Source organism: Nelusetta ayraudi, unplaced genomic scaffold (assembly GCF_046127955.1).
Source record: "Nelusetta ayraudi isolate G7.1 ecotype Tasmania unplaced genomic scaffold, CSIRO-AGI_Nayr_v1 ptg000074l, whole genome shotgun sequence".
NCBI lineage: Eukaryota > Metazoa > Chordata > Actinopteri > Tetraodontiformes > Monacanthidae > Nelusetta > Nelusetta ayraudi.
In genome coordinates, this window is record NW_027466124.1 from 784,228 (window position 1) to 852,188 (window position 67,961).

The window sequence follows — 67,961 nt, forward strand, 5'->3', positions numbered from 1 at the left end:
TCACGTCATATACCGGGACGAGAACACAGAGAGTGAGAGAGAGAGAGGGAGAGAGAGAGAGAGAGAGAGAGAGAGAGAGAGAGAGAGAGAGAGAGTCGTCCATCACATGATTGGCGACGTGCGTCAGCGGCTCCAGGACGCCCATCACGCACTCAGCGGAGCAGGTACGAAGATCTCTAATCTGCATTTCAAAGGGCCCGTGTGTGTGTGTGTGTGTGTGTGTGTGTGTGAGAGAGAGAGAGTGACAGTGAGAGAGAGAGAGAGAGAGAGAGAGAGAGAGAGAGAGAGAGAGAGAGAGAGAGAGAGAGACCCGTTCAGCTGGATAATAGCGCATGGGGGCCACTCCAGAGATGCTTAACTCGGGACACGTTGCTTCGCCTGGGCACCATGGTTCATCAACACGCCATGGGGTTCTTCATACAGCTGACGTTTGTTGATTCGTCACCGTCAAACTATAAAATACACAATCATGTCACAATCCCATTTAACAACACACAATTAAAGGATAAAGTGTTTAGTGAAAAATAACCAAAGAAAAGTACAATAACACGATAAAAAATACATTAGTACAAACACATTTACAAGTCGTACAAACATTCCTCAATGGCTGCACAATAACACCGAGGTAAACGGGGTACAAATCTTTCTAAGAAAGTTTCTGAGAACGGACGAGTCCGACCGGGAAAGCAACGACTGTCAGGCGACAATGGAGCGCCGCGAATTGAGCTGTTCATAAAGTTAATCGGCACCCCTCCATTCCACAACGCAAACAAAGCTCACCTGGCTCCGGACCGGAAGCAGCACAGGTGCAACCCCAAAACCACCCCGATGCAACAAAGAGAACGCAACCATACAAAAGAACCACAACAAAAAAACAAACTCTGGACATCAAAACATGCATTACAAATGATCAATTAAACCATTTGGCCTAATTAAGCTCGATAAATAATAAATTCTTGATGAACATGATAGATTTAAATTATATTTTTTATGGTATATAATTATTGTAATAAGTCATAAAATAGAGATTGGATGAGATTGTATAAAAGATAAATCACAATATTCTGCGCAATTCCGCACTGAAAACTCTACAACACGGGTTGTCTTGATTTAAAATAGATATAATTATTCACATTTGGAGCCTTGTACACGCGCACGTTGTAGTTCACCATGTTGCCTGTTAAATGAAGTCGCTTCGAGGCTTCTCACAGAGGGGGGGAAATCCGGTAGACCGAGTCCCTCTAGTGGAGGAACTTGAGGATGACAGCAAAGCATTATTCTGTCCTTTTAATATAGGACCTAATGCATCCATGTCCATTTTCAACTCTTTATGAGACATTTTTCCATTCCTGGCGTGTGTGTCAGACCATCTATGATTTGTAGAAAATAAATTCTCCCAATCACTATTTAAGCAATTTTATTTTCATACTGATGTGTATAGTGGTGACAGAAAAGAGAAGATATTCACGACACATGAAACAAAAGCAGAGATGCCTTTTAACAGGTTCGGCCAATATTTCCCTAGTAGTGACAACATTTTCAATCTGCATTTTCTGTTTATGACATTTGAAAGCCAGTTTATGAGCTGCGTGCGTACTGATATCAGTTAGCAATGAATGAGATTTTTATTTACTGCCAATCACAGGTTTAACACAGTTCCAGCTCTAACGATCTAGTGATTTAAACCCACCAGAGGCATTTGACACCAGCCATTTTTTTCAACTTTAACTAAAAAAAAAGAAAGAAAAGACACTTCAAAGGATATTTAATCACATTTTATAGAAAACCATATAGATACCTTTTCTAACTTGATACCGCACACATAAAACATACATAAAAATAATACACTCATTGCACATCCAGGCACTGTTGGTTAGATGAGGCAGAGTATGAGGACTAAATAAGACGTTTATCCTGCTGTTGAGGCAAACACATTACATAATCAAAAAAAATATAAAACAAACCAATACCCCTGACTACACATATTTATGTCTAGCTAGCGATAGATAGATGAAACTTTAATAACCTCTTGCGTCAAGGTCTTGAAAGGAGAAAAAAAAGTGACACAAACTGAAAGGAGTTAACAGATGGCAACCTTAATACCTTTTTATTTTAATGGTATTAAATGTCAGTTTATGGGCATTTTAGTAAGAAACCCAGTATTTTATTTAACCTCAAAAGTGCAGCGTAGTGTATCATTTGGTGGCGAACTGTAGTGGTTACTATTTTAATAATTAAGTGCTCTACAACGTACAAACTGTCAGCATCAGGAACTTGAGGTGTATTTCAAGGTATCTTCAGAACAGGTAGTGTATCATGCTAGAATGGTGCATGAGGAGAAAACTAATGATCATGAATTGGCACAGTATGTGATAGTTTTATACATGCTATATACTATATATAGCAATACATTTTTTTTTTAAAAGGCCTTAATACAAACCATTGAAACTCTGATTGGTGCTTGTCTTTGCGTGTTGCTGCTGAGAGTCAACCCTATAGGCCTACAGCATCTATTGTTACATTCATCGCCCCGATATCTGTGGGATTCGTTTCTGTAGGTCATAATTTTACAACGTATACTCAAGGTAATTACTGAAAAAAAAAGGAATGTTGATATTATGACAGTGAACTAAAGCAAGAACTTTAGAAACTGAAAACTCTGGATGGAATTAACACAAAGGCCCCCTAGTGGAGTTGAGGGGGAGTGATGGTGGTTAATGCCAAGTGTGCCCTTTAAGTTTTTACTTCAAGGGCTGATTGCACATCTCAGCAAACTTGTTTTATTTTTAATTAACGTTAATATATGTCTAAAGAAAGAGCAGGATTAGTGTTTCTCAGGTGCAGTAAGAAAGCGTTAAATTTTTCCCACTAGTTTAGTCCTCCAGCTGAACCGAGAACATGTACAACTGGACCTACTTGCACATGCAGCAAGTTAGAAAAGACGGAGACACCTCAACGCTTGTCAAGCAGTGAACACACACATATGTACAAAATGCTCGGAGGAGAGAAACGGACACACGGGTCCGGTTTCTGAGGGGAGGAGCAGCGGTGGACGCGGCTGGGAGCACAGACGCTCTCCTTCACTGGCACCTGCTTAGAGCTTGCTGCATCTTCTCCTGCACCTGTTCCATCTTCTCGGCCCACTCCTCGCCCAGGCCCTCCTCGTCGTCCCCGATGATGGCGGAGTAGCCCATGAGGGCGATGAGGCCGATGCAGAACAGGTAGGTGAGGCGCGTGCACAGGCGCTCCATGGTCTGACGGTCGCCCTGCGAGTGCTTCAGGTAGACCTCCAGGATGGGCTTGCTGAAGAGCTTGGGCTTGCCCACCACGCCGTCGTACAGCGTGTGCAGGTTCTGGTCACCCAGGTCGTTGGCGTAGCTCTCCTCGAAGTCGTCCTTCCGGCGCTCGCGGTGCTCTGGTCGTGCCTCCACCATCTCCATGAACTTCCTGAACTGGTTCTTCAGGTTCTCCTCCACGCGGCAGTACTGGCCGTCCAGCGTCTCCTTCTTGATCTGCGTCAGCGTGTTGCGATTCATCTCGGAGAGCTGGTTCAGCCCCCGGTTGACCGAGCTGAACTCCCGCTTCAGGGTGCGGATGTCCTCGTCGTCGACGTGGTGCAGCACCACGCGGATGAGGGAGCCTGCCACGCCGAAGATGGGGTTGACCACGGCAGCGGCCGAGGAGATGGTGGCCACGCACTGCAGCACTTTGCACAGGCCCTGCTTCAGCTTGGCCTTGTCCTCGACAATATCCTCGTCCATCATCATCTTTAGGGAGTTGAGAGCGAAGCGAAGTGGCTCAAAAATTCTGTGAAGGATGAGAAGAGAGAAAAATGTTCAGACCTTTTTCATTCATCCTACATTGTAGCAGAAGAGCCTTGCATGAAAAACACTCAATCGGTCTCCGTAGTTAACCTAATTCTGATTGATTTTGTTGTGGAACAAACTTGACAAGAAGAGTCAGGCAATGGAAAGTAAATATTAAAATCCTGTGATGTTGTAATGTTGTAAAAACAGCCGGAAATGATCCACCATTCTGGCCTGAAGGCTGAGACCTGTCCAACAGTTTCACAGCTAATAAATCAGATGATTCTACGAGTCTACTGGCCAAAGAATCGCAACGTCTCAAACTGTGCACTTTGGATTTTTGCGAGAGGAGGCTGAAACTAATGAGGGATTGCTGTGAAATAGTTAACAGCGTCTCTGCTCCGCTCCTCTCCACTCTGCAGCCTTTTCAGCACCGGGCCGCTCTCTGTGTGTTTCTATGGGGAGAGCAGATAGCTCCTCAGCTGCAGAAGGGTGGGCGGGGCAGCGGTGGAACAAATCCTGGTCGGCCGGCTGAGTCGTTGGACTGGTTCCTTACATAAGAGGAGCTGCTGTACTGTTGTTGTTTCACTCTGAGAACAACCGTGTGTTCTATTAACATCCACCCTGCCCCAGTGTTGCAGTGCTGTGTGTGGACAACACAAACACACACATACCACCATGATATCACAGCACACGAGGACCACAAAGATCACAAAGTTCAAACAACCACGGCAGACAGCCGAGCGAGGGCTTTGTTTTTCTCCTCCCTTCTTTCAATACCCTGGTCTACCAGAGGGGGCAGTGGTTCACTTTCACTGACAGCAACACCAATGACATCCGCCAACTGATTTCAGCACCACCGGCCAGTGGACTGAAAGCAGTAGGAGTAACAGTAGGAGAAGCGGGATTTAACCCTTTAGTTTCTGGCCAATTCTAAGTTCTGTGTTTAAAAGCAAAATATTTGCCAGAAAGGCAAGAAAACTTTGCAATTTTTGTTCCTTCACTTTGGATTCTTTTATTTTTATTCAATTGTCCTTTTTCACCACTTTTGTTATGCCTTTCCATTTCTAAAGATCACATTACTTGAATCTCGAGCTAATTTTTTCTGTGTGTGTGTGTTTCTAGGCTTAAGGTAACTGATCTCTTTTAGAGGTAGCAGGTGAATTATCCTTGTTATTATAACTGGACTATGGTCTTTTTACGTTTTTATTTTCACAGATGATGCTTGGATTCAGGATCCTCCCCCTCTACCTTGGTGCTAATATTGCAGGTGCCAGTGAGGAAAGGGTTAACTGCAGGTTTTCTACAACAATTAAATAACATCTGAATCCAGCCCACCTCAAAATATTCAAGGTGACATTATTTAGGCTGTCTATTAACAAATGTCATGTTGTTTGTCTATATTACAAATTGATCATGCTTCTGCAGCTGCCTTTTCAACTTCAACACAAATTTAACCCTTTGCGCAACTCAAATGTCCCCCAATTTGATAGTTTGCATTTATAGCATGTCTCAATGAGAGCGTGCGGACAAGGACAAGTAACTTATCAACCCTCCCTAATGCAGTGAGACTCGCACAGAACGGTTTGTGTTTACACATTAAGCCAAATGTTGATTGATGGCCAACAAATTAAGCATGTGGCTACTCCCAGTTTGAAGCTCGCAACAATTTGGGGAGAACCAATCACCAGTCAGGTCATCACCTTTAAGAAGAGATGTCTAGTGAGACGGAAACATGCTGCTTGACCTCGGCTCACATCTGACTCCAAATGTTGCCGTGACTCAGCAGCTGCAGTAATTAGCATTGAAAATTAAATTAGCATTAAAAAAACTAGAAAACAAACAAAAGTTTTGGATTTTCAGTAAGACAGACTATGTGCCGGGTGTAAACACAGTCTCACCAGGAAGTGAGTGACTTCACCTGGTCTCACCACAGCGGCCATCTTGAATGTTTTCCATGAACTCTGCTAATGCTTGTCAATAGCTTAGTAGCACATATTCTGTTTAAAGCCACCCTTCAAAGGCACAACGAGTACGTTTTCGCCACTTTTTTCGTAACCATTCCCTTCACTTGCCCATGTATTGTGACCGTGTGTCTGTTTTCACACAGCCCATCCTGTCTGAGGAAGTCTCCACCCTTGAGAGTAACTACTTCAAGCAAAACGCCTCACCAAGAAACTAGGTTGGGGGGGCATAACAATGAGAGTTTTCCGGACTTCTTCTATGTACGTAAGTACTAAATAAAGCACAGTATCCTGTTGTCCCAGCGGCTCTGGGCCGCAGCGCTGCTTAGCTCTCTGGCTCCCCCTAGCCGCGCCTCCGTATTTCCTTGTTACTGCACATCAGAATGGCCTGGCCCTGCTTGCCCTATCACACCAAAAATGACACCAAAGTGCACATCAAAAGCTATTTTTTTCGATCGAAACGGGGCTAAAAGAGCATCCACCAGCCTCCCAACCAACTCTGGGCACCCTGGAGTACACCAGGGCCGAGGATTGCTTACCTTTACACTGTACTATGACTACTCCAGCTTCACCAAAGTCCCAACCTCGGCAGACTCCGTCTTCTTCCCAGCAATCCCTGCAAAAAAGGACACGTCCATTTACGTTGATTATATGGGGGTGACCAAATTGGAAAAAGCCATTTTTCTAATTGTCTAAAGAGTCCCCAAGACCTCCAAATGACCAATTTAGATTCAAAATATATCATTTCAATGGCCTTATATCAAAATGATTTTCCAATGGCTTTTATTGGTAAAAACCCACTCCTCACATACACCATCTCTCCCCTCATAATATTCAACTTGTTCTAGTCCATCCAATAGCCTTCCAGTTGTTTCTGAAGCGCAGTGGACGGTGAGTGCGCAGATGAACTTTGAGGCGCATTTTGATTCGTTTTGGTGCGTTTGGCAAACCCGGGAGCATCTTTGGGAAGCTCTGTATTGCCCAGTGGTGATATTTACTGGACAAAGAGACCAACTTTTCATGAAATGCACTTGAATTTTTGTTTGAAAAATGTTTTCTTTTCTTTTAAATATGCCTAGGATCGAACCCCTGTGGCACAAAGTTATGGCTTGAACGGACTTCTCCAGAAGGGCGCAGGTGTATCATAAAGGCACTGGGATCACTCTTGGTGATTCAAGAGGAGGAAAAGAAGCTTAATAAACCTTCAAGATAAGTAAAACAGATATTTTATTCGTATTACACTCAAAAAATCTACACTCAGAGATAGTCGATATTTCAGTGACCATCTGGAAGCAAAGCGGCGCAGAAAAACCGAGACCAGAGAATGACGCACGGAGCTCTCAAGTACAATCTCGCATTTCTTAAAACATTGCATGCTAACAATGTCACAAATAAATTTTCGCACAAATAAATTCAAGATTACCGTGTCTCTGACCAACAGCTGCCGTTATAAAAGCTCCCGTTTTGGTGCGTCAAACGTAGTCCGGCGAGGAGCCGCAGTCTGCTCTTTTCCTCAGCCTAAAATGAATTCAGTGACCCTCTAAATTCTAACCCTCCGGACACATCAACTGGCGTCTCAGCTAGTAGCTGTCGGCAACTGCCGCGGAGGTTGAAGCTGTTTTGCCCAAAATAAAACCTCGAGGCAAGCGACGCCGGCAGCTGCCGGAGGCAGAGCGCGGAATGGCCCGCACTGCTGCAGCCGTCTGTGGTGTTGTCCACAGCCACCACGTCGCCACGAAACGGTATGGTCGTTATCTCCCCTGCGTGTTCAGGCCTGAGTGCCTCCTGACTCAAAGATCCCCCGCCCGCAGCCCCTCAGAGAGACCCGAGCCCCGGGCAACAGTGGGCCGCACAAGGCGATCCCTGTTCTCCCGGAGAGTGCAGAGATACCAGATGGAAAAAGAAAAAAAAAAACCCAGCAGCTTCTCTTAATGACAAAAGCCTTCTTTATTTGCTCAGAAACGGCCGCGAGCACTGACGCGCAGACGCGGTGGATGCCTCGGAACAGGCGCGTGTGTGCGCAGCCGGAGCTGCAGCCGGACGCGCGGCTGCCTGCCGACCCCCGTGCAGCAGCACAGCAGCTGAGGGACTAGAGGATCGAGTTCCACTCTGGAATCTTGAACGGTCTCAACGTCAGCCTGCTGCTGCAGCTGCTGCTGCTGTTGCCACACTTGGACACGATTAGCCGTGCGTCAGGCTGCAGTCGCAGGGGAGTCGCAGCCTCCAGTTTAGCTTCGGGTTCAGGTGGAGCGCTGTGTTGATGGTTGCACAGCCACTATAGTGACACCTAGAGGCAGCAAACATGGGCCACAGCACAGGAAAAGACCCGAGTCCTGAAACCTCCTTGAAAACGCCTGCATGCCTTGCTTTACGTTAATCTTCATTCAGTTGTTTTTGACTGATATGTGTTGATATATGGCTGATTTATAAGCAATAAAATACCATGAGCAGAATTGATTGAATGCGTGTTGTCGTTATTTTTAATTCCCTTCAATGTGCATAACTTCAAGTGTCAAAATGTCAATATTGGGAAGGACATGTGGAATCACAGCAATATTTAAAATATCTTTATTATCAATCTGATCACGTACAATACACATTTGCAGTCTTCATGGTTAAAATTCAAAAGGCATGGCTTTATTATTTATTTATTTATTTATTTATTTTACAAGCACAGATGTTTCTTTTTGAGAGTCAAAAATAAATGCTTTCATATTGGTTATACAAGTTCAACCGCGGGGGGCGCTGTGGAGGCTGCTGGTCAGCTAACTGACTAAAAGCGATTCAAGTGTAGTGATCGTTATAATAATGGTAATAAATGTGTTGTGACATATTTTAACTGTAAAACACAAACTTATCGAATGAAAGTTTCAACTTGAAGGCTGGGTTCCAGTAGTGTTTACATACACTTCAACACATTTGCACACAGCTTAGCGTTTTACACAATTTAACAGCAAAAATAAAAATACAAAAATAAACTCTTGAGAGTGCAGATTCTCAGCAGCAGCAGCAGCAGCAGCAGCAGCAGCACTGCTTCCTCTCAGCTGCACATGATGCCACTGTCAGTGTGGGATCCGCCTCTGTCGACGGCTCTTTGCTCTGGGACAGATGTGCAAACTGCGTGGGCTCCACCTGGTGGCGAACTGCTTTCCAAGCATACTACCTCCTGGATGCAGCCCTCCAGGCCTCCCTCGGCAGCGTGTGAGAATCCAGCGGCCGCCCCGTCATCAGCGTCCTCCCTGTCATCAGCGTCCTCCCCCTCGCGACCACTGGGGGGATGAGACGTGAGTGCTGGCTGTCTGAAATGTGATGGAAGGGGCCCACGTTTAGCGGATTGGCCTGCTGGCGGGCAATTTTGCGGGCGTAGTAGCGTCGGGACGCTGCTCTCCATGCAGCCCTCTTGAGTCTTTGAGCCTCTTCCGTCTGCTCAGACATCCGCACGCTCCTCTTCCTGTTCCTGCGGAGAGGGGTTCGAGACACGACATGGGGAGCAGTTTAAAATTCACAAATTACTCGATCAGTGTCGTATTGAATCAACCAACCAAACAACCAACACAGGGCAAAGTTTGACACCCCCCCCCCCCCCGCCCCCTCCACAGACGTCATGAAAGCATCGACTTGAAGCCAATGCACGCATGTACTACTGTCACAAGCCCCTCTTGTGAACACACACACTGATAATCACACTGTTTTGAATCAGGGGCTTGTCTCTCATCATGCACAGAACACTAAAGTCTCTGTAAAATAAATTAAAAGAGACAAGTCTCCTGTCACAGAAGAAATGTTCAATATTTAATTGGGGTCAAAAGTATTTATAAAGAGAGAAAAAAAATGGATGGCGTGGTTTTCATCACAGTGATCATTAAAACGATCCTTTCAAGCAGGTTTGGACGTAGGCCAATGCTCAGCCCTTAGGTTTGTTTAGCCAGGAACACATTTAAAATTTTCACTGTGAAATGCAAATTAGCACCCTTTGAAATAAGAATGTGTTTGGATAACTGATCTGTGCAACTTTCCTACTGGTTGATTTGGCCATTTTGTTGAGTTTCGGAACAGGTTTAGGGGCAAACCCCCCCCCCCCAATTCTTTGCTGGCTGAGCCACCAGAGCCAGTCTGCCTTTCCAAGCTCGGCCCTGGACAATGTAATTTTGCTGTTGCTATACTGACACGCCCCCCCCCCCCCTCCGCCCCCCATTTTTAAAACAGAAGCACTCAAAGAACAGATTTTTTTTTTTTTTTTTTTTTTTACATTTCTTTTTATATTGCAATACTAAAGTACAGACAACAGAGCAGCTTAAACAGTTGTACATTATTATTATTATTATTATTGTCTAAATAATTTCACAGTGTGTGTTTACATGCATTCTTGCATGCACATGTAGAAAAAGTATATATAATTTCCTTTTTGCAAGCTTCTTATGTGACCACCTATGTTGTATGTCCCATAGAAATGCATTTCTCACAAAAAATACAGAATATCACAGCATGATATTGCAAGTATAACAATAGAAAATATCTTTTAATGTCACTGTTTAAAAGATATGTTTCTCTGTTTCCCGCCAAATGCTATACTCCAACTGTGTAACTTATAGAGTGTCCCAGGATTTCCTCAGATGTCTCAGAAGTGTACTGTTGCGGTGCAGGACACGGTCAATGGTGGAAAGGCTCACATTGTTGATTCCTCTAAAATTCGCATCATCTTCAATGATTCTCTTCTTTATCTCTTTCAGTTTAATGGCCTTGTCTTTGAGGACCATGTCAATGATGAGCTCTTCCTGCTGTGCGGAGAACAAAAGACGCCCTCTGCCCCTATAAGGGCACTTTGCAGGTCTACAAAAAAAAAAAAAAAAAAAAAAATAGTAGTAGTTACAAAAATACAAAACAGTGTTTCTATTTACAGTCAATTTGAAACTGGCCCCACAAAAACAAAACCATTACCTGCTCTCTTCTCTCAGTCCTCAGTATGGGAGCCACAGAGAACCTGCTGAAAGTGGATTATTCCCTTTGTCCTGTTTTCTACCATAGGTACTTGAACTAATTCTGAGTTTACTGATCTTGATGCTTCTGCCCTTTGCTTCTCTCATCTCTCTCTCTCCTATCTCAAATGCTGCCACTGCTATGAATCCGTTTTCCTCCACCCCACCAGTTGTGCTACACGCACACTTGTGTCGTAGAGTGAGGAGTCTTCACCTCCCCTGCCCTACCACACTTTCTTGATTTGAAACTCAACAAATGGTTATTTTCTTCAGAGAGAGTTAGATTGGCAATTTTTGTTTTTTCATATTTTTCTTCTTACATATACTGATTGCTAAATACTCCCCATTGGGCCAAAAAAAATGGTCACAGCACATAGTGCATGCTTAATTAAAAAAATAATTAAAAAAAAAATTACAAGACGTACATAATGTAACACGTAAATAAATAAATATTTTTTTCCTCTTGGCACAATGTAATATTAAGCAGAAATGTTTTTCACAACAAAAAATATATAACAAATACAACACAAATATAAGAGTTGATTTTTCTTTTGCAGCTGTAAAAATCCCACTGAGAAAACTAACGACACAGTCAAATTGGATCCACTGATGTCTTTAGTCAACCCACCTCACTTGTTCTCCCACAGTGATGCATTGTCTGTCCAGGACAGTGTGTTGTTGCTCTGTAACCGTCGTTCTTTCATGGTTCTCCAGCTTCACTGAAGGAATCGGCAGGAAAAACAAACCATTAACCACACTACAGCGGTGCAACTACAACATCCTTGCAGGGTTAAAGCTTGTGAAAGTAAAACTGTACCTTAAGTATCAACAATGCCACCTTAGTCAATGACTCAACGGTGAAGCCATATGCCGTTGAACGTATTGTCTACACCTTATTTTGTGTCAGCATTAACGCTGCTCAACCTCACTGCCCCAGTTTGCATTAATAAAGTTGTTTGTACTTGTATATTATTCAGAAAAATGTCCGATACCAACCCTGAAACAACTTGGTTTTTTAAACTCCACCGTAGTAAACTTTAAACCGCACTCCTAAAAGCCTTTGATACACACTGATGTGGGAGCACATTGCAACTGTTTGTCTGTTCCTGTTCTGTTGGAGAACAGTATTTTATTAGTGCCGGCAAAAACCTGCTCAATGCCGAATGTAATTGGAATATTTTATTGATTTATTACTTAAGGAAAATGTAAATGTGGAGTGAGAAGTGGGGGGGGGGGGGCAAAAAAGATGAACCAAACAGGACGGGTATCAGTGCACCGCGATGCCTCAGGCATGGGACGCTTGCTCTCTCTATTCATTCTTTTATTCATACTCATATTCTCTATTCATAACTAAGTGATTCCATTTTCCAGGGATTCCACAGGAGGGTTGAGAGCAGCAAACCCCCAACAAAAAACATTTTTGTTGCTCAAGCTTCACCCCTTTGAAACTCGTAACACCTACAAGGTAAATATTGTTGATGAGTGAATTTAAAAAAAAAAAAAAAGAAAGAAAGAAAAAAGAAATCAGAAGAAGCATGAGGCAGGAAATCATTACATTTTTTCCCAAGAGGGTTCCCATCCTGATGTGTGACTGTGCTCCCCTCCGTCTCCTCGTCTTCTTCAATCATGTGCGTCTCGATGAGCACTGTGGCCATTTCACACGGCTCCTCCTTGACAATGGGGCCACTGGGAGATGGAGGCAGATTTCTAGATGCCACAGATAGAGAACTTGAAGACTCTGAAGAGAGTGGGGTTTCGCAGGACTTGTGGGAATATGAGGAGGTTGTGCAGAGGGTCACTGTAAACAAAAAGAAGGTTGTTCTTGAACAAATTACAATCACAGTTTCTCCTGGGGAAAAAAAGAGTCTTTCTTCCCTGGAAACATTGAATTAGGACCAACTGAATTACAAAAAAAACATATGTTTCATTCATTGTGATATAAAACTAAATAATTAAAAGAAATTCAAAATTCTTTTAAAAAGAGGTGTTTCTAATGGATTTCGATACATTATGGCAGCATGTCAGCCTCAGTCGAATCAAGCTGACGTTCTTACAGGCAAAACTTTATTTTTGGTTTCTTTCTGTATTGGAGGTTTGTGCTTTGTGCGTACATATGTTGTGTGAATATTTTTAGTCAATAATAAACAAACCTGTGACTTCAGAGATTGTTTCACTGCCTGTTTTGCACGTTGTTACTGTAGCACAGTGTTTGGATTCAAGTCAACAGTATTCACCAGATAATTCTCAATCCTACAAAACTGTTTGTTTATTTTTTTTTTCTGTCGAAAAGCATAGCAAATACAAAAAAAACAACAACATATGACTCCAGGGACGGCCGTGAAGGGACATGACGTATCCACCAACACTGATCAATGATCAATGATGAAGTTATCGCATCATAATTGTCATTTCCTCTGCACCACCACACCAACAGTTAATATGGATGTATTTCGGAGTCATTCAACCCGCATCTTATAAGACTGTGGCACTCCTCCGGGAAAACGACCACACGGTGGGGTTGCACCCTTTGCCTCTGATGTGTTTCACTCACGTGTGGGGATCCAGTCACACTGCTCCGGCGCCGCGGTCACCTCCGCCTCGCCGAGGCCGTTCGGACGGCTCGTCCCCTCGGTCACCCCGCAAGGGCATCCCCGATGACGCGGCGGCGGCGACGCTGTCAGCTCCTGCTCCAGCTCCTTCAACCTGCGCTCCAGCCGCTGGATCTTTTTGTCTCGGTCGCCCACCATCCGTTGGTACTCGGCATTCCTGGCGCTGTTCACGCCGTGCAGAACGTTGACGATGGAGTCAATGGCCAAGCGGACGGCGTTCTCCACCATACGGAGTTCGTCCGCGCGCAGGTCCGCAAGCAGCGTCCTGGTACCGACCACGTTCATGTCGTTGTGATTGACGGGGCTGACAGTGCGGGGGGCGGTGGCGGCAGGCAGGCGGGCTAAGGCTAGGCTAGGATAAGCTAGGCGAGCTGTGGTTATGCTTTCCGGAATCAGTCACTCAAAAACAATCCTTAAAACAGACTTACACGCTGCATGTCCGAGCCAGCATGGATTAAGCGAGACTGCAGAGTAAATATCCGAGCTCGGAAGGATATCAATTGTGCTATATTTCAGATATATATGCACACCAGAGATGCTTTGTTTAGGTTCGCGTGGCTGGGCTTGAGACAGTCCACACCCCCTTCCTGGTTACGTCATTCTTGCTATCTACAGATGCTGAGCGTGAACATATTTCAGTCTGCAACGATACACTTCGACCGGGGGAAAGTTTACATCATGGGCAACGTGAGCAACGGAAACAGCAATGGAGTGGCACGGCATGGAGACTGAGAGGGAGAAAGAAAACATTGCTCTTATTCAGAGGCTTAGGGCCCCAAGGCCACTAGGGGGCCCCCCAAGAGCAATAATAAAAATAAAAAAAAACTTTTTTTTTTTCAACAATTTTTTCCCCCCATGCATAAATGATTATTTCTATATGACCAAAGATATATTATTGTACAAAAACACACTTTCAACAGAGTGCAGCTGCTGATTAGATGATATACCTCACTTTGTGCTTTATCACTTGGAATGTTGTGTAAATCAACCCCAGGACACTCTTGTAGCTGGATGTGCTACCCTTTGAGATTGAAAACCATTTGTGGCACCCTGGACGTGATCCATGATGCATTAATTGAAATTATTTGAATTAAGTTTGCATTGGTATTACTTATGTTTCTGATTATTTTACCTTTGGAGATACAGCAACAGCATAATTTCAACGTGCAATACATACATGTGTAAAGACATGTCAGGCCGTCAATAGGATGTAAACAACACTGCCAGAAATGCATTGAACTCATTGCAGGTGTGTGAATGATCAACAATCAATATTGGCTGAAATAGAGGGGCCCAAAATCAAATTTTGCTTAGGGCCCCAGGGAGGCTTGGGCCGGCCCTGCTCTTATTGACTAAACAGGGAGTGATGGAGGACGATCTGGAACGTTTCCTTGAAAAGAGCTCCCAAATGAGGACACTGTACGGTTGAAGAGATACAAGGTGGACCTAACACTCATTCAATGACTTCATTTAGCAACACATAGTTTAAGGTAAGCTGACACTCACGCCCATTATGCTCTAACCATTGAGCCAGGTCGCCAGGTTTGTCAGTGGTGAAAGGGGAGGGTGTGCACTTTGAAAAGAAGAAATGCAGCAATATAGCCAGACGGGGACGGGGAAATTGAATAGGGGAATTGTATAAAAGTAAATGTATGCAGTGGTTGTTTTTATTTATTTATTCCTTTTTAATAGAAGTTGGAGCACAATGCCCATGCCATCAGACCATCAAGAAACATAAATGTCATGTCAACAGTTTACAGGCAATTCTTTTTGTATTGCGGCCAAGAGGAAATGCTTTTTAGGCCGTATGGGGTTTTGAATAGCCGCTGGTAAACAGTCGCTGCCCGTATTGCCAGTCCGGTACAGAGATTTTCCTGGCTAACTACGCCTAATTCCTGGAAACACAATTCCGCCAGTTTTAAAATTAGCAACTTTTTTTTTTTTTTTTAATCGACGTAAAGACATTATCCATACGATGTATGCAGGAAATGATTGTACTTGATATGTTATGAACATGAAGATAAAAAAAATATTTTATTTGTTAAACTGATATTTATCAAATGAAGTTTTCCCATTGATATTTATGTCTGTAAAAAACAAATTCACTCGTCATAACTTATAAGACTATGTGATGAGACTGTTCGTCAAGATGTTTGTTGTTTTAATTGCAGTGTTGCTGAGTTGATGGAAACATTTTTTTCCCAGCCAAAAATGTTGTTTCATGAATTTTTTATTTTTTTTTCATGGAAAAAAGTTTTTAGAGTTAGGGTTGGAGTAGGGGTCGAACCTAGAGTAAGGGGAGTTAGGGTTACTTTCTTGTGTATGATCACAGATTCACCAGGGATCGGCTCAAAGTTTGGTGCTTTTACTGCGGCATAATACATCACATATTACCCTCAATATGACACTACGGCTTGAGAGTCTACAGACAATCACACTTACACATTACATTACCTTCATATAGGTGACTTAGTTGGGAAACAACATAGATTCCGTAGAACTTAAATCATAATGAAGACTAAGTAATAACACCACTGATACTCTCAAAATGTACAAAAACAGGCGCTTTTAAGAGATTACATATATATGTAGATGGATAGATATGCAAATGCAGATAGATGAAAGATGTGAGATCAAGAGTGTCGCCTGATAACAGTGCATTCTCTCACCAGTTGATGCCACTAAGTCTTTCTGGGCTTCAGTAAAAACGTTACAAACTCCTCAACATTTCCGATCATAATTCATGGTAACAAATATCCAAATGAGTAATATCACACAGCGTACAAGAAAACCACATTGTGCCAACGCAGGCAACACACAAGCCAGGCTTACCTCTCCATTGCACATGTTGGGTTTCAACTAATAATCAACAAATTCACAGAGGCATGATATTGAAGAGATCCCTCACAAACCAAAGCGCTTTGCACTTGAGTTTATTTATCATTCAAGGGGAATTCATCCCCATGGATTAAACATGCATTCTGCTCTTGCGGAATAAAAAAACAGAAGCAACAAAAGCACAAAAAGCCATAACTGATCATGTAGGTAAGCATTGCAGCGTCACACACGTTAGGGATTGTTTAAGCCCTTCCAAAGTGAGACAAAAAGGCTAATGTCTTTATCACTGGCTCGGATCCTCCTGCAGGAACTCAGACTGAACATTTTGGCTGCCTCCCCCACCTCTGGACACTAAGATAGGAGCAAAACCCTCTGCAGTTTTGTTGAGGATGCAGTAATCAGTGCAACTACACATTGGAGGACTTTCATCGACAGGACTGCTCGCTCGACTGCACTCCTGACTTTTGGTCATGTCCTCACAGCTGCAGCCAGAGTCTTCCTTATAGTCATTCGTCATAGTCTTTGTCATATCTGGGGGGGAAAGTACTTCACTTTCCTCCTCTTTTACAACGTGGCTGCCCCAGAAAGAGCAGGGGAACTTTGTGTAAGACATGTTTCCTGGACAGAACACGGGTAAAGGCAGAGGGGCCTCCTGTATCTCCGGCAAGCCAACATAAGACAGTTGACACTGTGGGAATCCCAGTTGTGTTGCTTGACTGAAACACTGTTCTTGGATCTCCTCTGGCTCCTGCATTGCAGGTTTTGGCAAGACAACCACAGGATCTGCTGTCATGATTTCCTCAGTTTTGTATGCTACCATGAATCTGCCCGGAGGTGAAAGCCATTCCTGCAAAATATGAAGAAAAACGTATGCTAATAGCTATTGTGCTTTATGGCATCATTTTGCTTTGCGTTCTGTCCAATTGGGAAATTTGCTTGCAATTCAGTCTTTTATCTTCAGTATGTGGCTGGTGCATACAGCCATCACAGACAGTTAAGATAATTATAAACATTGCCCTCTACCTAAAAGACAGAGCAGAACTCTGAAGAAAGTTTTCATAGTTTGCAGAACAATTGTGAGCTGCACTTCCACTTCTTTCACCGGGTGGTGGTGGTGATCAAGGTAAAGTTAATCAGTTTTTCAGAGAGACTGGGCGGCTGCACATCGTGAATTATCAAACATGGGAGTTGCTCATGCACTGTAACTGACACGCACGCAAGGCAGATTTTTAAATGGAAGTTTTGGGGTCAGTGGTGCACCTTCAAGTTGCCTTCATGCTGCTGAAAGAGAGGTCGAAAGAAAGGCTCCGGCGACGGCGTGTGGCAAACATGTTTCATCTTCATCCTGCGGAGACAAACGGGGAAATGGGATTTCAAACGCACGTTCAAGCCACGACTGGATCATTTGGTGGAGGTGCATCAATACACTTACCTTGGGAAAGTGTTGTAGAGAACAAATGCCATGAGGCTGATGACAGCGACCACTGGGCCCACAGACCTGGCCAGGGTGACTAATGCCGCTCCGTCTTGTTCTGAGAGAGTGTTTTGAAATAGCACACAGCCGGTGAGTCATGCTTGCAGGCTGACAATCAGTGTGTCTGCAGCATCAGAGTAGTTCTACGTAAGGCAAAGTTAAGGAGTGAAAGAGGAAGTGGCTTATCTGACATCTGACAATCTTTCATTCTTACCGTAGCCCACGTGCAAACAGGCAGCGGTGGCAGTGTTCATTATCAAACATGGTAACTGTCTAGCAGGTCGGACCGGCAGACCTGAGACTCTCTTTACCTTCTCCAGCTCCAGTTTTCCAGCATGCCTCTGGACTCCAGTTGCTCCAATCCGTTGTTACGCTCCAGTCCGATTTTTGGTCAATTTTAGATCTGACTTTGGCACAATAAGTTGCAGCGGGTTTGAGAAGAGACATTGGAATTGCGATGGAATTTGATGTTGGTTTGGATACGTGTGTCTGAGGGCAGAAAAAAAACATAAACAAACATTATTCCTGAAAGGAGAAAGGGTTGGGGTTGAAACAGTGGTGTAGTGGTCCCTGGAGAAGTGGGCAGACTCTTAATTCATGCCCCTTTTTTAAGCAACCAATTCAGCAAAGCCAGAGTGGCTTGTGAAGTGAATAAACACAATGCTGACAGAAAAATAAGTGGGTACACTCCGTGTACCAGCGCATACCGTGCCCTGAACCACTGGGGTGGGGTTAATGGGACAGGTTTGAGCTGGATTTGGGTTAACGATGGGTTTAGGATTAGGGTTGGGTTAGGGTTAGCGATGGTGTCAGGGTTTAAAGTTGGGGTTGATATTAGGGTTATAGAATTACTCTTACTTTGTTTTCTTTGTTTCGAAGTGCTTGAAGTAAAAGCTCGTAAACCAGCCTTTCTTTGATGTATAAATGGCTTCTGTAGCCACTTTCCCAGGTAATGTTGACACCCAGTGGTGTTTGCAGGACCTCCACCGGCCATGGCGGCGTCAGCTGAACTGAGAACAAATATTCACCATGACATATTGCATCACACACGTACGATGCAATCTTTCTAAAATATTACATACAAAATATACTTATGCAGGGTGGATCTTGTGAAAGTGAGGATCTGATTTTGGGTATATTATTTGACTTTTAACTCTCTTTCTTTCTTTTCTTTTTTGAATAATAATAAACAGGACACTGATACAACAATTTTAATTAAATCAAGCTTACTGTTCAAATGTGGTATGAAGTTGTCTGTTAACTGGTGACAGTCAGATCCAGTGCAGAGTGAGATGACATATTTATCATTTTCGCTCAGGAATTTGAACTCTGTGATTTTACAATCGCAGCGGTAACTCTGATCGATCCTTGCAAGTGAACAAGTCCAGTTTTGTGGACTCATGGGGAGGATACTGAAAAAAAAAATCATGACATGATTCATGTGCCAAAGTAAAACGACATAAAGTACAATTAAACAAAAGCCACTTGATGGGACACGTATTCGTACTCGTACTCATACTCGTAATTGTCCTCGGGCTTTAGACTAAAAGTCAGGTTGTAGATGCAGTCTTCCTTCGGACAGCCGCTGATGTCCAGCTCACAAGTTACCGTGTCCCAGTATGGTGTCACACAAGAATATTTAGTCACTGAAAAAAATATAATAAAATCGTAAAAAACATAAGTCAAAAGTTTAACAAAGTTTTTCTCAAATTATTCAGCGGGTAGGCGACCAGCTGTGATGAATCAACCAGCTGTCAAGGCCAACAACCCTCAAAGTGCAATACTTCAGATCCAAAGTCATGGAGGTTGGGAGGAACAGGGAAGATTTGTTTTAGCCAAACTGCGGCGCCTGCATTTCTAAGTCTGCAATGTACAACACGACCCCGCAGTGGAGCACGCAAAATTACTGAACCGAGTACGGCTGGAGCTCTATTCTTGATTTGAGTCATAATTATCTCATCCTTCACAGATCAGTGAACGGCGTGAGGTTTCTCTTCACCTCCCATCAACATTCATTCATTCATTCATCTTCCATACCCGCTTATTCCTATTCAGGGTCACGGGGGTCTGCTGGAGCCTCTCCCAGCTGTCTTAGGGCGAAGGCAGGGTGACACCCTGGACAAGTCTCCAGTTCATCGCAGGGCCACATAGACACAGACAACCATTCACACTCACATGGACACCTACGGACAATTTAGAATGTTCAATTGATCTCACATGCATGTTTTTGGAATGTGGGAGGAAGCCGGAGAACCCGGAGAGAACCCACGCAGACACAGGGAGAACATGCAGACTCCACACAGGAAGGTCCCAGGCCCGGGCCTCAGAATCGAACCCACGACCTTCTTGCTGTGAGCGCTAACCACTGCGCCACCGTGTCGCCCCCTCCCATCAATAAGTATTTTCAAAATGTGTGTTGTGGAGCCCAGAGATCTTCACCAGACTTTTTCCATCAGCTTCTTTCTGTCTCCCTTTCTTGTGAAAGGGACCAAATAGCCCAAGTGCTCTCTTATATCAAGAGGCTGTGAAGTTAAAAGGAAAAGAGCTTTGAAGGTTCTGTGGTTCACTTCTGATGTGAGATTAACTCAATTGGAAAAAAGAAGAAGAAAACTCCTGACGAGTAATATAATAGAAATACCCCTCAACGTGTCACAACCGCATTTTCTTTTTACTTGACATTTACACGTTTTTCCCTGTAGCCTCCCACAAGCACCTGGTGCGTGGCATAGCAACCTATAAATAGTCACCCAGATAATAATCTCTGTGTAAAAAAAGAAGAGAACATAAAGAATAGGGAGATTATAAAGTGACCCAGTGGAAGAGATGGGAGGGGTGCAGGCGTATACCTGTGAGGGATTCGGTTGGTGCTGAAAGGAGGATGAAGCTCCAGCACATGAGTAGGAGACCAGGACTCATCTTGTCAAGCTGGACACCACACTTCTTCAAGAAGAAGAAGAAGACGAAGAAGAAGAAGAAGAAGAAGAAGAAGAAGAAGAAGAAGAAGAAGAAGAAGAATTTTTACATGTCATGCTGTAAAGCAGAACAGAAAGTCTATATTCTTCACTGCAGGACATGTGTGGAGTTTGTGGTGAGGAGATTTCCTACCTTAGCGGACGTTCCTCAGCCACTCGTGCCTCAGAGTGAATAACAGATGAATAACCAGCGAGGACTCATGTTGTCTTATCACCAATGGCATCAGAGGAAGTCTTAAAAATTTTTTTTTTTTCAGACATCCCTTGTTCATAAACGTTTCCACTGAAATACGATTATTTTTACTCCTCCCCTTTCAGTTCAAAAGTGCAGAGTTTCATTCTAGAAATTCCAGCTTGCTTCGTTCAAGTGAAATGGAGGTTTTTAAACATCACTTTTCATAATTAAACATCCAAACATTTCTGTTCTGCTGGTGGCAACGATGAATTGTCTCAGAGAGTTTGTAACCCTGGGGCTGGGGAACTTCTATCATGTATAGTTGAGAATCTACTGGCACGATTATGGGCTGACATTGCAACTAGAAATGAACAGTTAGTTGTAATAGCAATAAATCATATGTCTTCTGAGATGTCACAGCTGAGATGAGCTGTCACATTTATATAGAACATGCATAGATCCCAACGCTGAGACCCGTTTTCCAGTGCAGGAGAATCTGTCCTGTTCTCCAACCTTTGACCCTACGATTTGACTGCTATGTCTGGGACTCATAGCTGAACCTCATGTTCCTCAACCAACCGGACCACCTGATGTTGATGAACACCTGGAGGCACCAGAAGCTCAAAACAAGAGTTAGCAGCAACAGCAAGAGATGATTTGGCAAACATTTCCTGAGTGCAGCCCACAACTGCTGCATCATTTTAAAAAAGGGTCATAAAAGAAATCAGGCTTTCCAACGCTAAGAGGTTCAGTGCCAAGAAGCACTCCCTGGCATCACGGTAATAATCACACCAAACACACTTTTTTTTTTTATTATATGTTTTTAGCAAAGTTTATTAAGCAAAGTGAAAACTTTTGTGTCAATTGCAGCTCAACCACCTTAAAAAACGACCTTCCGAACAACACTCAGCTTTATCAAAATTCTGGCAGGTACGATATTGAAGCGTAGGATGAGGCTGATCACAAGACAATCCTGGCTCAGAACAACAATCTCACACTCAAAGACCTCGACAGTCGTCAGAATCACCGTACAGGTGTTAAGCACCAGATAAATAACAGTACATCTCTCTGCAGGCCACTCCAGTCCGCTCTGTATTCACTTCTCCATTTGTTACTGTTTCCTTCCTGTACTTGTACCAAACACACAAAGCTTTACACAAAATATTTACACATGAAACTGCAAGACAAACATAAAGCCATTTTTAAAAAAAAAAGAAAAAAAGAAAGAAATACAATCTGAGAGCACAAAGGAAAGGAAATTCAGATTGATATCTCATTATTTGCACGCAGTCTCAAGCGGTTGTTAGGCACAAAATGTGATTAAAACAGGTGTTTTTCCCCATCTCACCACCCAGTGACAGTAATAATTGTGCAGCTTACGTCTGTCGCTGCACAACAACAAGACGGTTGCTTATCGTGGTTGTGGAGGAGCTGCATGTGCAAGGAAGGCCGGCGCGATCAGACACGTTGATATACTGCACGCTAAGTGCACAAGCTAACGGTGAGTACAGCCATGTCATGCAGCACTCTGTGTACAAAGCAAAAAAACCCCAAAAAATCAAAATCAAAATATTTTCTTCTCCGTGGCCCATAACTATGGCATTATTAAGACAATTTTATTTTCTGCATAAATATAGTTTTTGTTTTTTAAAATTGTATTAATAAATAAAGAAAATCTGACCTAAATGCATGCATTATCTCTGCTTTGCAAAAGAAAAATGAATTTCCAACAAAAAAAAACAACAACAAAAAACCATTCAAATAAAATCACTGAAAACTAAATTATTTATCTCGTCCATTTTCTCCTTATTGGATACTGACACGATGAATGATGAATATTCACAAATTTGACTGCTGCACCTTTTTTTTTTGTGTGTCTTGCCTTGTGGTCTGACCTGTGTGCGTCTGTGCAGGTTCTCAGACGTCCAGGTCATTGTGATCTTTTAGAGCTGAGCTGTAGGCGACTGGAATTCTTTCCAGGTTTCACCTTTCATCAAAAAGCACTTTGACTCAAGTTGGATTCCTCAAACAATTTCAGTCTGCTGAGTGAAAGGACAACCCAGGAATCAACACTAAAAGACAAAAAGTGTGTTATCAGTTTTTCTTCTCCTTCTTCTTCTTCTTCTTCTTCTTCTCCTGCCAGGCTGCTACTACGTTTCTCCTTAACCAGATTACAAGGTGTGAGTTGGCTACATTACTGTGAAGTAAGGTTGTGTGTATTCATGGCAGGCTGCATGTTGCTGTAACACACTTCTGAACGTCAGACCGGTGTCGACATCACTTTGTCCTGTCACAAACGATTTCTTCGCCTTGCAAAATCCGTTTTTGAGAGGCAATTACAAAAGAATAAAATAAAATAAATGCAGATTTTTTTTCTGCTATATTAAGTGGCCTCCTTCTGGTTCACACAAAAGTGTGAGGCCAACTTTTAAATCAGTCTTTTGACAATTTCTGCGTTCAAAATTTAAAAGTGCAAGACAAACATTTCAAGTGTTCATGAAAGACAGATTTACATGATGAGCCATTTCCTCCGATGAACCCTGTGAACAAGCGTCCCTCAGCACTCCTCGGGCTCGTCCTCAACGCTCAATCCTCCCCCTCGTGGCCCTCAGCCGTCCTCCACCGTGCTGCATGCCACCCACTGCTTGACATAGTTGGAGTGTTGCGAGCTCTTATACTCATGAAGCGAGTCCGTCGGCTCCGAGTCGTTTGAGTCCGACGCTCCGGGGCTTGCGCACTCCCCGAAGCCGCTGTCGACGGTGTCCAGGTCCACGTGGGGGTAGCCGTCGTCCGAGCGCTCGTTGAAGACAAACGAGTCCAGCGATGCCCTCTCGGCCTCGGCAAAGTCGACGTGCGGCGGGAAGTTCAGGGCCTCCGCGGACGAGTGACGCGACGGTTCCCGAAGGTTCTCCGAGACCCCGCTGTGTCTGCTGTGCCTCGCCGCCGCTGCCGCCGGCTCCTCGAAGAGGAAGGCGACCTGCTCCCGGTCGTCTCCACCAAACGCACCAAAGTTCTCTCTGGGGCGCTGACCTCTGCACGCCGCCCCCTCCTCCAGCAGCTCCCCGTCTCCGCTCAGGGTGACGGTGTGGATGGAGATCTGCCCGGCTGAGTGGCCGGTGCAATCTGAGCGGCCGCCTTCCAGGAAGAACAGAAGGGAATTGTCGCCGGGCTGCTGCGCTGGGAAGAGTTGACCGCTGCTGTTGGCCCAGCAGTTCGGCCTCTCAGTCGTCCCCTGGCCGACTTCAAGCTGCTTGCCGCTCATTGTCTGCGGCTCAGAGCAGATCCTCAGGAAGTCGTACTCGCTGAACATGGGCTTCACCCACTCCTGTGAATAGAAGACACAAGAGATTGAGTACAAGTCGTCACGTGCGTCAGGTTGTTAAAACGCAGGGTTGTTCTGAGAGCAACACTCTTAGCAATGTCTGGCATGGAGCGAAAAGTGAGGTCAAAACTTTGTAGCATCAGGGCAAGTAATGTGTATTTGGTGCCTAATTCTAGATAGAAGGACAGGAAGTTTTGGCAAATCGTGACTTGATCAGCGGAATACCCCATTAAAAGTGCTACACGTATAGCACATGTAGCATTATTTTTTTTTTCAACACAAAGGGTTGGATGATACAAAAGTTGGGGGCAGCATGCCATGCATAATTCAGCAATTAACGTGAGGTCATGGTTGGCTAGCTACCTAGCATCTGTTAACTGCATAGCTACCAAGACATCGGTAGCTATGCAGAAGATTATTCAATTGGAACGGCTTTGACCAAAGGACTGCACTATGCACCAGAATCAGAGCGCCCTTCATCTAAGGAAAAAAAAAAAAAAAAAAAAAAATGCAAACACATAAACTGTGTACAAATATGAAAAAAAAGATCTACAATGTCGACTAAAAATTTTGAACAGCAATTTGCATGAGGGCATTACATGATTGTGAAACTGTCAAAGCCAGGAAGGTGCTCTCCAGCATTGTGCTGTGTTGTGCGTTTTAGATATCACAGACAGAATGCGGAGGTCGGAATAAGTCTAAAGAGTCAACAAAAACAAAAACAAACAAAGCAGTTGAGCCTTGAAGTTTCACTTTACTCTAAGTCCTCTCGCTAAGGGTGTGAAGTTGCTGCTGACTCCTCCCACCCACCCAGGCGATTTTTAGATAAGCTTGAATTGGTTTTTTGTTGATGCAAACGGCCACCACATCCTGAGGCAGTGAGCTCATCAGCGACGCAAGGCAGCACGTTCCCCTGAGAAACAGCGGACAGTCTGCACCGCAAGGGCGCGATAGGGCGCGCGGAACCACCGCAGCCGCCTCGCTCGCCCGCTCGCGCTGATGACTAACGACTGATGCACACATGGATTGATAGCTTTTCTGTTTCGCCAGTCGCTTATTTCAACGCTCGCGCGCGTCAGCGAGATGCGTATCACAGTCGGGTAGTGTGAGAGTGAGACCCGTCCATCCAATCATCCGTCTGACAGCACGAGTGTCTGTCAGTGGGACAGCGGAGCGCCGAGGCTTTGGTCCGCTGCCTTCTCTGCTCTGACCTTTGAGTTGGTACTTCCTGGACGCTGAGCGCGAGCCAGCGAGCGAGTCATTCATCTGCGCTACATGGTTCTCTTATGTATCACACGCATTTCTGGGTACTATCGCAGTTTCAGTCATGCTGTCAGTTGCCTCTTGTGACGAGAGCAGAAGACACACTCGCACGCGCGCGCGCACACACACACACACACACACACACAGGCGGAAACTCCTGTTTGTGTGTGCAGTGGCGCGCCCTGCTGGCAGCCGCTTGCAACTGCACCTTCCCTTTCAAGGCACGCGGTGGGTCGACTCTGAAGGGACTTCACACTAACGACGCGTCTTAACTGGCAAAACACTTAAAGGAAACTGTGGTGAATTCTTCAGGTGGCTTCGAGGGATGTAGACGTTGAAGGAGTCTTCGCTGACACCGGCTTGGTTGTATAAAAACTGGTTCATTTGCAAAGAAGTCAGGAATCCAACAGGCACCATGGAAGCCCGGGGGATGTCTCTTGGCCAGATGTGAGCAACTCCAGTGATCCTTTGTTCACATCACCTCTTATACCCCCCGTATCCCGAGATGAAGATACCAGGAATGGGGGAGAAGGTATACACGTTCCTTAGTTGCACCCCCAGTGTCCGTCTGGTTATGATTTGATGGCAGTGGACACAGGAAGTCCACTGACCAGGCTGCTTTGCCGGAGGCGCCTTATGGAAACAAAGACGCCTTATGTGAAGAAGTGCAGCAGGGTCGCTTCTTAGTCTAGACGAGTACATATACCTAAGTGAACATAAGTTCAGATACTACAAAACCTATGATGCTTCTCCTCGTTTCTGACCTCTAAATACTGCTACAATGTTGGATGCTAGGGTCAAACGATGCCAAAGCGTCAAATAATGAGCTTGATGCATTTGGACGTGAGCCCTCAAAGTTGTTGTGCATGGTTCTGCACACTGTGTTTTACCGTCTTTTTTTTTTTTTTTTTTTTTTTAACATTGTGGTCGCATTGACGTCAATGCATGCCGGACTTACATACATGGCCAAGCTCAGGCATGATCTAGGCCTGGCCCCGCCCTCCCCCGCTCTGCCTCAGAAGTTATATCGCTGTTCGCTGCTCCAAGGAAATGTTTTTTCGGGTGTGAGGGAAAGTCAGTTTTGTTTAGCTTTCCTAAAGAGGCAGGCAGCAGGCAGAAGTGGGCGGAGTCACTTTTTTGTCTGCCTACGGCATTTCTCACGGGCACTGTTTTGTTAACATGGGCCCGTACGACGCTGGATTAGCAGGCAAACTGCTGCTGAAAGAGGAAGCCTTCCCCATGGTACTTGGCCATGTTGAAGAGTCAGGAGAGCAGCTCATCAGCGTCCTAACTGTGTCTGTTCGACCAAGAGCGTGACCAATCACAGCGGAGTGGGCTCGGCGGGAGGCGTACGCGGCGGAGGCCGGGGCTGGAGTGAAGCAAACACAGCGTTTTGCCGGGTTGCAGGAAACACAAGGGAAGCGATCCAGCGAGAGACACAGGTCTACAAAGCTGCTCTGGAGGGGCCAGAAATCAAATACAAAGGCCTTGAAAGAGGATAATAGGACCCCTTTAAGCACTCTTGCGGGGACACCCTAACCCTACAGATAACACAATGACACAGTGCACAAGTGGAAACAGCCTCTATTTTTTTCCTGTACTTTGCCTTCGAAAAAACGTTTCCATTTGAAGCGAGGAGTCGAGACTCACGCTGGACTGAAACTCACACCACAGCACGAGTGTCTGTCAGAGGGACAGCGGAGCGCCGAGGCTTTGGTTCGCTGCCTTATCTGCTCTGACCTTTGAGTTGGTACTTCCTGGACACTGAGCGAGCCAGCGAGCGAGTCATTCATCTGCGCTACATGGTTCTCTTATGTATCACACGCATTTCTGGGTACTATCGCAGTTTCAGTCATGCTGTCAGTTGCCTCTTGTGACGAGAGCAGAAGACTCGACTATAATTAGCCTGTGTTCGGGTGTCAGACCACAGAAAGAAACATGTAAATACACACAGGCACACACACACACACACAAAGGGTACGGAAAAAAAAAAAAAAAAAAAGATCAATCAAGAAATTGTCAGATATCTCAGATAACAACCTGCCTCTCACTGCTCGTTTTTCTTTTTTCTTTTTTTTCCAGCCTGAAACAATGACACATTAAAGGTCTTAACTGGATGTACAGAGGGGTAATTTCCACTGGGGTGGAACAGGTTGACTTGTTACCAACAGAAATCTGCCTACAGCGCGTCGAACAGTTGCAAAACAACAGAGCCCCTGCAGCATGAGTCACTGCAGTGGAGGCACCTGAACAGGAGGGGAAAGTCCCACTGCTCCAGGGGCCCAGTGGGGGGAGGGGTGGGGAGGCCCAGCCATGCTGAAAATTCCCCCCACTGGCAACATCTGGTGGGCAACGTTGGAAATTACACAAAAGGCCGAGTGTGACGTGTGAGTATTAATAATTTTTATTTTACCTTAAAGTTCCCCCCATAGATGCTGTAGAGAGGCTTGAAGAATTTGTTGGGGTCAGGGATTTTAGTCTTCCACTGAATTATTCCACTCATAACCACAACCAGACATCTGTAAGAGAAAAAAAAAGAAAGAAAGGTGTTTGTTTTTTTGTTTGTTTGTTTTTGAGAAATAAACATACAAGAAGTTCTTTTTTTTGCTTTTTCTTTAGTACAAATAACAGTAAAGGTGACAGCGTTTAGATGATCTCATTAAAGCTGTTTATTTACACTACAGGGTTTTCTATCTCTTTTGTTACATTTACAGATTTATTTTTTTTTAAATGTAACTTTGCTTGGTTTTGCGTAACTAAATCCTCCTGTTTTTGATGAGAGCGTGGCGGCAGATATATGGGTGGGTGGGGGGTGGGGGGGGGCTGCACCTGTTGGCTGGTGGCTTCGTCAGCCAGATTTAAGAAAACAATGTGAATGAATTCAATTCAATTCATCAATGTTAATTAATGAAGACACACAGAAGTCACATCAATATATCAGCGTTCGTGCTCAGTGCAACTTTGATTGTGATTCTGAATTAAGTTTGTATCTGTGGCAGGATTCATTTCATGTGTGGAGTTACTAATGTGAGTTTGCCAGGTGGAATCATCGTGACGCGGCTCTTTGGTTTGCCATTAGTTGTTCTTCAGCCTCAAGCTCGATTTGACGGCCAGCAGCACCTCGAGCCTCCAGTTTGATTGAATGCAGCCTGTACCCCTGACCCCACCCCCCACCCCCCACCTGCAAGTAAGCCAACTGCACTTTTAGTGTACTTTTTAATAACCAACTTTGGTAGTTCCTGAAAGCCAGTTGATAGAATGCAGCTTTTTTTTTGGCACTTCTGCGTAAACCAGAAACTCTGTTCATCTTTTCATACAGTCAGTAGTGTGTGTGTGTGTGTGTGTGTGTGTGTGTGTGTGCATATACAATCTCTGAAGATGAAAAAAAACAAACAAACATCCAAATGTTAAATGTTCTAGGCCTGTTCCTGCTTGAAATGCAGTAGATGAAAAAAATAAAAGTCACTCCGAATTACGCTTGTTAAATCGTTTTGGTCCACGTATGTGCAGTTTAATTATTAGTTACTAGAAGAAAGTTAAAAAAAAAAAAAAAAACCCCAACAACAAGAAAACATGCAAGTAGTGCGAAACCAGCTGCATCCTCGCCAGAAGCTGATAACTGGGAGAAGTTTACAGTTATCTGCATCACACACACATTCTGATTTTAGTCATTTAGGGTCACTGCAGGGAACTTCAGTCAGACGTGTTAGAACGAAACCAGCCAGGTGGCCTCATTCGGCCTCTTCCCTCTGACTCGGCTGAATCTGTCGGAAGCTGAAGCCGAGGCCCTTCGGTGCCCACTTCTAGACCCTGGCTGTCCTCAATGCATGCAAACACTGGAACTCTTTCTAAATAAACCCTCAGGCAGCCAATCGCTGTACTAGTTACTCTTTTACCCTTGACTATTAATGAGTTAATAGTTTAAACAACTGTTTTACTGCTAAACGACTTGGACACACAGACAACGTGTCACTTAGAGCCCACTGGACAACTTGCAGCTCGACCTCAGCGCACACATGCATGCAGTCTCAGTTGTGTGACGTGGACTCTGGAGCCAGGCACAGTCTGCATTGTAGCACTGCGACTCGCTGCGACTCGCTGCTCTGCGACTCGCACTCGCACTCGCAGCAAGTGTGTGGGAGGTGATGCTAGGAAGGTGGCGATGACGGTTGCTTACTGGAAAAAAGAAGTGGCTGAGCCAAAGGCTGCACTTTGCTTTCACTTTGCGCAGCTTCACTTTTACACGCTCCATTTCTTCTGCAAGCTGGTAGTCAACAACTGCACCTCACAGATCTCTTGGTCTGGTGTAAATAGGTCATTTCTTTTGGTTTTTAGGAATTGTTTTCATCTTTTATGTTTTTTTTTTAAGGGTATTTTCTCTTTGTTCTTTGGGGAGATTTTCTAATAGTTTCTCGCCACCCCGTTGGCCTAAAGATAGCATACTCAAACATTTATGCACCACTTGGGCGACAAGTCATCATTACGGTACTTACACGATCACGATGAGGACGAGGATGGAGGGTGGGAGGTAAACCAGACGCCAGTCGTGCCATCCTCTAAAAGAGACTGAGGGGAAATCCTGATGAATAACTGCTGGAAAGCTTAAAGGCCCAGTGTAAAAGATTTAGCGGCAAGTCAAATTTAATGTTAATGTCAAATGATTGTTCTTTTTTTTGTTTATCTCTCTGGGCTAATGTAGCTTCCTATTATACAGCACGTGGGCCTGCTCTACGCGTAAATATAAATGATTTTTATGAAGCAGTGACAAGGAAGCCTTACTAAACACATACATGGGTATTTTGAAATCCTTTAACGGTTCGCCCACTGGGCCTAAATGACAGAAGTGATGGAAGTGGCAACCTTCAGGAGATTCCGTCTCATCGGCTCCTCGAGTCCTCCACTCGACGGCAGGACTCCACTCACTCCACGGACCCTCGTACAGATTCCCGTCACACATTTTGGCCTGAACCTTCACAGTGTAGCGGACGTTCGGTCTCAGCTCCTTGCGATCTAACGTACGGTGCTTGCACTCCGTCGCCTCGCGGCAGAACTGCTCCTGCTGAGAAGGTGTGCAGAGGAGATGGTCAGTGACACGTCAGTCACAGCCGGGTGCGATCACGCTTAAATCACTGAAGTGTGCAAATAAAAATAAAAGTCTCATAATCTTGCATCACCATGACAGTTACGAGTGAGTCATTTGCCACAGGGTCATTAAAAGTGATTTTATGGCATAGAAGATTTTTTCTTGCAATTAAAAGGAGTCTTAATAAGTCTTCGAGGCGTCCATCCTGCTGCACCGTTCTGGTCCTTTTTTTAAAAGAAAAAAAAAAAAAAAAAACTAAACTAAACCTAGCTAAACCAAGTTAAGGTAGGCTAAGCTAAATTTAGCTAAGCTAAGCTAAGCTAATGGACGATGAATTAAACTAAACGTTACCTTTGATGCCTCTTCACTTGCTCTCATGCACAGCCTGTACTTGAGGCAGTCCTCCCCGTTGCTGTGCTTCCAGCTGATGTTGTAGGATTCCTCTGTGCTCGCCACGCGCACGCCAAAAGGAGAGGGAGGCTTTACTGGGGGGATAAGAAGGAGGATGATGCAGGGAAAACACTATGAAAATGAAAACAGAATGGGGCTAAAACAACGCTACCACAAAGGGGAGGTTCATCCCCTGTTTTAGCTTGTGGTTTAATGTGCTCAGTGAAAGGCAGGTGGAAAAGGGTTTGTGGGAAAAAGGTGTCGGTTTTCAATGAAAACGAAAAAAAAAAAAAAACAGAAATGTGAGCTACTACTCCAATAATAAATGTTTCATCACACACTGTAAACCTCCTCTGACGTTTTTTAGTTTCTCCGTTATCGGGGACACATTTTAAACTGCGATTTTATTTTAAAAAAAATAATTAAAAAACAGATTAAAAAAAAACAAACTACTGGCCCTTAACGTACCAACTTCACGTAGCCACCAACTGGACGACCCGGCGGGGCGCACTGTGTTGCCTACCAAGGTGAAGGCCGTGGCGTTACACTCGGTTTCAATGGACGTCACATCTTCAAACCTGTCCGGTAACATTTCACACCACGAGCGAGGCGGTTCCACCTCACAAGTGCCGTTCACCTCATCTACTTCGCTCCTGCAACACACAAAAGGGTTCATGTGTATATATATGTATATATGTATATATATATATATATATATATATATATATATAAATATGTGTGAACTTTTCTGAGCCAACAACCCAAGACAGACTTTTTAAAGGCTCAGGAGCCTTTTGCAGGTGTTTTGGATTCTTTGGACTCTTTGAAGCTACAAAACTGAAGCTTTTCACAGTATTCTAATTTTCTGAGTTTGTGGGTTTGTGGATTTAATGAGCTGAAAATCTTAATCAGCAAAGTTACAACAAGGAACTGCTTGAGATGTCAGTTTGCGTGTAATGGCTCAATAAAATGTGTTGCTTTCATCTTTGATGTTAAATTGCCAAAATAAAACAACTTTCACTCGATATTCTAATTTTTCGGGTAGTACCGGTATATATATGTCATACACATATGATTTTATACACACTGTTTTTGGGGCTGGGCAGGAAGAGAGAACATGACATCAAATGCTCCATTTTCCAAAGTCAGAAAGAGTGAGAGAGCTTTTTACTGTAGCGCAGCCAGCACGATGGGGAATACAGCCAACATTTGGTCCACAAGTTCAAACATGAAGCCGTGAGAGGGCCACCCTCCGTTTTCAGGGTGAGAGACAGCATCTCGTGCATTTTGTACCTGCAGCTGACTTGGATGAGGACTGGATGTGATGTCGCAGAGGCGCCGCAGGAACAGTTGAGCGAGACGTCGTAGTCGGTTGAGCAGCTGACGTTGCACAAAGACACAACTGTGGAGGAGAAAACAGGGGGGAGAAAAGGATCAATCGGGTCACACAGTATTCAGGACAGTCAGACCCAGGTAACTGGAATATTAGTTCAAATCCTCTCACGTGTTGAAGCTTTGCAAGACTAGGATAAAAACGCACACACGCATTTTAACCCATGGGGGGAGGGAGGGGGAAATACACAGAGACCACGATGAGACTTTCCCCACCCCTGAGAACCCGATGGGGTCATGAGATCCGTGTTGTGAAAAGGAGACACGAGGGAGAAGAGAAAAGCCACTCACCGCTGGGGACCAACCAGCACAGCAGCAGCAGCAGCAGCCGCAGCAGAGGGCCGAGTTTAGGATCCATGAGGTCGTGAGCAACTGCTGCTTCCACAGCAGGTGCAAGCACGGCGCCTCAAACTGCAACTGAAAATAAAAAATGCAATGCAGGGGGAAAAAAAAACAAAAAACACAGATCGATCAATAAATACATAAATACTTAATAAGTACATGAAGGGGGGAAAAAATGGGAGTGGGGTGGGGGAGTGGGGTAGAGGGGTGGAGTCAGGATCAAGCAAGTCAACTTTCGAACCAATTAAAAAAAATAAAACAACAACTTTACATGGTAACCATCATCTCCAGCATGAATATATCAAGAGAAAAATAAATAACATACATTCAAGACAAACAAATAAAAGACATACAAACAAAGAACATTGAATTTTATAACTGAACTATGATAACTGGGAATTATTTTAGAAATCTTCAAACCTTTTTTCACACCCAAAAATGTATCAAGCACCGAGCCTACCTTTTTATTCTTCTGGACGATGATGACCGTGGTGGCCGCTCGCTCAGCCAGTCGCTCAGACTCGTCGGCAGCAGGGTGGCGGTGGCTGCGTGCGAAACTCAACTGGCGCATCGCTCTGCCTGGAGGCAGTCGGGCACGTCATCGTTGTCGGCGTCATGAAGGAAGTGGTTTCAGAGCCACCGAGCGTTGCGCTGCGTCTCCGTCCCACCACTTCCACCCGCCGCCGCTATGAATGTGCAGAAATTCACCAGTGGCAGGAAAGTTAACAGGAAATTGACACCGGGCTGCACGAGAGCCTCTGAGGTATATTCATAATGACAAAAACAAAAAATAAAAAATTAAACAAAACAAAACAAAAAAAACAAGACCAACAGTGTTCTGTTTGTGTAGTTACACAATTTAAGTTTTAAAAGCAGCTTAGTTCAAAGAAGAAATGAAAAAAAGATTTAAAAAATAATAATAATAGCAATGATAAATATAATAAATAACACTAATAAGCACAAACTCTGTGTTTGACTTCACAACTGGAGTCTGGTTTCTTATGCATGTTATTTTGATTTTTGATTTTTTGATTATTACTCACAATGCTACGCTGACGTATCTCAAAAGTGAAACACCAGAGGTGCCTTTTGATAGGTCAGGGAAAAAAAAGACCCTGCACACACCTACACGGCTCAGAAAACAGCTTGCAGGGGTTTCCAGTCACCTTATTACATACAACAACAACATATTTCAGCAGCAGGGGCTGTCTCTCGATTTCAGTGTGGAAGTTGGAGCTCAACGCTTGCATAAGGAACTGTTATCAACATGAATCACCTCACCGACAATGCAGTTGATAACCAGTGTTACGCAACAGGCAGCTCCTTGGAAACAGGAACCAGAACCAGCAACCGCGGTATTGGAGATGGTCTACCTTTGTTGCTCGGCACGGCTTTGCTGGGGCGGCTTCCTACGAGCTCTTCACACTGTCGCCGCGTGTTGAGGCTGCTGCTGCTGCCTCTCTGTTCAGAGGGCGATCACACTTCTTTTTGCCTCGCGTCGAGCAAAGGCCATTAAAGGAAGTCGAAGCAGGAGAAAGTTCTGTCAGGCAGAAGATGGAAAAAGGTCGTCAACCTTGAAGTGAATTGACACAGTGATCTCAGATGACCTCGTGATCTCTGAGATCATAATATGTGAGATCTCTGAGAGGTGTTTCAAAAGGTCCAAGTGTTGCTGAGACGCCTTTGCCAAGGATACATACATACTACTACTACTACTACTACTACTACTAATAATAATACACTGTGTGTTTGCACCACTTTTTGCACTTTTGTGAATTATTGATTAATTTGCCTTTATTTCAACTTTACTGTCGACAACAAACTAGACTACAGCGGATTTAAACCTCTACATTGTCTGGAAGTGTGGAGGTTGCTTTGTTTGTTTCTCTCTTCCACCAAAATCAGGCGTCCACCTGCCGCAAATGGATCCGAAATCTCCAAGACAGATGAATCGAATCCAAACGCTGTCCATCTGTGATTACGTCTCGCCTTGGCACGCAAAGTTTTGTGTTTGTGATCACGTCCCGCCTTGGCACGCGAAGATTTGTGTCGCCCTTCTGAATCCCGTAAGGCTACTCCCAGGTCAATTTGCTTCGGAATAGATTCGGTCGTAACAACTGTAGTTGTCACAGTCGTTGGTTGAACCACATTGTCATCTTTTGGAGACAGAGTCGTCTCCGCCCGTCGCGTTGTCATCGTCGGAATAGTAACAGCTTGTAGAGTGACATGAGTACTTGAAGGTGTGGTCAACAGCGTCCTAGTCTGCTGAGTAGTAATTAGTGAAGTTGTGGTCTGTAAAGTTGAACATTGGTTTGATTGGATTGCATCGATGACACCTGACCAGGTTGACCTGTCATGACCACTGCTTGTGTTTTCTCTTTGCGTTTATTATCGCCTAGCAGCAACTGATTGAGTTTTCTGAGAGTCTCCTGCTCTTGAGTTTTCAGGTCAGACTCCTTCTTACGAAAAAGTTCAACCTGATGGGCAATGTGATCAATGTACACGCTTTTGGCCATGCCGCCGAGACCAACCACCTCTGCTAATTTACTGCGTACTGCCAGTGGCAGTCCCTGTTGGATTTTAGTCCGCACAATAGATCGTTCCATTTGATTAGTGTCGGGGTCATTGCCGGTAACGTTTCTCCAAGATTGGAGAGCTCTTGGCACATAAGCAACGCACCCCAAAATTGACCTCTATATGCAGCAAATAATTCAGCATCATTTACCGCTGTACCTATGAAGCGAAGCATCTTAGCCTTCTGCAAAAGTTCCTCCATAGCAGGGACACCAATGAGGCTAGCTAAGAGTCGCTTGATGTCACCCACTGCAGACTGTGTGCCTACCATGAGCTCCTCTAATTTTGAAATCCAAGGATGTGCCCCATCCTGGAGAATCGGTAGTTTCTCCAATATGTCGGACATGTCCGAGTTTTGCCAAGGCTTATATTCGAAGGTTTGTCCGCGAACGACCACTGGGCACATTTTAGCAGATGCTCCACCTTTTCTTGAATGCAAGGCATAGCCTGATTGTTCCCTATGGAAAGATTTTTCTATCGACTCCAAGTCACTCAATTGCCTTTCCAGTTTTTTACAGACCTCAGGAGTTCTGGCCTCACAAATGTCTGAACGACATTGCAATATTTTCTTTTCAAGGGTCCTGAGAGACTTCTGTCTCTCTCCCATGGAACAGTGATCAAAGTCGGGATCATCTTCACTGTCAGATTCTGAACTCTCATCAGAGGGATCTCGATTTATTTTCTTTGCTCTCCGGAGTTTAGATCCTAGTTTCTCCGCTCTGGCCAGCATCTTTTTAATGGCAGGATCGTAGCCGCCAATGGCCTCTCCCGAGTCACTGTCACTATCATCCAGCTCCAACTTTCTCATTTTACCCTCTAGTTTCCCCACTGCTGTATTTTTAGTTTTCGTGGAAGGATACATTTTCACCGTTGTTTTTGCTTTCCCCGTCTCGAGTATTTCGTCCCGGTCATCTTTAATACTGTAATTACCTTTTTGCTTGATTACTGGAAGCTATGGATAAATGTCAGCGTACTCCGCTTCCTGATAAGATGGCGGATTTTTCACAGGAGCAGTATGCGAGAAAGGAGTATTGATTTTTTCCAGTAGTGTCGCTGTTGACTCTGTGGCTTTGGCGATTACTTCCATAGCCACTTTATCTTTTCCTTCAGCTGCAGCTCTCAACTTTTGTCCCTCATCCTCAAAAAGCTGCAACATTGCGAGTTCAATTTGTCTCTTCTCAGCACGTGATCTACCTTTTTTACCTTTCTTCTCTTTAGCTTTGTATGCGGTAATGAGCACGCTCATTGTTTTGATCACATCCGAATTGAAAGTACCTTCAACTGGCCAGGGTCTCTCAATATCTGGCCAACGCTTGTTCCACTTCTTAGAGGCTTCTGGTAAACCTTTAACAAGAGGATTATTTTTCTGCATCACCTCAAGTGGTGTTATGGGTTTAGCAATGACCTCTGTCATTTTTGTCTTTCGCGGGGTTTATCTACTGTAAAAAAAGAACTGAAAGGTTTCCGATATGGGCTCTCAATCTAAAAAATAAACTCAGTTATGAATTCTAAAAAATTGACCCTTAATTTTCAAAAACAGAGATAACAAAGGCAAAGCAAGATAATATGCACCGAGCCAGAAAAAGACAAAAGATTCAAAAATTACCTGTAAAAATCAGAGTATGCAAGAATAGTTCGGAATGTGTATGAACGTATTTTATGTCCTTCCGAACCTGTTCAAAAGAAGGCCACAAGAGAACAAGCAAATCATAAACAATACATGTATATATAAATTTCACTGGTCTTAAATGCAAGACCTCTATGCCGTCACCAACAGGGCAACTCGTCCTCCTGTCTGCCTCCAAAGGATCCAGGTTCAGATGAATCACAAATACAGAAAAGGAAAAGAGAAAAAATTAGATAATAAATAAACTGGTGAAATTCTCTAAAGAAAACACAAAGCTTATTTACTTTTTATTATTAATTACTGAGAAATCATTATTTTAGTTTATAGAGTTATAAACAATTATTATCAAATTATAAACAGCCATCAACAAAAGTTAATAAACCGCTCTATTATAACCAAACCGCTCTATCATAGCAGACCTACTCCCCCCTTTTTTTTTTTTTTTTATCTCAAAAACTGTGAGGAGGGGGTGAGGAAAAAGAATAACCCCCACTTGTAGGAGGAGCGAACAAGCCCCGCCCCTCGAGGCCGGGAAGAACTTCCAGTCCACACTTGACCACCGAAGGTGAAACACCCCACTCAGCTCCTTGGGAGCCAGGCGCACCAACCCCTGACCGACCACACAAAGACAGACCACGCCCTAGTCCAAAAAACCTCCAAGGCCAAGATAACCCAAAATGAACTAAAAGAAAATGCACACAATCCTTATGAGAAAAGAAAAACCCACAAATTCACCCAATCCTGAAACAAACAAAAGAAAATTCTTTATTTCCACACGTTTCTTTATCTAGCTCCCCTTGCACGCACTCACAGCTCCGGCTGCTCATTCACAGCCAGCGCCACACGCACACAAGAGCCAGCACATTCAACGCATATGTGTGTTGGTGCAACAGAAAGTCACTGATGAGGCTCCTCTCTTCACCACCTCAACAGAGACCTCCAAAAATGTTACCTAAGCAAAAAGTCCTCATTTGGGCTCATGGAAATTAACTTCAAAATATTCTAATAAACAATAAAACGTCCTAGCTGGGGCTCACAAGTTAACTAGATGTTGAAAGACATATGTCCCTCTAAACACCTTATTTTCAGTCTATGCAAAAGTCCCCAGTAGGCTCATAAATTTAATAATGAGAGAATCAGCTCAACCTCTCCACATACACCACTATATTTCTAATATCAGCTCTAACGCAGGTGATGTAAAACTTCAAACTTCCAACTTCTTCACACACAAAGAACATCAAGACAGACACACAGAGAACAAAAATCCCAGTCACTCCTCCTCTCATACACACACACACACACACACGCACATCCCCTCAAAAGAAAAACACAGACAACGGCATCTGACAAAAATAACACAGTCACACACTCTTAACCGGTATATCAACTACAGCCGCAAAGAAAAAGACTACAGCATAAAAATTATGCAAACTAAATTCATCGTCACTGAAAAGCGACTTTCCAGGGGAACTCCACCAAACCAACCTACACTTCGCACGCCGGCGACTTTCCAGGGGAACTAAAACAAAAATCTTCGCATATCAGCGAACTTCCCAAGGTATCCTAAAACGTTTAAAATAATAAAAAAAGAATTTTGACGAAGGGTCCTACAACATCAACACCCAAATCCACACCCACACAAATGATCTTTATACAGTGTGACCAGACGACAGCCAGCCAAAGGCCTAACTGAACCAGCCAATACTCCTAAGATAATAGGAACATTGTGCATTATTACCTTTTGTCGACAAGGAGCAGCAGCCAGGCCAAGGAAGCAGATGGCGACAGCGTCAGCAGCCACAGCAGATCCTGTTCGTGACGCCAAATTTGTGGTGAATTCTTCTGGTGGATTCAGGTGATGTAGATGTTGAAGGAGTCTTCACTGACACAGACTTAGTTGGATAAAAACTGGTTTATTTCAAAGAAGTCAAGAGTCAGACAGGCACCATGGAAAGCCTGTGGAGGTCACTGGGCCAGATGTGAGCAACTCCAATGATGCTTTGTTCGCATCACCTTTTATGCCTCCCAACAGGAAGAGGAGGAAGATCCCGGATATGGGGGGGATGTATGCATTCATAGTTACACCCCTAATGACCATCTGGTTTCAATCAAATAACAGTGGTAATAACAAAACCATACATGGACAATAATTCCCCTTTTTGGGAGGTAGGCAGCTTGCGAGTTCACATCCTGCCATATATCAAATGGTGTCCTATGCATAGGGATACAGCAGTAATTTCAGATACTACACACCAAAAGACATTTCAGACCTCAATCACGATACTGTTGCACGGTATAGATATTACATATTGATATTGCAGCAGTTACTTACAGAGTGATGTGGACCACAGTCGTCTGTTCAGGCTTCGGACTGAAGAGTGGTGAAGAAGAGGAAGTGATTCCCTTCTGAGCGACGTAGTAGTAGCAGCAGCAGCAGCAGCAGCATGATAACTGTTTAAAGGAGCTCACACAGTGTTCCAGGATTACATTTTATGCAATTCACAAAGGTTTGGGGTCCAAATCCTTTACAGGTTTTATATGATGTGTTCAGTGTTATTACTATTGTTATTTGCGCATTTTTCGGGTAGCTTTAAAAAGAGGAATTCCATTTTTTTTTTGTTAACATGATTTTTCAAATGCCTTTTCTTTACGCTAAAGAATTTAAAGAGAGCAGTAACCAACTTTCGCCACTGGGTGGCAGCGCAGATTATTTGTCTTCATTGAAGGACAGAAGGCAGCCGTGCGATTCAAGGTCTCGGGAGAATCCAACGCATCATAGTTTGTTTTTGCGTGCATTTGTTAGCGATCCTTAGTCATTCCACGAGTGCAATCAATGTTTTAAAATTAAATCATTCACAACACCAGTGACCTGACTTGTGTCCAAAATGTGTGTCATTATTACACTGCACTTACAGTATGAGTAAAGAAGAAGAATGAAAGCCTTTAGCAGGTTTACTGTGATTGAGTAACAGCAGGTGTGGATTCTCTGTCGCGAGGACCGTTGCTGTCTCCAGCTGAGGCTGAATGAATATTTAACTCAGGCCGTGTTATATTTAACCTTTACAGTCCATGTTAGACTGGATAATGACGTGTAAGATGACATGTATGTTAGATGATTCTATTGTAGCCAGGGCTGTTACATAACTATGATTGTTTGCAAAGGGGTAAAAGCAATAACTTCGACAAAACTGATCAAGCGTCTTAATTAAAAGGAGCAGCACCACAGTGGACGAGGCCTACTGGGCCCCTCCCTCAATAATGGAGCCTGACCCACAACGCAGTGCCGCGGTTCAGCTGCAGTTCAGTGCTCGGTGGCAAAGACTCATAACTGTTCCTGGAGTGGAAAAAAAAAAGTGTTTCTCTTATGCAACAGCTGTGTGCATGAGGTCGTGTGTCATGCATGAAAAGATGACTTTTGCTGATGTTTACTGGGATTTAACAAAGACAACAACTGGCAGCCATTTCATCACCGAAGTGCGCGCTCTTGTTTTGTGCTTACCGAAAGTGAGCAGAAGTGAAAGTTTTCTTTCTGAATGCAGCTTCCTCTTCTGCTATTATTTTCTTAATTTAATGCAAACCGACAGTCAAGGCAGCATAGAACAACACCTTATCACATATGGGACATTGCTGGTTAATGTCTCATTAAAAAGTGGCACAAAAGCTCTGCACAGTAGCGAGCTAGTTAGTGGATGTTAACTTCAGCCAGCACACTACCCTCACTTCTGCTGTGGGTGTGTGAAGTGTTCCTCTTTGTTTTTACACAGGGCTGCATTAACTTGAGCATAGTGAAAGTGGGACTCTGTAACACACTTTTGCTAGCGCATACACTAAGAAATGTTCAGCGTTTAGTGCAGCCGGACTTGATTTGGGACAAATTCACTGCTGTGTGGTGCAAAGACAAAATTCGACTCGAAAAAAAAAAAAAAATGAATGAATGGAGTCTCAAAATGAATTTTGCAAACACAGTACCAGCGATCCGCAGTCGCAGCGGGGAAGCCAGCAGCGAGAACAAAACATTGACATCAAGTGTGTGTCTGTGCCCTTTTGGCAGGCTTTTCTTTTTTTTTTTTTTTGCTCATATCTCAGAGTGTGTTCCTGGGGGCCAAGGTGTGCAGTGAGTCCGGCTGCTCCTTGAAGGCAGCGGTGGCTCAGCTCAGGTGGAGGAGGGGGCGGAGTTCAGCCCCTCCGCAGAGGCCGCAGACCTCTCGACAAGTTGTTCTGTGAAGTGACCCGCACACTGAAGCAAAGTGGTGGAGGTGTCTTCACTGTGAGGGTGGTGCACGGTCACATGCTCAAAGCTGCTGGGGGTGGGGGTGGGGGTGGAGGGGTGAGGAGGTTGCGGGTGCGTGTGTGTGTGTGTGTGTGCCAGGGGAGGTATTTGTGTTGCGACGGGCTCGCACTCTTGCAGCTGTGCGTGTGCTTGTCCATGTCTGAGTGAATAACGGGTGGACGGGGCAGCGATGGGAGAGGGGCGATTCAGGTTCAGAAGTGTTGAAGCATAAAATCGCCCTCCCCCCTTTTTCTTTTTTCTCCTCCCCTGTTCTCCCTCCCCCACTCTCCCCCCCTCTGTTGCTGCGCCAGACGCAAAGCAACAGCAATTTGTGCGATTTCACAGCTCACCGCATCCCTAAAACTCTGACAGCCATGTGCTGAGGTGGGGGGTGGGGTTGGGGTTGGGGTTGGGGGGGGGGTGGTAATGAGGGACGGAAGGGGGTTGAGGGAGGGGGTGAGTGACAGTAGGAACTGAAGATGGACAGATTGGAAAGTAAGGAGGAGAGATGCTGAGGAGCTGATCACATGAGGAAGCTCCAGGTCCATGTTTTTGCGACTAAGAGACTTTGTTGCACTTTTCAAAGTTCACTTTTTGGCAAATATGAAACCAGGATGTCAAAGTCTTACCAATTGCAATACATGTAGACGAGGAAAATTGTTGTTCTCTTCTCTTCTTCTCCTGATAGCTTCTGTTCCGCTTCTCCTTCTATGATTGAACGATGGGCATATGAGGGGAAAATTTTTAGTTTAATTGTTTATTTTAACAGATTTGAGGAAATTCATCAACAACAACTGAAAACAAATAGTAGGCGATAGTTTAAACACTGTGTTATTTTAAATATGAGAAAGAGGTTAGGAAAGATTAGCTATCTTTCAAAAACTGTTAAATGGTCTTCCAAAACTCTAAAAATAATAAACAATAATAATGCATTGCAATCTAAAAAATATTATTATTATTATTATTATTATTATTATTATTATTATTATTATTATTATTATTATTATTATCATTATTATTATTACTAGTGTTGCAGTACTCGAGACCACTTTTTAAGGGTCTCATCTCAGACAAGGAGGCCTTTTTACTGGGCCAACACTGCAATGACACAATAATAACAGAAAAGAATTCAGCTGCTTCCTTGTTTTGCTCTGTTTGTGACACCAAGAGTGACACAGCGCCCTTATTTCAAGTTAATTAGTTTTTTTAATTTCATGAAGCAAAGTTGTTTTTTTTAATGGTTGAAAATAGCTACTACTAACGACTATAAATAATACGTCAGTTGAATTTAGTCAGTTAAAATTAAAAAAAAAAAAGCATCTCAAATAAAATAAAGTTAAACCAAAATCCAGAATTGTTGCATTTTTTTTTACAACCACGTAACTACAAAAGTTTTCGTTATATATTCAGTATATGGACATGTATATATACTTTCTTGTTTCAATGGATTGTGGAATTATTTTAACAGTTAATCTTATTGAACAAGCTGTGGAGGTGCTAACCAGCTCACAGATTATCTTCTTGAGGAAACAAGAAGTCATCACAGCCCACCAAGGGAGGCCCTGCTACAGAAAAAAAAAAAAAAAAAAAAAAAATCCTCAACACCTAATCTCACATTTGGATTATTCTCAGACTTGTGAGGGTCATTACTGATTGAAAGTAATCTTGGCTGCTGCCCCCCTGGAGTGATTTAATCCGGCCATTGTGGATCTTGGCCCTCTTAACCCCAAATGAAGCCTCAATCAGGTGGCCATTATTTGGACTCGGACGCTTCTTACAGCCGTAAAAAAGGGGTCACAACCTTTGAAGGCCGCCTCCAAACCCCAGAGCTTCTCCTGCCAACCCCCAAGGTCCAGAGTGTTTATTTCCTATTTCCGCTGGGAAACGCGCCTTACTACGAATCACAGCCGCTGCCTCTTGACCTCTGTTTCCTTGTCGGAAAAGTGACACACTAGAAGTGAAGAGCGGTGGTGAGAGTGGCGGCCATTCAGAAAGTAGAGGGGACAGATCAGCTCCCAGCAGCACCGCCGGCCGGACAGACCAAGGGTCACTTCAGAAACGGTGGGACGGATTGCAGCAGAGTATGAGACACACGGCCGCAGATACACAATCAAAGGGCGGGCGAGTGCCCCGGCGATTAGAAAATCACCTGAGTGCTGTGTTTTGGATTCAGGGGTCAAGAGAGAGTTTGAGGAGAGAGGGGCTTTGTTTTTTTTTTCCCTTCTTTTTTTTTTGAAGTGTGATTGTGGAGAGGCCTGGAGGTGGAGGTGGCGCTGAGGGGAGCTCAGGACATCTGCGCAGGCTTTGAAGAGGTCAGCCACGGGACAGGAACCACTCTTAATCCGTCCAGCTGGGCCTGGAAGAGAGGATTTAGGCCCCCGGCGAGCTCTCAGGCCGCCACCCACAACAGTAGCTAATTGAGGGCCGGTCTTCTGATCGTTGCACTTCCATGTAAAGCCCCGCGTGCTTTCACAGGGCTTTGGAGTCCGAGCGGGAAATCCCCTCTACTGTCTACCTGCGATTACAGATGATACCTGGTGGTGGGATTATCCTCATCGTGGCTCGCAGGGTGCAAATAGTGGCAGCAGACGGGGCAGTCGGGGGGCACCGGCGTGAAGTTGGGGCAATGCACGCTGGCCGATGACTGTGGGCGAACAACGGAGCCAGTTAAATAGTTAGCGGCCTCATAAGGAGGTCTGTCTATCCACTCGCTGCTAACCCAGAGGGTCAGCAGCCCGTCCCAGAGGCTGGGCTACACCTCTGTTCAGCACAACACTCACTTACCAAAGGACAATCTCAATCAGTGTTTCTCAACTGGTGGGTCATGGCCCACTTTTGGGTCGTTGCGCTGTTTTGATAGGGTTGCGACTTCGTGGGCAGTTAATTTTGTAAAGATATGTATATATGTATATTGGAGAGAAAATGCCAGCCATTTGTTTTGCAGGACACACAATTCAATTCAATAATTTAAATGATGTATTTTAAATTTGTGGAATACGTTTGGCTTGATGTGGGCCTTGATACTCCAAGACAGCAGTTGAGAACCACTGATCCAGAGTTTCCAGTAGCTTGTTTGCAACAAGCCCTTTATGTTTTCGGGAATGCGGGAAGAAACTGGAGACCCATCGGCGGAACAACCGGGGAACACCGGGGGAGAATCTTAGAATGTCAAGATACTTGCGGGTGAGCTCACAGTGCCTGGGAACCTCTGAAACGATGGATCTTATCATGTGGGAAGCCTGATCGATTCGACCAACTACCACTCAGCTGAGTGGGGGATTATCATCCGGAGCCAAACGTGTGTTTCATCCTTTAACTTGTGTTTTCTCAACTCTCAGCGATAGCATTAGTGAGTCACTGCTCATCTCTCCACAGACTCTCGATGTGCAGCGGGTCAACAGCCGGGATAGACGGCAGCAGCGCAGCTGCCTGTCAGGAGATGAGGGCACGGAGAGGCCGAAGCAGATGTTGATTTGACAAAAAAAAACAACAAAAAAAATTTAAGATCCCACAATCTTTCCATTCATTTTACTTCTACACCTTTTAAATCCGGAACCTCTTTTTACAGCCACAGCTTTAATGCAGGGTTAAGCATAAAAAAGATGTCTGTGTTGTTTTTTGCATTGCTTTTGGTTGTTTTCATCACACTGAAGTAAATAAAATCATATAGTACAGTCAGTGTCTATTTACGTGTAAGTGGCATATCAGTAGCAATTCTTGATGAGGTTAAATCATTTCTAAGACGGCGCAAGATAGAAAAACCGTCTGCCATGACGTCAGTAACAAATTTCTGGTTGCATTTTGCAAGTGGCAGCTGAAAATCCTGCCTCTTCGCCGAGAAGACGCGCCATTCATGTTGTGTTTTAAAGTTTCAGAATGGAGAAAAATTTGCAAGCAGTCAGATCTCTGAAGATCAGTGATCTACTGGACATGCCTGGATGGACGCAGACAGACCGACAGACGGACGGACAAGCGGCCCTGAGCAGCCACGCAACGTTTCCGTCCAATGACTTTGTCATAGAGGCGTGATGGGGAGGGGGGGGGCGTCGAGTCAAGGCTGATCGCCCGCCTAAAACTCACAGTTTTCAGAGGTCACGGATAAGCCGCCCCATTGGACGATTGGTCAGACAAATCAAATTAGCATCCGTGTTGAGCTCCCCCACCTCCCCCGACGCCTTCGGCTCCACCGCCACCCATGAAGAATCAGACAAGTAGGCTGCTCAGTTCATTTTTAACCCAGAGTGGATGGGAAGACAGCTGACTTCATCAATATATGGATGCAGATCAGTCACGGGTTGGTTTCAAAACGATACCAGCGGGAAGGGATTTGATACTTTGATTGCTACTTTGCCATGTTTCATCAAAGAATAAGCACATCTAGGAAAACAGTGCACTTAGCTCCTCCTCTTGCCACGTTTCGCTCCTCCGACGTGCAGTCACTTGACCCAGCAGATGGGGGCAGCACTCAGAAAAAACTCACCATCTGCAGCTTATAGCAGAGGGGAGAGAAAGTACCAAAAAAAAAAAAAATGGAGGTATTATTAAGCTGACTTTATAAAATATAAAAATAAGTATCGTTGTTGGTATCGATATCAACGATTCTGGCTCTGTGATCATTTACAATCGGAGCGATACTGCAAAGGATTGAATGTTGCCGCTGTTCAGGCGAAGGTGAAGAGGTGTGGATGCTGGCACTTGGCTGACGCCCTGATCTCTGCTGATTTCATTAGTATCCCACTGCACATCTTTGACCTTGCCCTCCATCCTGCCATTTGCTAAGCAATGATTTATCCGCAGAATAAAAATGTTGGCTCCATTGGAATGTGTTTACAGTGGGAGGTCACCCGCTAGGGCAGAGATGGTCGTTCATAAATTGTCGTCGTGCATCGCGGTGCAAAAGACTCGGGTGAATTTCGGGCAAATAAGAAAAAAAAAAAGAAAAAAAAAAAAGATCCCGGAATGAAAAATTGAACAAATTGTAAAACAATTTAGGAGGGGAAAATGGTGCAATTTGAAACGCGTAAAGGCGTCTGCAAACGGTGCCATCATCGGCCACCTTACCTTGGGCGGGATCAATGACGAGACGCAGCATCTGTCACGATGACAGCGTGAGGTCGGAGGGCTCGTTCCGGGAGTGAAGGCCGGTGTCCCTCTCGGCGGCGTGAACATCCTGGAAGCTCCCCTAACGGCTTGTCTGGCTGAAAAATCTGTGTATGTGCCGTCTTCTCATTTAGATTCATAATTCTTGTTGGTCCACTGCAACGTTAAAGGCCTCTGTTATAGTAGGAATTATGAGAGGAATAATAAGGGCCATCTGTGAGGAGACAGCAAGCAAAAGAGAGTTTGTTCACGTCTATGAAGTGCTGATTTGAGGCCAGGCCGGTGTTTTTGCTGCAAAAACTCATCACTTGTTGTTCCTGGTCAGCGCACGTCGGGCTACAGGCCCTTTTACAGGAAGAGCCGGGCTGCCACTCTGACAATTAGGGAGTCCAGCAGGATCGATACATGATTTGGCCATTCTACCAGCTTGCACGGAGCTCATTTTCAGTTTTGCATACCTTGCACATAGTGTCAAGGTGCAGCTTTTTGCCGCGCTAAGCACTCAGGCACAGCAGGTGTCAAGGGCAAAAAAAGAAAAGGCACTGCAACTTCAGAAAGTACATGCAAATAGCATAACATGCGCTCTGAAATGTTCAAATTAAAAGGCGCTCTCTGGAGGAGCACAAACGACAACGGGAGTAATTCCAAGGGGACCGCAATCAGTGATGGAAAATATCTAAAAATATCCCAGTAGTTTCAGTTTGTTTTATTTCAACGAACCTTTGGATGAATAAAACCAAACCAAAGGTTCCATTTCCAGCTCTGAGTTGTGAACCCTGAGGTGAGAGAGAAGTCACTTTAAGACAGAGCTCAGCCGCAACTCTGTTTCCTGCCAAAATGCACAATGCGGTTAAGCAAAGTTAAACTTGACTTTAGTTTAACTTTGTGACTAAACAGCCCGAGCAACAAGAACACTGTGCTTGTGCGACTGTTTTGTTATAGCACAACGGACGAGTTGCTGTTGAACCTGGGAGGTTTTACAATATCTGAGGCTTGTTGGCCGGAGCTCAGCCTGCAATCAGCCTCTCCGCTCGCTCTCATTTGCCACCTGCAGTCGGTGGTGGTCCGAGGCGATGCCAGGGGTCCTTCCACATACCGCAGCCCACTACATCACATCACCGCGGTCGGAGATCTGAGGGAGCGGCCGGCCGACCGGCCGCACAGCAGATGTTGGGATATTAGCAATTCCCAGACGCTAATTGCGGCGGGATTTCAGCAAAAGCAGTGGACCAGGGAGGGGGGGGGGGCTGGGGTTTGACTGCGGCGAAGAGGAGGACGGTCGGCCGCCAAACAGCTGTGATGGCGCAGAAAACAATTAGGGGGGCACGCTCACTTTTTCCTCACGCTAATCTGAGGATTACAGACTACAGGCTCTAATAAATGGAAGGAGACTCGCGGAAGGAAAACAAAGCTAATGCGCTCCATTGTTGCCTTTGGGTTGAGTCATGGGTGCAGCGGCTGAACTGTACACGACCCCGGGGTCAATCTGGGTGTTTGTTTGTATTGGAGTGCGACTGACTTTTGCTCTGATGATGCATTCGCCCTGCGGACTCGCTCACAATGAGGAGGGTGGGCTGGGGGTCGGGGGTGGGAGGTAGGGAATAAAAAGAGAAAGAGAGAGAAAAAAAAAAAAACCCAGCGGGGAGAAACGGGGGGCCAGATGGGCCGAGCGGGAGCGAGATGGATCGGCCGATTGGTCGAGCTAACAGGCAGATGTTTATGGGCCATTATTTACAAGCTCTTTAATCTGGGCTATTTCCTCGCCCTTGGCAGTGGAGAGGGCCACGGGTCACGCTGCCAGGACCCCGGCACCAGCCCCCATCCATCTCCCCCTCTCAGACACACAGGGGTGAGAGCAGCAGGGTGGGACAGAGAGAGAGGGGGGGGGGGGCAACTGAAGGGATTTGTTTTGTTTTGTTTGCAAAAATCATTTTATTAGTGTTTTCTAACAACAATATTTTCTTCCAGCCTGTCGGCGAATGAATTAATTTATTTGCTTCACCTTTCAGGTTATGTGACAAAACACACTCTTGAAATCAAATGTCCGTGATGTCACAAAGGGCACTAGTATCTTTCTCATGTTAGTGACGGCACCACTAGCAAGGAGACCGCCTTGTTTTGGTGCAACAAAGCATCGGTTTTGGCCGGAGGCTGTAAACACAGGGCTAAAACACAACGTTTTCTGGAGAGCTACAGAAAAAGTCTGGGCTTCAAACCGAGATCCAGAAAATTGCAAAGATTTACAAGACCTTAAAAAAGACCAAAAAGCTGGGATGAGGAAAGTTTGAAGCTGCTCGTCTCCACGCCGCACACGCCGTCCGCCAGATGACCTGCAGCGAGGCGGCGACCGCCAACATCGCCCCTCTCAATCTCTCTCACCGCACCCCCGCCCCCCCCCTCTCCCTCTCCGTCTTCTGCAGGCACAGGCAGAGCCGGCGCCTAATTTTCCCATCTGCTCCATGAATATTAGCCCAATTGCCGCCTACATCGATTTGCGCCGAGGTCAAAAGCCCGCTAGACCTTGAGTGCCTGAATGTGGAGGTTGCTGGGCAACCACTTCATTTTGACCACCCCTCTAAGCCCCGCCCCCGTCCCGGCTGTGGATGGGTGTATGGCTGGATAGTAGGGGGAGGGCGAGGGGGGGTTGTGGGGGGGGTGGCAGGGTGAAGCGGCCGCTGATGTCCGGCCGCGGCTCTTGATTTCCAGCCCCGTCAGTGATTAAAAGCTCCCCACCCTGGGCTGACACCGTGACCCCGGCCCCCCGGACCTCCCTGCTCCGGGGTCACTTAACCTTGAACCCAATTACAAGATAAGGTTACTTAAGTGTGACCCGCGCTGCGCCGCTCACTCGGTTAATGGGACGGGCTCCCGGAGAAAAGGGCCAGCGTCGCTGATATGCCTGCGGGTTAATTCGCCGGGCTGACAAAGGTCGCCGGCGGCGGCCATAAAGAACGGGATTGGACTTCGATTTCTTATGCAAAGCCAAACTCAGCAATACGATATCGCGGCGGGATAAGACGGTTCCATCGCCAGGTGCTGAGCGAGGCCGAAATATGCAAAAAAAAAAAAAAGAAAAAAAAGAAGAGCTCCTCTTAATAACTATCAGAGACACACTACCTGCGTGCAGTTACAAAGTACATCCTTGTGTGTATGGTGTGTGTATATATATATGTATTTTTTTTTCCATCCCTCACTAACCTTTTAACCTCTTCACCTAACCTTTAGCCTGCCATCGCCCTCTCTACACTGTCCACAAAAGACCATAATTGCAGCAGTTTAATAATGATAATCTCTGTGTTGCTCGAAGGTGAACTTGTTGTGTGGGCTAAAATGTTTGCATGTTGTTTTTTTTCATTTCGCTGAGAGGGAGTGACGTCGCAGCTGCGGTGCATTGCGCTGCCTGCACAATCATGCCACGCCGGGAAGGTGATTGTAATCATGACGGCATTTAGAACACAAAACAAGCTAGGTTTGTTTGCTGCCCGCAAAATAAGGACATCAAAATATCCAGATGAATTAAGAAGCAGGCAGTACATCAATCTACTCCAGGAAGTTGTTGTCGGGGGGGGGCAGGGGGGGAGAGAAGAAAACGGTTGTACGGTGGCCAGAATATCAGGAAATTAATAGTTAATCAGCAAAAGCTAACGTTAAAATGAGGACAATTAATTCATCTGAAAATAAAGGCAACAACAGAGGGTCACTCGGAGAGATTTAGCCACAAATTTCCTCGATAAAGCCTTTATTTATTGTTTTAATCTCAGCATCTGCTCAGGCTTCAACGTCTAAGAGGAAACAGCTGCCGCAGCAGCTATTTACCATAAATAAAGCCATTGGTTATGCTGCGCTTTTGCCAAACTGCCAAATGATTGGCCCAAGACCAAATTCCATTACAAAAAAAAAATAATTTATTATTTGTTGAACCGATTAGTTGAAAAGGTATTTGTGGACAATCAGGAGCTGCTCCAGTTTTGAGTCTGCAGGGTATTTAGAAAGGCTGCATTTCTCCACGAACTTAAAGGTCAAAGAATACTCTCCCAATTTTCCAGATATTTAACTTTCATCTTCGAGTCCAGTGGAGCAGAGTTTCATGAGCATCAAAAAAAAATAAAAATTCTGCAGCTCTCTAGAAAACAGCGTGTTTAGCCCTCTGTTTACAGCCTCCTTTCTAAGACTGATGCTTTTGGACCGCGAACGTGCTTTCAAGGAGACAAAAACAAGGCTGAGCGTGTGGTCACCTGACTGAGTGCCATTTGTGACATCACAACAAGCTGATTTCAAAGTAGTTTCTGGGTTTTTTTCTTCTAAACAACACATTCTCTAAAAAGTGGAGCAAGCAAAAAAAAAAAAAAAAAATCAAAGGATGCAATTCCCTCAGTTCACTGAGAGGAAAGAGACACTGATTACTATTAGAAAACAAATTGTGACTTTTTAACACAGGACCTTTAAAAAGTCACACTGGCTGCCCTGCATGGCGCTGCCCACAAATAATCCAGTGCAGACCCCCCAAAAAAGTCCAGTCCCAACACTGAGCACCACTTTGTCTGAGGTCAGCTGCTGAAATAGGTCATGGTTTGCCTGTAATGAGAGACAAAGGGAGTTTCTGATTAAATCTTGCAGCCATGATGGTCATCAGGCTCACGGCACACGCTAGTCAAGCAGAAAAAAAAAAAAGAAAAAAAACCTCATCAAAATTCCAATCATTAAACCAAAACAAAAGCTTTCATGGTCAGTTGTACGACGTGAATAAATGACCTGGATAAGAAATGAAGAGGGTGGGGTAGTGTGTGTGTGTGTGGGGGGGAGGGGCTGGGAAAAAAAAGAGGGATTAAAGTTGAGTTGAGAAATCGAGGCAACAAATTAAAAGTTTCTGGCACTCTGAAACAAGCTGATTGCCTGATGTGCTGCAAAGGTCAAACGGGATGACAAACATATTAAGATGAATACGGCCAATTTAAGGGATTTTGCTTTGAAGGACTCGCTGCGCTGACACCTGCGCGTCTCTCCATTCAGCCGCTTCTCGCAGAGCCACGCTGAGCGGATGCTGCTGCCGAGAGTCGTGCTCTTGAAGTTTCAAAGATCATGTGAAGATCATGTGAAAAAGAAGCTTCACCCATTATTCTAACCCAAACAACCTTTCTCAACAGTTGATGCCCGCAAGGGTCAAAAGTAGAGACAAAAGTCCTACTCAGGTTGTGTCATCCAAGTGTCTCCAGGACTTCCAGAAGCACAGTTTTGAGCCTAAAATGCTACATTAGTTCAATATTTTTAGTGAATGATCAACTGTAGCCTGTTAGCCACGAGCCATGATCGATTAGCTCGCAGCAATTTGGAAAATTGTGGTTGTTTGTAAGCTAAAGTGGCAGTCTCAGACAAGTTAACTGCTAACGGCTAGCTGGGAGGCAATTTGGCTACAAATGTGGTGCTAACGTTGCTGTTTCTAGACAAACCGGACGGCTGCTTCCTCTGGACAGTCGGATCGGCCAAGACTGAGCACAAGTCTGTTTTTCAATACATGAGTACGTGGCCAAAAACAAGCTCATGTTGTAGCCGCACTGGGTGGAATTCTGCCCGTTATTGAGAAACTCAACAGCGATTGTGTGGATTAGAAAATGTCACCGGCGGCTTCAACCGACGCGGTGGCGAGCGGTTAACGGGTGGAATTTCAAGTCTTGGGGCCGACCGCCCCTTTGGGAAAACGAGCGGAGCGTTTGAAGAAAGCGTATGATAATACTCCCGGTTTCATCCAGTCTTCAGTGTTTTGCCACCTGATTAACCCGCAAACCAGGGTCAACTAGGAGGCAGGAGATCAGCTGAGGAGGACAGTGAGGGAGAACAACCCGGTCCAATCGAGTGACATAGAGAGGGAGAGAAAGAGTGTGTGTGTGTGTGTGTGTGTGTGTGTGTGTGTGTGTGTGTGCACTGTAGCGGCGGTGGGGTGGTGGTATTAGCGAATGGGGAGGGAGAGAATGAAGCTGCTCTACCACTGGCCCGCTGACCGGCAGTTGAACCTCCCTCTGAACTGAAGATGAACCCTAAACTTGAGGATCTTCGGTCACGGATCTCCCTGGGAGCTACGGAGCGCCGCAGCTATCTCACAGAGTGATGCTTGCACACACACACACACACACACACCCACACACACAAAGGACGCACGTACACAACCTGCCAGCGCTTGCACTCAGATAATTCTGTCATCATCGCTGTACTGTACACAAATCCACTCACAACAATTCCACTGGTGTGAAAATTGCACATACACAGACACCCCACATCCCCCACACTACACACACACACACACTACACACACACACACACACACACACACACACGCCCACACACACATATTGATCCTCTTAACATGTATGCTAACCTTGCCCTTCGACCCACGTAGCCTTTTTAGCTAGCGCGTGCTAATCCGCAGAGCTTTGCAATCATGTAAAAAGAAAAAAAAAAAAGAAAAAAGACCCAAAGGTGTTTCCCCGTTCATGCACAACCGCGCACGCACACGCACACAAACACACAACATAACACTGCAGCAGACATGTCAGAGGTTGTGCGAGCCGCTTTAACCCCCACACACACCCCCTCGCCGTGGCACACCCAGGAGGGCACGGGGGAGAATGCGCGGCGGGGTCACAGACCGGTCACCATCACACATAATGACCCCGGCCCATGTGCTCAGCTGACAGACAGGCCAGCGAGGCTGGAGGGATGGAGGCAGAGCGCACGTTGGTGCTCGGCTTTTTCCAGATTCCTGTAAAAAAGGGGCAACAGGGGAGATGAAGGGGTGGTCATCGCTTTGTCCCGGCTCGTTTCATACTTTTCACGGCGCATGACACAGAAATGAAGCTATCAATGGTAATTATATCGCGTTATAAAAGGTAATTACATCACACCACATTCAACTACTATTTTCGAAGCAATGAGGCGAACAGAATGAAAGCGCACAGGGGAGAATCAGCAGGTCTGAGGGGACGAGCGCTGAACCGAAAAACAGGTAGGAACTGAAGTGCAGGCATTCCACACGGTGTTGTTAACAATATACAGAGATAACAGGGATATTGAAGCGCGGGCGAATCATCGGCGTAAAGTCGCAACAGGATCAGGAACGAGAAGAAAAGCCGGAGTAATGAGTCATAAATGTTATGTCGTTATTTTAGACACGTAGGCTTGACGGCTGCTATTTTAACTGCCGCAACACTTTTTGCAGAAAGCAGAAGAATTTGTAAGTCCGCTGCCTCAGTGTCAGACCTATAAATACCAGTCTTCTGCGGTGACGCTCTCTCAGCGTGCGGTGACAGACTTTGCCCAATGTGAGAAGAGAAAAAGGAAGCGGCAACCACCGCAGACAGCTTCTCGCCCCCGTTTTTTTTTCCATTTGTCGCAAAAAGAAGCTCACGTCTGCCGTCCGCGGCTCGGCGGAATAAAGACGTTTCTCCTGTTGACTTATTCATGGCCTGCAGGTACGCTACGCCGGAGCAAAGTGCCGCCACAGGAAGTCTGCATTTCTACAAATGGACGTTAAAAGGGAGGGGGGCGGGGGGTAGGGGGGGGAATAAGAAGAGTGAGTTGTGTGATTGTCGCTGCTTTTTTCAGCAGCATCCAGGCAGGCAGGCAGGCAGGCAGCAGGCTCACTGTCAGCGCTGCGCACAATCACCACGTGGACACGCAACAGCCAGGCAGCTGAGGGGGTTTGGGGTGGTGGCCATGAAGAGTTCAAGGGCGATGGAGATGATTGGCACCTTAGTCATACAAACAGTGAGCAGCCAGCGTCTCAGAAGGCAACAGAAATGTCCTTGTGCGGGTCTTGGAGTCACACGCTGTCTGTTAGTGGAGAGAAGAGAGACTAAAAAAAAGAAGTCGAGGTTTCTTATAAAATATGCGGTTTTGAGTGAGTAAAATAATAGAGTATTATAATAGAGTATAGAATGAAGAGTATTTTTTTCAATCAGTCTGTCCTCGCTGTCTCAGGGTGATGGCGAGGTTACAGCCCGGATGGGTTGCCAGTTCATCACAGGGTCACACCCAGACCCCCTCCCCACTCCTCCTCATCTGCCCCCGTCCTGCAGCTCTCATCGTAAAAAGGTGGTTCCATTCTGACAAATGTGCAGTTAACAATGGGAGGGGAAAAAAAGTTATATTAATGTGAACAGATGAGCCCATGCACACACACACACACACACACACACACACACACACACACACACACACATACAGACAACAAAGAATATGTTGCACATGCACAGCACAACTCACAGTTCTCAATCAGCTTTGCGCGCGTTCTGTTGGACAGTGGGCGGAGCTACAGAACCCGGAGCCCAGTGTATGTATATGTACATACATACATAAATATATACATACATACATAGAGATACATTTACAGTACATATGTGTTTAATTTTATTTTTTTTTGGAGTAAAAACATCTTTCAGTGTAAGGCTGAGCAAGGTGAGGAGGTTCTATTTGTTCCACTCTCTGAATTCTTCCAGGTTAAATCCACCAGTGAGTGACCAACGGGAGGAGTATTTGCCTCTCAGACTCGTGCGGATAACAAGACGAGCGGCTGCTTGGGATGAAAAGGAGGGATTAATGTCTGATCTGCTGTTGTTTCATAAACGTGCAGCAGCAACACTGTTGAGTGAGGTCAGCGGGCGAGTCAAACGGAGATCACGGGGGCCACTGCGTCTGTGTGTGTTTGTGTCACACACAGACCTCATGCTGGTGTCCAGCCTGGAGGCCCTCTCTATGTGTGTGTGTGTGTGCCAGAAGTAGTTGTATTACTTGTGTCACCGCACACACATAGTAAGTGAAAAGGTCGCGGGTTGGTCGCCGGAGGAGCGGCTGCGAGATGCCGCCGCCGCCGCCGCCGCCACCGCCGCCGCCGCCGCCGCCACCGCCGCCCTCCTCGTACGCTGACACGGCGTCCCACTTACGGAAAACTCAGGTCGACGTTTGTGTTTTGTGCGACGTGACGTTCGTCCGCCGCTACACCGTGGGCGAATCGCGCGGGTCTGAAGCCTCGGTCTGATTGAAAAATGTCACCAGCTTACTTTGCCGAGATGGAGCCAAGTCAGCCGATCATAAAAGTGGATGGAAAACGAGGCATAGCTTAGCCTAGCCTAGCTATGGCTAAAGAGACTTGCGTGCATTTGGTGCCGTTTTATCATTTAAAACACATTTAGTTGATTGTTTATCTATTTTATTTCATTTTTTTGCTTGGTTGGTTCTTGTGAAGGAGTCGCCCTCACAAGTCATCTTGTGGTCACCACTCTGACCAATCAGCGGCCTGCTCTTTTTGGTGGCCTGACTCGGCTCGACTCACTTGGAACCCTGGCCAGGGAGGACCTAAAATAGCTGCTGGTACCAGGTCCTACCAGCAACCTGGTGGAGAATCCTGCAAAAAAGTGAGTGGAGGCCAGTAGGACCTGGTGGACAACAGGAAGTGCCATATGGAGCACTTCCTGTTGACTCATCAGCCATTTCTCTCACAACGTGCATGGACGGCGGGGGCGCCGTTGGACAGGGAGCTGCAGTGCGAGGGTCCGCAGGCTCGCCAGGAGCGAGGCCCGCCTCGACGCCATGTGCCACACAGGAAGTGCGACCTCGCCGCTGACCCACATCAGCGCTCATCAGCGTCAAAGCGGCCGACGCATGAAATGTTGACATTTGCGAATGAGACCTCTCGGCCGCCTGATCGGCGGGCGATACGTTCCGCCGTATCTGCTCCAATTAATAAGCGGCCCTCTGTGTTTCCTTTGACCTTTCAGCCCGTCGGAGCGGAAAAAAACTCCACTCGTGACTCACAAAACGTCGTTACGGTGGATTGTTGCCGTGATTTCCCGGCGCAAGATACCTCAGAGGGAAAACCACCCATTTGTTCAGATTTTCTTTCCCATCCCGACTTCAGGGATTTCTCTCAAAACAACCAACAATCTGAAGAATATTACAGCAACACCAGCTGCTATATTGATAATATGAAGTCAGTCAAATATCTGAACTAAACTGAGAAGTTAGTAGAAATTAAAAAAAAAAATCAATGGGATCTTTTCTCGACGTCCTGAAACATTCCAAGTTTTCCATCTTTAGAATTCAGAGAAAATTGTTCCAATTTTTTTTTTAAAAAATGTTTACCTCGGTTTTCTAATGTTTAAATGTGTTTCTAAACTTAGAAAGGAAAACATTGCCGCTTGGATGTCGGACGATGACGTTCAAACCTGCTAATGTAACATCAGTTGCTTTCATCATCAGGAATTACTTTAATCCAAATTAACCACCACTGGCCCTTCCACCTTCCTGCAACCCAGTTGTATGAAATCTGACTTTCTTTTTTTTCCTTTAACGTTACGTGGCCAGTCGGTGTCTGCTGACGCCGCTGACCTGAAGTTGAACTCAGGGCAAAGGCTTCAAGAAAATTGGCCCAGACGAGGGTCAAATCCTCGTCAATATCCCTTGTTAAAGCCAGGCCGGTAATGTAAAGAGGATTAGTGTACGTCTGCAGAATCATGTCCACGCCGCCCGCTCGAGGATTTCGCACCAGAGTGGCAGAACGAGGTGTTACAGGCTTTTAACCTTTAAGTCCTCTCACGCCGACGGGGTTTTTTTTTTTTTTTTCTTTTCGGTAAATAAGGGCCGATTCCAGTCAAGTCAAGTCGGTGAAAAAGTCAGTTTTTGTTGTTTCTTTTTGCAACAAGACAAGGCAGATAGATAGATAGATAGATAGATAGATAGATAGATAGATAGATAGATCAACTATTTTTACATGATAAGAAAGGGTTTTTAATAACACTAAAGACAAATGTGGAGGGACAAAGAATAAATAAACCACGTTTAACAGAAGGTGACAAGGGGGGAGGACTTGAAAATAAAACAGGAAATCATCAGCATGAGTGTCTCAAAAAAAAGTATTTTTTTTAAATAGTAAAATAACGACAGTCACCACCTGTCACTGCTCCTGAGACTATGACAGGTGGCGCTGTCCAGGAGCCACATCTTCACAAACAGCTGTCTTGGAGACCAGATAGTGGATTCCCTGACCAGGTGCTGACTGACAGGTGGCTATTGGGGGGGTGGGGCTGTGACGGCGCCTCCTGCCATGACCTGAAGTGGAGTTTCAACATGTGTGTGTGTGAGTGTGTGGTGGGGTCAAACTGAGGTCACTAGTCTCGCTGATATCTTTGTAGCTCTTTTTTTTTTTTTTTTTTTTTTGATGAGACTTGATTCAGTAATTGTTTGCACACACGCTTCAAAAGGTTTATTATCCCGTGACCCTGAGTGCAGAAAAAGCGGGTCTAGAATATATATATGTATATACATATATATATATGTGTGTGTGTGTGTGTGTATAATGACCCAGAATACCTAGATTTCTAGATCTAGCTAGAAGAGTAGCATTGTTTACATCTTTTTTAGAGCAATTAATCTGTTGAACAACATCATCTTCACATGCTAAAAGATCGCTCTCCACTTCTCACAACTATTTGACAAACATTCAGAATTCAAGTTTTTTTGTCGTTCCTTTTTTGCCAAAAAACAAAAAACAAAAAACAAAAAAAACATTCTGGAGAAAGAAAGTCATAAAGAAAAAGTGCCTGATTCAGCGTGACAGCCTTTTCTTTCTTTTTCTCTTTTTTCCAAAGTGAAACTGATGTCTTTCATTTGTGGTCTCTCTCATGTTGAGTCCAATTCATCCATCTGAAGACACTCACTATTATTATTTATGGGGTCCGTGTCTCTGTAGCTTCCAGACAAGAAGAAAAAGACAAACGGACTCGAAGAATGTAAAAAAAAAAAAAAAAAAAAAAAAATCCCACTCTGTCAGAGCACACCGACACTAACCTGCAGCTAAAGCACGCTGATTGCTAATAATTTCCACACGCGGTTTGTCTATCCTGGAGAACGAGTGTTTGCAGATTGTTCAGGGCACCCGCACGTGTGCATGACATGCACAGCTGCGTCACTGCAGCTGTGACCCCACGAATCCAGGTCAATGATCCGTAAACAACAACAAAAATGATAAAACGGAGAGAACGGAAGGTGTCATGGGAACAAGGTGGAAGCCCACTGGGGCGTCAACTGGAGGAGGTTTGCATTTCCAACTCATTGTCTTTTAAGGCATATAGTCTAAGAGTTGCACAAACAAGAGTCTAAAATCTAGTCCGGTTTAAATTTGAATCTTCTCAGACAATCACTGATTTGTTTTCGTTCTGAGGGTTTTTGCATTTTACACTGCAAGTTGATCAACAGACAGCACAACCTGAGCGATGAGACTTGATCCTGATTGGTGGGAATCTGCGACCTCGTCAGGATCCCAAAACCCTTTTCAGCTGTTTAGAACGTGAACAGAGCAGTCAGAGTCGCTTGAGAAGAACGGGGCAGGGGTGGGATTTTTTTTTTTCCCCCCCAGAGGCAAAGTAAAGAAGGACGTTCTCCATGTGCATGCTGCAGTGTGGTGAGTTTGACCAGAACCTCTCTTAATCAACAGAAGAGTCCAGAACTTCTACAGGCCTCACAAGTATCGCCGTTGGTCACATGACACACTCGTCAAATAAAACCTGACTGGCTCTCAGCTGTCTGGCCCTCGTCCCCAGTCAGAAAAGCAAGTTATTTTCTTCCCCTTTTTATCTCACTATTGCGTCCCATAAATCGCTCATCAAGTCTCGCGAGTTTCGTTTGTGACACGTGGAACACATTTTGATAGTGGAATGTTCTCTTTAAAATTTCCTTTCGGAATTTGGCGTGTTGGGCTGAGGATTGGCGCGAGGGAGCATCAGCTGCCTTCAAGCGTCTGCACTGACGACTTCACACTTCGCACCGCACCGTACGTCCTTCTCCGACACTCACAAGGCTTCCAACACACACAGCAACCCCAGGACTCTTTGGTTTTTTTTTTTGTTTCTTTTTCCCCAAAGGAACCGGCAGCGAATCATGGAGAGGGGAGGGGGGGGGGGGGGAGGCGGGAGCTGTGGGAGAGATGTCTTTGGGAAACAGAACTGTTCTATGCGGCGCGCGGCGCGGCTAAGGTCAACAACAGAGGCCCGCATTGATTCCACATGTGCGGTAAGGTCAGGAACTATCATGGGACCTTTGGCCCCGGGCAGTTTCCAGTCGTTCCGTTTCTCATAATCTGTGGAAAACTCGTCTGCTTTTCACAGTCCAGTGACCACTGGGCTCGGCGGCGGCGGTAATTACAGCAGCTCGCCGCTCAATGCCGCGTACAAGTGATCTAATGTGACTTAGATTTCCCCCCGCAAACACAGGGTGGGGGGGGGGATTTCAAACAAGCTGATTTTCAAACTTTGGGGTTTCCTGCCAAAAAAGTGTCCTTTTATTTGTAACAATTCCTCAAGGAAAAATTCCTGCCCTGTTCTTCTCATTTCTACTAAATGAACAGAAAAGCGACGGAAGTACATAAATTATCATGAGATTAACTCATTTCTCAGACGCTTAATGCCTGCAGCCCTAAACTGCAGTAAAGCACACAGTTACCCATCATCCTTTGCAATCATCATCACATTATCCTTTGTGCTGAAGAAAGGCGACGGACAGACAGAAAACCATCAGCAGACAAGAATGAAAACATGAATATCTGCACCGACTGAAAACTTTCCGGCTCCAGTATTTTGTTTTAATATCAGAATAAATAAAACATTACAGATTTTCAATCATCCTGCTCCAGCTGCTATTCAAGTCTTTTCAAGCGGCCCTAACAGCCGACATGTGTCCTGCGCCGCCGTCGGCCACATGAACGGTCGGCTGGCAGCCAATCACAGCGGCCTCCTTCCTGCTGCGACGCGCAATTGATAAACCTCGGGGGCTGTGTGAAGATGACTTAGTGGGTCAAACGCAGCCGGCAGTCATGGCGAGTCGCCGGAGAGATGCAGCGACACGCACGCACACACACACACACACACACGCACCACACACGCACGCACGTGCAGAGCCTACACAGTGGAAACAGACGGCACTAAAAATAAACCAGCTAAAATATTTAACTTAGTGACCCAGAAAGCGGCCTCAGTGTGATGTGTTTGCACAAGCGGAGGACGCCGCCGCCACAGTGCCATGATATGATTGGGGCTCCGCCCTCACGCTGACACGCACGCAGACAGAGGCCCGACTCGTCAGATCGCCTGCTCACAGAGCCGTCCGGGCTGCGATGATCATCTGAACGACAACATTTCAGGCCTGTGCATGTGGTCGGCTTTAGGTTTTGTGTGTGTGTTGTTTTTCTGTCCGCTGTTTGCTGGCGTCTTCTCACTGTGTGTGCAGCTGCGTTCACAAATTCCCCTCAGGACAATAAAGTTCATGGTGTTCCTCTCAACTCACAGCAGTGACCTTTTATTTCCGCTGCTTGTGGCTTCCTGTCATTTTTTTAGCTTTTTTTTTCTGATGGCAGGAGAAGCAACAAACGCAAATGTTGTCACTGCATTGTCTAATTGCGATGCATTTCTGTGTTGTTTTCTTGTTGTTTTGGGGGGGGGGGGGGATGTCAGTTGATGTGCCATAGAAAAAGAAAAAAAAAAAAAAATCTAAAAATAAGTTATGTCCAAAACAAAACAGTCCGTGACACAGTTTTACGACGGGGAGATGGGAAAACAGTTACGGAAAAAGTTCTGAGGGGTCGGAGAGAAGGTTTACCTCTGCTTGCACTAAAGCCTCGACATCTGTGTTGCAACTGGACATAAATAAATAAAATAAATAATAAATAATGTGGGAAAACACAGATCTACAAACCTAAAAGAAATGAGTTTTTATATTCATTCAACAACGATGACAGTAAGTAAAAGTTAAAATGTGAGAAATGCTTCGCGTGTGAATACAAAGTGCTGGGTGGTTAAAAGGTCACACATGACTCATGAGGTTGATTCACACACACACAAGAACTAAAAGTATATGCAACTTCTGGAAAACTCTCGCTCTAAAAATGGGCGACTAACTTAAAAGGACAAAAGGTCAAAGGTCACATACGAAAGCCCAAGAATTTTACAGATCTTTAACTTTCAGCCCACACTCGGATGGAGCTGCCTCTCATCATCAATAACTATCCAAAATAAAAAACCTCATATTTAGCCCTCTGTTTACTACCACCTGCTAAAACTGATGATCCGACCGACCGTCCATGCGTTCGACGAGAGGACAACAGAGGGGCGGAGCCAACTTCTGGTTGCGGGTGCAGTCACCGGCCCGGCAGGGGTATCAGTGCCCTCTGTGACATCACAGAGGGCTGGTTTCCGGAACATACAGCAGGTAGATTTCCGTTGTGGGACGGAGACGTCGTAAAGTCAATTTTTACACATTGTGTGTAAAGGGAAGGAAATATTTTCACGTCAAAGTCATTGATGTGAGAATGAGAATCTGCATATTTGGTCGACGCCGCCACCAGGAGACCCGCGGACGCTTCCCGCACTTCCTGCAAATTCACAAATGCTTCCTATCGGCCGTCCGGGTCGTCGGCTCTCTTTCATCTGAAAGTCGTGCGTGTGTCCGTATTCCAGCGATCACATTGGCCTCTCACCCCGCCGGCCGGCGCACAACACCATCAATATTAATGTTGTGCGACTGGTGGCGGCTTTGGAGGAACTTTCTCCCACATCAATATTGATGGTGTTGCCATACATTGGAGTCGAGGCCCCTGTTTAAGCATTTATAAGAGGAGGCGGCTGGCGGAGGAGGGAGGGTGGAAGAGGGACGAGGAGGAAGAGGAGGAGGAGGAGGCCGGGCGCCGCTTCCCGCTCGCCACCTTAAACGATGTACATTTTCCCCGCTGTTTGCAGCAATTTCCTGCCGCCCCCCCTCCCCCCCCCCCCCCTCCGCCGCCGACGCTCTGATGAGATCTGAGCGCCGAGGGGTTGCGCGGGGACACATCCAATTCCCCCGCAACGCTCTGCCGGAGATGACGGTTATGGAAAAAAATGAACGTTCCATTTCAGGGGGATCTGGGAATGCTAAATGGGAGGAGGGGGGAACGAGGGGGGAGGTGACAGGGAGTAGGGAGAGGGCGTGTTGACTCTGGAGAGGGCGCTATTGCTTCTGGGACGTCTTCACAAGCCAGAGGGAGGCCACACACGCAGGCAGACGAGGATCCGATTCATTGCAATATTAGCTTTGGAGACGCATTCCTCTATATATCAAGTGTCAGGAGGCCGAGAGGAGAAAGAGTCCGAGGCTCCGCCCCCTTTGTCGTGCCTTCAGACATAAATCGCACGGAGTCGGGGGGCGGTGGGGGACAATGAGAGCGAAGTAATGACTCACTAAGTGAACTTTGGTCTCGTTTTCATGAAACATTTGCGAAAGCCCGCAGAGAGGCTTTCAAAATGCTCTGCAGCATCACCGCGTGTGAAACATCAGAGGCTGCAGAGTTAAAGTGGGCATGACACCAAACACAGCTATCATCATTTTAGAGAGCTCTCCCACCCTTAAAAGAATACAAATGTTTTAACACTGATGGCGACTGGGTATTTCAACATACGGGCCATCGAAGTTTGGCTGTTAAACCAGTGGGCGGCACCATTGCTACTGTGTGGGCGGCACCATTGCTACTGTGTGGGCGGGCCACCCTGCGATCTTAACTGGTAAAGTAAAGACTGATTAAAAATGGCAGAAATTTGGAGCGGATTCAGTTGGTGACTTTCCATAAAGCCTCTCAATGTTGCCGACCATTCAAAAGCTTCAAAAGGAGGCAAAATTCAAAAACAAAAAGCGATAAAAAAAAACGACTTCCTGTTGTGGGCGGACGTGACATCACGGCATCGCTAGCTGAACTTGTCAACCCCATTACCAACCCAAAGAACTAAAAATGGATTTAAAGTGGCTGAAAATAGGAGCGAAGACAAAAAACCAAAGAAAATGGAGGCATGTTTTGCGTGACTCGTTGACGTTCAAAGTCATTTCGTAATGTGAAAGACGCAAACCGTCGCCTTAATTGGAGTTCGCCAACGTCGGGGGACAGGTAGTGTTGTCACTGGCAGATAACAGAAATGAGTGGGTGTCATCATGTGCGTTATAAAATGCGTCAATGCAAAACATAGCTCCATTTTTTTTTTGTTTTCGCCTTAGCTCCCAGCGTCTGCCATGTAATATTCATAGGGTCGGAGACCTTTTTAAAAATGATGACGACTACGCTTTGTGTTTCGTGTCTACTTTAAAGAGGGACTCGGAGCATTCGGGCATCAGTGCGGCGGGAAAATGGAAAAGTAAAGGAAGGATTTTGAGGTAGACAATGGCAACGTAGGCTGACACAGCTCAACATTTCATTTCACCGCGTCACATTTTATCCTGCACTTGTTCCCCCCCTCCCCCCATCAAACATTCTGCACTTCTGCTCAACTTCACACCAGTCAAAACAAAGCCAGAACTTTCGAGAATTGCAGGAGGGTTTTTTTTTTTCCCCCGAATGCAACAGTCGGCAACACTGAAAGGTTTCCCGGAAAGTCACCGACTGAATCCAAGTTTGAGTAAAACACAAACGAGACTCATAACAGGATAAAAGAGCAAAAGTCATCAGCCTGCTCTTGGTTTGATTGACAGCTCCTCCCCGCCCCCCCCGAGGCCAGCGACACGTGCACAACATGCACAGACGTGCATTTCCATCGGCAGCCATGCAGGAGGCGTCGGGCGTTTAACATTTAGATGGAATGAAGCCGCCGACATTCTGCGGACGGCCGAGTCCATCCAGCCGCACCTTGGTTCAGGACACACAACAAAAGACCACCCCACCACCACCACCTCCGCCTGCCGCTCCTGCGCGACAGGGGTCAGTGACACGACTGAACCCCCTCCCCCCGCCTCCCTCCCTCCCCTCCCCGCTGCCTTTCACTTAATGCCCGGCCATATTTTGACGGCGAGCCAGTAAGTGGGAGCTCTTTGGGGAGACAAAGAGTGACCTCAATTCAATCTGACAATCCCACCTATCGATCCTGCTCTGCTCGCTGCCCTTTTTCTTTTTTTCCCCCCCTCCCCTGAAATCCCCTCACAGCCCAAAGGAGACGGCGGACGTCCCGCTCGCCCTTGTCCTGCCAACATCCACAGCTGACAAACAAGACAAAACACGCCTCTCTTTATTAAACACAATCCCCCCCACCCTCCCCCACCCTCCCCACACTCTGAGTGGCTGACCCGCTTCCACAGACCTCAGGCCGCCTCCCACCTAAAAGGCCGTCGCTCATCTTCAGCCGAGACCCCCCCCCTCCTCCTCCCCTTACACCTCCCCCTCCTTCTCCTTCACCCTTCTCGCTAAATTGAAAGTGTGTCAAAACAAATGGAGGAGGTGTCTGGTTCACCGTCTCTGTCATAGCAGCAGCAGCAGCAGCAGCAGCGTCTTGTATTTCTAACGGGACCCTGGACAATTACTGTCAGAGCAGCCGGGTGATGAATCCGCCGCCTTATTGTGTTTGTCACCACGACCTCTGCCTTCCTACCCGGTCCCCCACCCGCCCGCCCGCCCGCCTGCCCGCCCGCCTGCGACCTGATGGGTAGCAGCCGCCGACCCGCCAACGGCTCGGATGGATGTGGCTGTTCAAAGTCCCGCCTGTGCAAATGTGTTGCATCAGGCTGCGACTGCGCTGACTGCTGACACTGCTTGAACCTGAGCACTTTTATTTATTTATTTATTTTTTTGTTGTTCTCTGTTGGTGCTTTGAATGCATGACTATGATTTTGGTTTCTCAAAGAGCAAATTGAAAATTGTTAACAAGCTTGAAAGCCATTTATAGAGTGCAGCGTGAAGAGGAAAGCCATGAAAACTTTAAAAAAAAATACTTGAACACATTAAATGATGGTTTCCGCTGGTGCACCAAGTCAGTGCTTAAACCAATAAGAAAACAGAAATCAAATTGAAAAAAATTATGATTATACAATTTGAAAATGATTTTTCTCCGTTTTAATATTCAGAACAAAAAAAAGTCTGGATTTCTTTCTTTCTTTTTTTTTTTTTTTTTTTTTTTTCTTACACAGCCACAGGAACGAGCAGTAATTGCAGCACCTGGCCCTGATATTTAATGGGTCTGTTTTGTGTCTTGTATGTTTGGATTTTTTTTATGGCCTGTGCTGAGCCCAGTGTTGGCCGCCGACGGCAGGTGTGCAAAATTGAAGCGCGAAAAAGTAATTTGGCTCCTGCCATTCAAAGGAGCTTTGTCAGTTTGATTTACCTGTACACATAAACATGCAATCACACACACACACACACACACACACACACACACACACACACACACACACCACTTTGGGCCACATGTGTTTTTTATATTCATATGGCGAAGGGGGGGGGGGGGGGGGGGGGGGGGGAATGTGCGCCTCCAAAATGGAGGTTGAGAGGTCATGGTGTTTGGCCAGGAGTGACAGCTTTAAAATGAAGGCATAAGTCAATCTGCTACTCTTCATGCACACACACACACACACACACACACACACACACACACACACACACACACACACACACACACACACACACACACACATCTCGGGGTTGTGGGCGGTCAGGATGGAGGGAGGGGATTGAGGGAGTGGGACGGGGGGGGGGGCGTTGGAGGTAAAGGGCCACAAGGTTACAGAGGGGGTAGTGTGTGTGTGTGTGTGTGTGTGTGTGTGTGTGTGTGTATTTGAATATTGTGCCACATTAGATGATACCAACACACACACGTGTACCTGCTGTTATAGTCTGTCGCTCATTGTGCGTCTCCTTTAGCTGTGCACTAACTTCTGTCAGTGCTGTTTATTAATCTAAACATGGATAGCAAAGCTTTCACCAAAACTGTTTTTCTTTTTTTTTTTAATTTTACAATAGAAACAATAAAAATAGAATTTAAGATATATGAAATGCTAATGCTAGACTGTCTTGGACTGTCGTGGCTAGGAGCACAGTAGCTAGCTAGACGTTAGCGTTTGTTTAGCGAGCGCACTAACTAACCTTTTCCGATTCATTACGGACCCAACAAACGTTGTGCGTGGTGCTAATTGTGGTAACTACGAACTCGCATTTGTAGGCGAGAGCCAAGAGCGCCACATGGAACAGACTGTGACTATTAGAAGTGAGCGCTAGCAGTGGCTAATCTGGATCAACCGCGCATACGCCCACAGAGCTCATGACACACCTTGAACCCAAAGGTCAAAGACCATGTGTGTTCTCTCTCTCTGTCTGTCACACACACACACACACACACACACACACACACACACACACACACACACACAGGGTCATGGTGTTTGTTTACTCTGTGTCACACACCAGGCAGGCCTGTATCAACATTTGGTCTCGGGCCCAGCGTGAGCTGCCGTGAAACCCCCCACCCGGTGTTAAGAAGCGGTGATTGATCCCAGTATTGACTGACGTGCACCTCTCCCTCTCTTTCCCTCTCTCACCGCATCAAAGTGCTTGCTGGAAGAAGAGAAACATCTGCGGGTCTGAAGAATTAGTCGTCCCCGAGGGGTTGGAGGGCTTCTTTTTTTTTTTCCCCCAAAGCAGATTCAAGCAGATTAATCGTTGCTTTAGACACGATCGATATCAGAGCCAGCAGAGCAGCGGAGTGAAAAGTTGTGAATCTGAAGCATTATTTTTTTATGTGCGGTAGCTGCTGCTAACAAGCTACTTCAGTGTAAACATAGCAGCACAGCATCGCAGCTGCAGGGAGGCCAAGAGTGGCCGGGTTTACTGCGTTTTCTTCAGCTCACCGTGCGACCAGCGGATCCTCGGCCGGAGGCGCGCTCAGGGGCGGAGTCTCAAATTCTGCAAACGCTCGCGACGTCTGTGCCTCTTCTGCGAAGAGCAGCAGAATCATTGGGAACAGCAGCTCGTCGGTGACAGGAGGATCTCAGTGGCTTTAGAGGGAGATCTTCCTCAAAATCTTTGCTAGTTTGTAGTATTTTAAAGTTGGTCTCTCCTGCAAATAAAAGAGAAAACAAAGAGCAGGAGAGCTGTGTGACACATCAAGTCTTTCTTTTTTTTTTTTTTTAATTTATCGACAGATTATTAAGCTCCCACTGTGTATTATTCTGATCCTTTTTGTGGCGACTCACAGAAATGACCCCATTTGTTGTCACCTGAAATGGGTTTGAAAACAGCGATCGATGTGGCTGAGATTTGTTTTTTGTTTTTTTTTTTAAAGTGAAGTATTCTTCAAATCATTTGTTTTCTCCTTTTATCCATTAGACTGTGTGTTGGCATAAGGGGCAAAAGACGGTGGCGGCCACACCAGGCTTGCTCAGGGTGTCTGGTGATGTTACAGTAACAACACATCGTTATTTAATGACGAGTGAAAAAATAAATAAATGAATGAATGCGTGTGTTCAGAGCGACAGAAGAATTCTTCTTTCTTCCTGGCCGGTCACTCAGCAGTTTTAGGTTGGATCACGCGAGCACATCACAACTGCTGAGGCAATAAATGCTGCGAAAAATCTTCACACGGGTCCTTTAACAAGTTCAGCAATCACGCAGGGAACTTTTTTTTTTTTTTTTTCATTGCCATTGTTCGATAGATGAAACTGCCGCAAGTAAATGGATAAAAGGACTTGAGGCCCTGAGCCAAACACTTTGCTGGTCAGCTGGTTTATCAACAGACTTCTGCTTGCTTTCAATCGGACAAAAGACAGAAGAAAAGAATAATCCATCACCGAACAACTTCTTTTTTTTCTCGTGTTTTTTTTTTATTTCAATTAAGGGATAGTCCATATTTCCAAACAAAAGCAGGGGGAATAAAAACAAACGGATAGAAACTTTGAACTCGGTGAACTGGTTTTTCATCAACAGGCTGCTGTAAGGATCCCAGATGGCTTTTTTTTCTTTTTTCTTTCT

The 67,961-nt window shown here is 45.4% G+C and overlaps 3 protein-coding genes and 2 long non-coding RNA genes across 6 annotated transcripts; all 5 read right to left on the reverse strand.

The window, feature by feature from the left end:
* Window positions 1-1,400: 1,400 nt before the first annotated feature.
* Window positions 1,401-3,839, reverse strand: rpz (rapunzel). The gene has a single exon (XM_076043191.1). It carries the CDS (start codon window positions 3,765-3,767, stop codon window positions 3,081-3,083), a length of 687 nt encoding a protein of 228 aa, XP_075899306.1. The 5' UTR covers window positions 3,768-3,839; the 3' UTR covers window positions 1,401-3,080.
* Window positions 3,840-6,036: 2,197 nt separating this feature from the next.
* On the reverse strand, window positions 6,037-8,221 carry LOC142899634 (uncharacterized). The gene is made up of 3 exons (XR_012928791.1): window positions 7,194-8,221; window positions 6,310-6,386; window positions 6,037-6,173 (listed from the first exon to the last, which is right to left on the reverse strand). It is a non-coding gene; the product is annotated as an uncharacterized LOC142899634 (long non-coding RNA).
* Window positions 8,222-8,459: 238 nt separating this feature from the next.
* On the reverse strand, window positions 8,460-13,932 carry LOC142899601 (uncharacterized). Of its 2 annotated transcripts, none has more exons than XM_076043269.1 (4): window positions 13,298-13,932; window positions 12,302-12,544; window positions 11,375-11,465; window positions 8,460-9,227 (listed from the first exon to the last, which is right to left on the reverse strand). In XM_076043269.1, the coding sequence occupies exons 1-4, from the start codon at window positions 13,638-13,640 to the stop codon at window positions 8,930-8,932; spliced, it is 975 nt and encodes a 324-aa protein (XP_075899384.1). In that variant the 5' UTR covers window positions 13,641-13,932; the 3' UTR covers window positions 8,460-8,929. The 2 variants fall into 2 exon arrangements, with proteins under 2 accessions (XP_075899384.1, XP_075899385.1); XM_076043270.1 differs by lacking the exon at window positions 8,460-9,227 and adding an exon at window positions 10,115-10,600.
* A 2,067-nt stretch (window positions 13,933-15,999) lies between these two features.
* LOC142899624 (uncharacterized) lies at window positions 16,000-20,855 on the reverse strand. The gene is made up of 8 exons (XR_012928790.1): window positions 20,773-20,855; window positions 20,514-20,607; window positions 18,898-19,313; window positions 18,526-18,677; window positions 17,979-18,156; window positions 17,626-17,725; window positions 17,454-17,538; window positions 16,000-17,040 (listed from the first exon to the last, which is right to left on the reverse strand). It is a non-coding gene; the product is annotated as an uncharacterized LOC142899624 (long non-coding RNA).
* Window positions 20,856-21,942: 1,087 nt separating this feature from the next.
* Window positions 21,943-33,774, reverse strand: LOC142899590 (interleukin-21 receptor-like). The gene is made up of 10 exons (XM_076043247.1): window positions 33,732-33,774; window positions 33,067-33,292; window positions 32,556-32,681; window positions 32,166-32,274; window positions 31,341-31,525; window positions 30,834-30,967; window positions 30,260-30,458; window positions 29,893-29,953; window positions 27,813-27,918; window positions 21,943-24,139 (listed from the first exon to the last, which is right to left on the reverse strand). Exons 3-10 carry the CDS (start codon window positions 32,620-32,622, stop codon window positions 23,423-23,425), a joined length of 1,578 nt encoding a protein of 525 aa, XP_075899362.1. The 5' UTR covers window positions 32,623-32,681; window positions 33,067-33,292; window positions 33,732-33,774; the 3' UTR covers window positions 21,943-23,422.
* Between the last annotated feature and the right edge of the window lie 34,187 nt (window positions 33,775-67,961).

Bases quoted from the DNA above. Each gene is read 5' to 3' on its own strand.
- LOC142899601 (XM_076043269.1), bottom strand. From the start codon at position 13,640: ATGAACGTGGTCGGTACCAGGACGCTGCTTGCGGACCTGCGCGCGGAC. The intron at 12,545-13,297 runs GTGAGTGAAACA...TTTTGTTTACAG, and splicing joins GTGTGACTGGATCCCCACAC to TGACCCTCTGCACAACCTCC. The intron at 9,228-11,374 runs GTGGGTTGACTA...CCCTCTCCGCAG, and splicing joins ACTGTGGGAGAACAAGTGAG to GAACAGGAAGAGGAGCGTGC.
- LOC142899590 (XM_076043247.1), bottom strand. From the start codon at position 32,622: ATGGATCCTAAACTCGGCCCTCTGCTGCGGCTGCTGCTGCTGCTGCTG. The intron at 31,526-32,165 runs GTACAAAATGCA...TGTGTGTTGCAG, and splicing joins CTCATCCAAGTCAGCTGCAG to GAGCGAAGTAGATGAGGTGA. The intron at 30,459-30,833 runs GTAACGTTTAGT...ACACCTTCTCAG, and splicing joins CAAGTGAAGAGGCATCAAAG to CAGGAGCAGTTCTGCCGCGA.
- rpz (XM_076043191.1), bottom strand. From the start codon at position 3,767: ATGATGATGGACGAGGATATTGTCGAGGACAAGGCCAAGCTGAAGCAG.